Genomic DNA, 72,089 nt, shown 5'->3' on the forward strand with positions numbered 1-72,089 from the left:
TTATTGACTTCTTCTTCAATCATCCCTGCTATGATATCTATTGCTGTCTTTAGGCCTTGAACTTGACTCGTTACAAAGTCTTTTATATCTCCATGCCTCCATTCCTCTTCTATTCTTCCTAAAACATATTCTACATCCATTATCCAGAAATAGATGTCTCTCAATAGATTAAATAGAACTGATACTTGAGTCATTTTGTCTCAGTTATTCCTTAGAATGGTTCCAACATCAAACTTTGTGGGTTCTTATAGTGAAAGCGCGGACGTGATGGAAAACATCCCCCTAAAAACATAAAATTGATCTTACCTAGATCATGACCAAATAACGCGCGGACGTGAAGGAAAACATCCCTTACTTTCTCATTTCATATAATAAAACCAAAACTATACTCTCCACATACGCTAAGAAACAATAAAGAAACTACTATTCACACAAACTTACGTCAACTGTTACAAACACAAACACACAAACACATACACTCGCACTATCAATAAAGAGTTAGTGTTTATATTCACACTACTCTACCTAAACACATTGGCAAATGGATGTTTATTTCTTTTCTAGAGTATTGGGTAGCCCTGAAAAGGGCTGGTTTTTTTTGTTTGGAACTTCATGGACACCTGGTTAATGGTGGCACCATCCAGGCCTGGCGCCACATACACATCTTGTCCCCCAGTTGCTTTTTACCTTTTGGGGGGAGAGAGCAGAGGCAGGATATGTGGCTTCAGAATCCCAATTTTCGCTCTCTGGGATTCTGAAAATTCGTCTTCTTCTCTCCTTTTCCTCCTCCTCCTCTTCTTTGTTTATTCTCTCCTCCTCTTTGTATCTTCTTTCCTCCTCTTCTTTATATCTTCTCTCCCCCTCTTCTTTGTTTCTTCTTTCCTCCTCCTCTCTCATCCTTCCTTCTTCCACAATGGCTTCCGCGGCCAGTTCGTTCAACAGGCGCCTGGCATATTCCAGATGCACATGAAGTTCCAACAGTTTCGCCAGTCTCGTGTTCATTTTTGGTGTTGATCAATCAACAAGGGTAGCTAGACTGCCGAGCGAGTTTCAATTTATACTGAAAGCGCGGACGTGATGGAAAACATCCCCTTAAAAACATAAAATTGATCTTACCTAGATCATGAACAAAGAAACAACGCGCGGACCTAAAAGAAACAGTTACTCACTTTTTTATGCTACCCATTCCTATTCTAAAATTTTTTTCATTAATCACTTCAATAGACTGTGGTTACGCAAAGCAATCCAATCTAACCCCAAATCAACACCTCAAACACCAAAAAAAGACATCATTTTAGTCTACTATCCATACCAACTTACGTGAGCACTTACAAACACATACCCTCACATTTTTTAAAAAAGAGTTAGTGTTTATATTTACACTACTCTACCTACACACATTGGCAAATTGATCGTTATTTCTTTTCTAGAGTATTGGGGTAGCCCTGAAAAGGGCTGTTTTTTTCTTTGCATGCGATGTCCTCTGAGGATAGACTTTCTGGCGATAGGTCTGCTTCTTCGGAAAGAGAAGAAGAACTCTTTGGTGTCGATACGACAATCGACAAAGCCTCTGTCAGCTTCAGGTTGCTGCTGCTGCTGTTGTTGTTGTTGTTGTTGCTGTTGCTGCTGCTTCTGCTGTCTCTGAAGTCTGTACTTCTCTGTCCATTCTTCTTTCTCCCTGTTCACTTCTTCTCTGAAGAGCTCTTCTATCAGGTCTTCAGTAACTTTTAGCATTCTCACATTCTCTATTTCTTCTGGCTTCGGTATCAGACTGTGTCTGACCCTATGCAAATTCACGTAGGTTTCGTTGAGCTTAGCTAGTTTGGAGCACATCTTCGTAGGAGGATGAGTCGACAATGGATGGTTAGACAGGAAACAACCCCCGGTTCTTAAAGTCAAAGCGCGGACGTGAAGGAAAACATCCCCCACACGGATTTCGAGTCTCAACGTTCAGTGAGTGTCATGAGAGGGATAGTAAGAAATGAAAGAGCATGAATCCAACATTCTTATAGCTAAACAAACCACAAAGGCATTTTTTTTTCAAAACACAACATTTTTTATTAAAAAATCTCTTAACACTAACCAACAACAACTCTAACATATTTTTTAACAATAATCCAACATTATAACATCAAACATTTTTCTTCAAATAACAAACATTTTTTCTCAATTCACACTCTACTTTAAACAGGGCTGACAACGTTGTGATTTCCACTGTTGGAAATCATTAGGACATTGATGGACACTACGTTTCCTAGCTTGAGACAAAAGATAAGCATAATGGTCACAAAACCATCGATCTACTTTCACATCATTTCTTGAAGAAGAACGAGGATCAAAATGAGTCACTAAATGTTCTAAGGAATAGCCCAGGCTGCGATGATGCAGAAAATACACACAGTACTGTCCACACACCAAAGAATCTGTGCCTTGTAATTTCACATTATTGAATCGGGTAGTCTGAGCATTTCTTCTCATAAAGTCGATGATATCGTCTTCCAAAGGGGGCAATCCGTACGAATCGAAATATTCCACACATCCTTCTTGAGGAAAGTAGACGGCTACCCAGTGGGTTCCTGGGAGATGACTGTCGTCCGTGTTGATCACGTAAGCTTGATGGTCTTGAGGTTTGCGATGAGGGAGTTCATCTTTAGCACAGACAACAGGATTCCAAGAAGCCGTATACGAACTGTGGTTGAAAAGGTAATAAAGTTCCCAGGTATCCATTGATTTGTCTGTGTGTTTTCTTCTTCACAGGTAATAATACGTCGTCAATTCGATCCTGACTTTTTGCTTGAAAATGTCTGACAAATAACCGTTTCTTCGTTTCGTCTCCTCACTCTGATTCAGGAGAGCTTCGATACGATGGATCTCTTGAGTGGTTAATGGTGGACAAGAATGTTCACGCAAGTCTTTATACCACTGATGCAACACGTCTTTGTCCGAGATGAGACTCCAAGCTTCGTCCAGATACTCGTCCAATTTTTCTTCTTGACTCAACATCAGGCATTTATCGTGTTGAATTTGACTGGGATGATCGTTTTGACATCCATAGCAATTTTTCTTGATCAATTCTGTCATTTTTTCGACCAAGTGTTTGGCAAAACAGGAGACTAAATGGGCTTCTTGTTCTGGCCATCTCGATTTCATCATGATCACTTCTTCTTCTTTTTCCACGGTCTCCTCACATTCCATCTCCAAAGTTTCTCTACTAGGTAAAGAGGGATAACAGTCTTCCATGGCTTCTAAAAATCTAGAATGACTTCTCTCAAACTGTTGATTTCTATGGTATTATCGAATTCTGCATACAGGATGACGTTCACTGTTGCTGGCAGTTCTTTTGCAAACTGAAGTTCCACACGAATCTGGCTAGATTTTATAGGGTGGAAATGTCCCTCGTCGCTGCCTTGGTCTGGAGTGAAATCGAAGGCCCACAAAGCATAGCCTCCTGCGTAATCTTCGTACGTAATGCCGTGACTGGTGTTGGTTCCTAACTGTCCGGTGGCTTCGTACAGGGACAAGTACGATCTCAAGTAATTCATCTTATTCACGTCGTCACTAAAGACAGGTTCGAAAGGTCGGGTACACAAGGTCTTGCCATCGCGACTGACTTCGACTTTCTTCACATAAAAGTGTTTAAACTCAAAAGGATTTTCAGCGAAGGCTCCGTTGAAGGCTGAATTCAGGACCATACCAAGGATTAAACGTTTGGGTAACTGTCCTTGGAATAGATGATCTTCGATCATGGAATGCTGTCCAGCAGGAATGGTGAACGTTTTCACTTCCACGCGTCGTATGGGATACTTGGCGGTCGTTCTGCTCAACGTTTGACTGATGTCATTTCCCACTTTAGGTAACACTTCCACGCGTCGTACGTGGAGTTTGGCCTCCTCGATTTTGCTTTTGGGATTGCCACCAGTAGTAGCATCATCATTAGCCAACAAATGGAAAGCGGCACTGCTGAGATTCAGTCTCAAGCGGACATTGACCCCGTTCAGCAAATATTTATCTTGCAACCACATGTCCAAATGCAAACGATCCATCAGTTCTAAACTCTTTCCATCTTTGATTTTGTTTCTTCGTTCTACAAATCCCTCATTGGTGGTTGTTTTTGTTTTGGGGTCAGGTTCAAGACCTGTTTTATCGAATTCGCCCGCTTTGTCAGGTTCCCACAGCACGCAGGCATTGAGATGAGTATCCATGGCATCTATTCCGTACGTGAAGAGACTTTCCAGGTAGGCACGGTAAGGGTAAGTATCCATGCTACTGCTGACTAGTTTGTTATTCAAGTACAAGTCCACTCCACTGAACAAGGAATGCATGAAATTGTTGACGGGAGCTACTTTCTCTTCGCCGCTTATAGAATCTCCTCCCTTATCTAGAACTTTGACTTTCAAGTACAAGTAACTGCTATTCAGATCGATGTAATCTTTGGGCTGTCCCTTGATTTCAAACTCGATGGGAGCGGAATCCGTCAATGAGGAGACGGGTGAAATTACACCCATTGGGATTCTTGCATGGTCATCATGGTGGGGGGCATGGCAAACAGATCCAGTTCCGTCTTGAAACAAGCGCAAGACTCTGGGTGCATCATTTTGCTCTGTTCTTTCTCAATAATCGAAAACGTCTAAGTCTCGAACGGTTCTTCTTTTCTTGGCCCTTCTAGCTTGAAGTCTGGTGAAAGGGTGTTTTCTTCGTCGTCTCTTTCTGCCTTGTCCTTGCTGAATGCCTGACTCGGTAGCGTGCAGGGCATTTATAGGTGTGTCTCGTCGGCCCAAAAGGTCTTTACCTGTTTGCAGCAAGACATTTTTGCCAGCCCTCATGAAGGCTTCTTTAGGGTTTTGTTTGTCGATGATGACATTTTGGAGAAATTCTTTGCCTTGCGTCAGTGCCGCATCTTTCAAGGCGTTCAATCCGCGTGTCACCATCGGTTTCAACACCGGGGCCACCGAACGAAAGGCCGATTTTAACATATCTCCTAAACCGTGTCCTCGCTGTCGAGCAACCCCTCGGTACACTGGATACATGACTTACGAGTCGTGAGAAAACCGTTTTCGAAAATGGAGTTTCACCATGACTTTTCCTTTGGTGAATGGAATATTTTGTCCCAGATCTCCTTTTATAGCAATGTTGACCGTGTCCAAATACGACATGCTGACGGGTAAATAATGAGGATGGACAAATTCGCGGTGGACGTGGTAAGTGTTCCCACCTTCCTCGTCAGCGGCCGTGGCAGAATTTACTTTGAAAGGAATGACACGCAGTAATGGTACGGAGGTGTGTCCCACCACGTTGTACTCCACCACATCGGAGTACACGAAGATCAAATTCAGTCCTTGGTTCAGTTCTACCGGGTAACGAAAATACCTTGCAAAATGCATGTTGTTGTCAATGTCTGCCATTTTAATTTTTTTGGTGTTCGTATCCGTGACCATTTTGAGGTCTCCACCCAAAATGTCATACAATTCAGGGCAAAATTTAATACGTATACTTCTTTCCTCACTTTCAAATTTGATGAGTAGACGGTGAGACAGTTTGTGGTACTCGATGGTGACACGTTTCCCTTCTTTGGTCAGAACTTTGTCAAAGGTTGCATAGAATTTGTCAGCGATGGCTTCCACCAGATGTTGAACACTAAAATAATGACCTGGGTTAATTTTAAAGCGATAAACGAAAAGAGGAGGAAAAGAAGAAGAGTCACTGCTGCGGGGTAATAGGTCCTTTGCAAGATGTGTGTTATGTTGAGGACTGCCCGTCATCTTTTGCTGCAGTGCTGGGTCCAGAATTTCGACGTCAAAAGTATTTTGAGTTTCAGAGATGTTTTTGATTTGTGTTGGGTGAATCATTTCTACCAAAGCCACTTCCCAATGGGCTTCATGATCTAAGGGGATGGCCTGAGGTAATTTGGGCGTGTAACAGCACACCGTGTTGTTGGGAAACACCTCCATGGAACTGTCACTGGGTAAGGTTAAGTAAAATTGGTTTTGGTGACTCATAATTCTAGAGTTCTGTGGCTGTCCGAGGGGTTACTGGACGTCAGAGGCGTGTCTCCGCCCAAAATTGGGTTCTGGTTGTGGTTGGACTGGTGACTGGCACTGGCACTGGACACAAAGTTCCCGTGGTTCCCGTTCGAGGAGAATTTCAGAGAGGGATTGGGAAGTAGGTACCCGATGCAACTGCTCAATAAAATGGTCCACAATTGTTTGTCTCCTTGTTGCAAACTCAAATTGGCAATGGCTGCCCCGATGACACAATACACCACGAAGATTTGGCAGAAAAAGACGATTTGAGTTTTAGGCACACGTTCTCCGCACCACACCCACAAGGGTTGTTTTTGTAAATCTTGAACAGAAGAACTAGGTGAAGAAGCAGTGGCCGACGTAGCTGCGTCTGTGTGAAAGGGCATGGTGGTCACTTCTTTTTACAGTCGATGACTTGCGAAGCGTCGATCCAAGAATCCAAACTGGGTGGATATCCTTTCCAACGTACTTTGACTTCTTTGACACGTCGTTTGCCCACTTTACGGGTTCTGCGTTCGAGAATGCTTTCGATGTCGTACACGTCGTCTTCTTTTTTGGTCACACGTTGTAACTCGGGCAAATAAAACGTTCCTTTGAGCACTTCTCCGTTCATGTCTTCCAATTTATAGACGGCAGGATGACGGCCATGCACTCGTCCAGTGACACGAAACAATTCGATCGTCCAGTTAGGTAAGTAACCTTTGTCGAAAGTGTGTTTGGTTTTGCCAATGCGCACCCAATCTCCTACGACCAACTCTCCACTTTTCTTGGGGACAGCCCTCGTCGGGGACGTACCAAATAGGCGCTCAAACACCAACACTTCGTTGTCGGGAGTCACGTCTTGCGGGGCACGTCCGATGCTTCGATGGTAAGATTGGTTGTACGCTTGCACCAGGTGAGGTAAGATGTCGATGTACTTCAGAGTGTGGTGATGCGTAAAATATTTCCACATGCGTTCTTTCAAAGTGCGTTGAAAACGTTCTACGATGCTGGCTTTGGTTTCGGGATTCTCGGTGGTAAAAAAATGAATGTCACGTTCTTTAATTCTTTTTGGAAAGCTTGGTTCAGAAATTCGGTGCCTTTGTCCGTTTGCCATCGAAGAGGGTGACGACCGCTTTGTTTCAGCACCCGTTGCAGGGATCGCACTAACTCGCTGCTCGATTTGGAAGTCAAGGGCACGACCCAGGCAAATTTGGAAAAGACGTCGATGGCACAAAAAAAATATTTGTAGCCACGATTGTAGCTGGCCAAATGAGAGACATCGGCTAAATCGGCTTGCCATTGATGATCGATGCCTTCCACTCGGGTGCGACTTCTGGCAAACTTGCGTCGAATGGGTTTGTGCAAAGTGTAGGTAGCTTGTTCTTGTAATCATCGTTGCACATGAGGTAAACGGAGACTTTTCAGTCGAGTTTTGGCAGCACGATACAATTTTTGAACTCCTGCGTAACCTGCAGGATGCGAGGGATCGTAGTAAATGCTGGCTAAGACTTTTTCCATTTTTTATTTTTTTGTGTTGGTTGGTGTGTTAATAAGGCACCCACTCTTGGAAGAGGCTACTCTTTTTCTCTTGGGGTATTTTCTTGGATTGCAATGCTTTGCGTGTGCGACCGGCAATAGGTGTTGAAGAGGAGGATGTCTGAGCGGGGGATATTGGTTCTTGTTTCACTTCTGTCTTCACTTCTGTCTTCACTTTCTTTTTCTCTTGTGATGAAGAAGGGGTGGCCGTCATCTTTTTAATCCCTCCAATTCTGGAGGTAGATGGTGTTGTTAACTTGCGTACTTTTTCTGGTGGAGTTTGAAACCCTTCTTCTTCTTTTTTTCCTTTTTCTGTCTTGGTCACTGGTAGTGGTGGGACTGGTACTGGTACTGGTGATGGTGCTGGACTTTTTATCAAGGTCTTAAAATCTTTCAAAGTGGGTAGAGCTGTTTCGTCTAAAGCTTTCTGGTGAAAGAGTTGCAGTCGTTGCAAGAGTCGACCGTACTTTTGCGATTTTTCTGTTTCGGACAAATCTTGGCGATCCATCAAGGACTGCAATTCGTGTTGTAACTGGGACATCTCGCTCAAATTGGGATTGGGAGGTAAATGCGGGGTGCGTTGTTCTTGCCACCGATGGTATTCCATCCATCGTTTGTAAGGCACTAAAGCTAGTTTTCGTCCTTCCATGGGGTTGTCAGGGGTCGATTCTGAGATCTTGGGACTTCCCAGGGCCTTTTTATCTTGCTCCCACCAGTCCTCCCAACATGGTTCCCAAGACTCCTTTCAGTATGGGGCCTAACAAGAGAGGCAAAATGCCTCCACGTTGGACTAACATCTTCTTCTTTTGACGAATGGGAATTTTCTTTCGAACCACTTGGCGAAGAGCGTGACGATGTTTGCTTAAGCATTGTTTCTGGTGTTTGGACAAAGGGATCGTGCCTTTCAAAACGTTCAAACAACATTCGCACACGGTATCGATGACCTCTTTGGAGGCTGATTGAATGAGTTTTTTCGTAGAGGTGAAGAAGCTTTGGACAGGACAGATAACATGTCCCCATGTTTGACTAAACGTGGTGGTAGTCCTTTTCTTTTCTTTCCTTTGGGTTTTCTGGAAGGTGACATCTTTGAGTCTTCAGGAGCACCAAAAAAACACTTATACCCCCGACTTGGTCACACACCTTTTTTATACTGGAACACGTCGCCACTGATTGTCTTTACGTCGTATCAGTTTGAGGACAGGCATGACACGTCGTGCAGGGGTACGCAACGGACTAAATCGAGCCAGTTCTTGCTTGGACAAATCCAGTAAACTTTGTAACATGCCCGATCTTTCATGGACTTTGATTTTGGGAGAAGGTACTTTGTGAGCAGCAGCCACTGCCGCTAAATTAGAGGGTCCTGCCACTGGGGAAGTTCTTTTTGGGGTCATCAACGGAGATGTTCTTGGTGGGATCAACGTCTCCAAGCACTCTTCAGTTCTTGGTGTCACTAATGGAGAAGTGGATGAACGTGAGGCTGCCGGTGACCGTGTCACTGCCGTGGCAGGTCGTAGTTTGCGAGTGTAAAGTTGCGTCCTGGCCGAAGTGCCTCTCTTGCGACTAGTTTTCTTCTGTGGACTTTTCTTTTTCTTGGGGCTTATTTTCTTTTTCCGGGGTGGTGTCTGGTCAGAGGAGGGTCCCGACACTGGAGAGGTTCTTCTGTTTGGGGACCTGGTCTTTTTCTTATTCTTCTTGGGACTTCGTTGGATTTTTTTCTTGGGGATAACTTTGGGGGCATTAGGATCCCATCTTAAGAGTGAGCGAATGATGACCCCTCCTAGAGTACCGCTCCCTCCAGGTTTCAAAATGATTTGTTTTTTGGTTTGAGTGTCGATGCGGGGATCGGCCAGTTGGACCAAAGCGACTTTGTTTCGATCGAAAAAGCGTTTGGTTTGATGAGGAATCTGAATGATTCCTTGGAGTATTTGACATGCCGTCACCGTGAACCATCGTAAGACTTCTTTGAGACTAGCTTCTAAGACACGAGCTCGTGTTTGTGGATTTTTTTCTCGACTGATGCCATACAAGGCACGAATCAATTTGACGGGAAGATGCGACTGAAGGGACGTCATGTTCACACTGTGTGTGAGACAGACAAAAAGGGTCTGAGTTTTTTATAGATTTTTTATGGGGAGTGAAATGAAGTCGAGGACGGAGACGTGTACAGGACAGGCCCTCCGTCTTGGCACCAGTGGTGAAACAAGTGGGTACGAAATCGCAAATCCTCGGGGGTCGTAGATTTCAAATCGACGAGTAAATAGGCGTGTGGCGTTTGAGTGGCATCGTCGTATTCCTGAGTCAGCCAAGGCGTTCCTAACTGTTTGGCTAAGACTTGCACTTGTGATTTATCTCGAGGGCTTTTAAACAAGACCACGTAATGCGCATTGAGACTGATGGTGCGATGGGCTTTACTTTGTTGAAACAAATTTTGGGTGATGGAAACGACACTGGCATTACGGTGATGCCCTTTGCGCGTGAACCACAGTTTGATTTCTTCTTCGTCTTCTCCTAACATGTCGTCGAAAATGACCAAATGGGTTTGTCGAGAGTCAGATACGATGCTGTCGTCTTCTTTAGGAATGCCTTCCACAAACACGATGGAATCGCCTTGACTTTCTCGCAAGAGGCTGTACGCCGATTGCCACTCTTTGTAACACCACACGATCCGCTGAGGTGGCCGATCGATCAAATGATGTTTATGTTCGATCAAACGTTTGACGAATTCGGTTTTGCCTGAACCGCTAGGTCCAGCAATGAGCATGTTAAAAGGATGGCGAAGATACAAAGCCTCCCAACTGGCACGATCTAAGTGTTCGTCGATGACTTTGACAGTAGAGGAAGAGGGAGCAGAGACAGCAATGGTAGCCATAGTGAGAGAAATGTCACTTGTGACACGAAAACAAACAAGACAAGAGTTTATATACTTTTTCAGAACACGTTTATTGAATGTTTTTTTTTTCAAACATGAATACGAAAGACAAAAATACATAAAAGCCAAAGGCTTAAGTACAAGGATAAAAGGCACATGATAACCATTAACGTGGAATAAAAACAAGTGTCTGTACAACCACATGTTTTGGGTAATGTTCTGACCAGTTCTATAGTAGGGGGTAAGGTCACATAAGTGTCCTCCCGAAAGGGTCTTTCAGGAATGTCCACGACAGTCCCGTCCTGGGTGACGGGTTCTTCTGACACCGTCACTAACACGGGTTGAAAAGTAACTGTTTTCCTTGAACAACTCTCGTGCATACTGGGCCACTTCTTGGGTCCAAGCCTCAAAATCCCATTCTTTCCAGGCACGGACATCTGTCCAATGGGGATGTAAGTCACAAGCTACACACACATCGTCATACACGTCTTGGGTAGCTAAAAGTTGACGAATCTTTTTTTCCTGTTCAGGTCGAGAAGTATCCAGATGAAAACGTAAGGCTTTGATCAAAAGGAGTTTTTCCTGACCATTTAAGGCCATTGAGGTGGTAAGTACTGATCGTAAAGAGTCCACAAAGAATCGGCTGGTAAACGAAATCCCAGAAAACAAGTCATTAAGACACACACCACTTGTCGACCCAAATTGAATGGATACAGTTCTTGTAATAATCGATGGTAATGATCCACGGTTTGAATATGGTCATTGAGTTCCTTCCACGGAATCTTTTGGATTACATGCGATAAAAGTCGTGGCATGGCAGCCTGTTTTTATAGTCTCTTTGTTTCGGAAACAATACACGTACTTTCTAGCCAGACATCTTCGTTATCCAGTAGGGAATTTAAATGTTGCATACTGTAACCGAAACGTCAGACTTCGTTTAGAAGTTTACTCTTCCGCTAAGTAGATTCCACGTAAAATATGTCTGTAATCCTTTACCTTGTCTTCCTCAATGTGTTGTTCTAGGTGAATCTCGAAGTAACCAAAATAATCAACACGTGGATCATCGGGGGCCTGGAAGTATTGAACAAGTCGGACCACTGAAACAATTTCTGACGAATCAGTTCTCTTATACCATTCAGGTACCAGTGCTTAAAAATCTGGTGACGTAACGGATGCAATTGTTCTTTACGTTTGACTTGTATTTTGACCAGCTTTCTGTAAATGCGTTCTCTCAACTCCACAGGCAAAGCACGAATGTTCTCTAGCAAAGTATCCATGAATAGGTCATACTAAATCCTCTTTGGTCTGACACAAGAAATGTACTGTTTGCACAAACATGGTTTTAATTCATTGTCGAATCTAAATCGTTTCACCACTAATCTACACATTACAATTCGTTCAGAAGTTTCCTCTTTCACCAAGTTGACATTGCGTGAAAGATGTTGGTAATTCGTTAACTCTTCCTCTGGAATTCGATGCAGTACGTTTACAATGTAGTAGATAGAATCGTCAATACCAAACCATTCCTTTTTATAACCAGGAGGTCGTTGATCAATGTCTGTCCAATGGAACAGTTTCAACTCAATCAGCCCTTGTATAGCATTCAGGTACCAGTGGCTCAAACACCGGTGACGTAACGGATGCAATTGTTCTTTACGTTTCACTTGTATTTTGACCAGCTCTCGGTAAATGCGTTCTCTCAACTCCACAGGCAAAGCACGAATGTTCTCTTGTAAAGTATCCATGAACAGATTATGGTAAGTTACTTCAATGTCTCGGTCCCACTAAGGGTAAGTAATGACAATTCGGTGACCATCGAGCATGTTCTACGTAGGCCGAATCTTGCGGTTCCCAGTGGTGAAGTGACACACCGCAACTGAAGCACTTGACTTTATCTCCTTCGCCCAAGTAGAAAAATCCGGCTCTGGCTAATTCTTCGGGGGTCGGTCCTCCCAGATACTTAGGCCATTTTCCTTTGAACGATTGAAGACGATTTTCAAAGTCGCAGTATTCCGACAAACGCACAGGAAACGAATATTCGTCTTTCACAGGTTCGTTTCGATGAGGGTTGAGTGACATGGGCAGGAGTTTGCTCAGGGCTGGATGACATCCGTAGGGGGGGTAGACGTGTAGGTGAACATTCCCCTTTAAAACGAAACCCAGTAAAATGTCCAAGAGGACGAGCGGCATCGCTTTCGCATCCCTCAGGTTTGACACGCACAGCAGGGGTAGTGACACTAAAGTTCCCATGATGCTTTACGGCATCGCTCAGGTCACAACGTACAGCATCGTACCCATCGCAATCCTCACAATCGCATTCCACTTCCGAAGCCTCACACTTGAATTGTGCCTTTCTGAACAACTTGTTTTGTGTTTCTCTGAAAGTATTCATCTTGTTTGCTCGGTCTTGGTAGTCCCAATGAACTATCGATCTTGACCATAGCCCCCCTTTTTATACTAGTCGCAATGCAGTCTCCAGCTTGTACATCTTTCTTTTTTTACGTTTTTTATGTCTTGTTTCGGAAGGTACCGTCTCTAAGGTACCGTCAACATTGTACCGTAGTGTGATGGGTGGAAAGGCCATAGAAAGGTAAGGGCAGTGCGGAGACCATCGAGTATGTTCCAGAATAGCTGAATCTTTATAGATACATAGATCCATTCGTAACTTCAGTCCGCAAGCGAAACACTGTACCTCGTATCCCAAACTTGACTCAGGTCCCAAGTAGACAAATCCTGTTCTAGCTAAAACATGCGAAGAAGGTAATCCTTCCTTATCCGTAGGCCATTTCTGAAACGTGTCCAATCGACGGGCACAATCACAATAGTCAGGTAAGAAGACTGGAAAATGGTAGGGTTTGAACTTGGAGTTCTCATCGGGTATCTCACTCGATTCTTGCTGTGGCGAAGTCATCTTTCTGGTAGGTGACTATCCTCTTGCAACCAATGTTTTATACCAACGTGTCCATACGGCAAAGTAAAGTGGTTGGGTAGTCGCACTCGCTTCTGGTACACGATTTGATAGACTTTTTCCAAGGGTCGACTGACGATGTGGTGAGTGGGTAAACGTACAATCTTGTTCGGTTGGTAGGTGGTCACTTTAAAGTTTCCATCCTCTCCCGATTGCAAGGCTTCTTTCAATACCCCAAAGTTGACCACTCGACTGGTACGATAATTCAGAGTCAGTCCTTTCACTTTGCACGTCGTGTGCACTTCTCCTTGTTTGTCACGGTATTCGTAGCCGTAATTTTTGGGACCACCACTGACGAAACTTAGAATCTTGTCGTCGGGATGCTCGTCTGTCCAGGCTCCTAAACGGTCTCCTTCGATGTTAGGGTGCTGTTGACTTCGGTGATGGATGTAAATGCAACTGTCCGTGTCAAAGTACATGACACGTTCCCCTAACAGTTCTAAAGCTTCGTACAATTTTAAGCGAGCATGAGCTGTCACGTAAGCCGCAATGATGACATTTCCAAAAGGGTCGTCTTGTACAAACTCCAGATCTTCTTCGTAATTGACCAAGATCAAATTCTCTCGAACGACGTCCACGTGTTTCATGTATTTGGTTTTGTCGTGAATCATCTGGAAGTAGCGGGAAGGTTCTGTCAAATATTCCGTCCTGGGTAAACACGGTCGTTGTGCCATTTTACCCCACAAGCAATTTAACATCACTTTGGCAAACGATCGCCTGCCTTCGTTTTTCTCGATGTGGTCTAAAGAGATGCCTTCTTGTTCGTAGTATTTCTCTTTGAATTGTATTTGGTCTTCGGGAGTGTGACACCAGGACGGATAGCCGTTGGCTTCTTGCTTCAGTTTCAAAAAGGCATCCACGTAGTAAGCGAAAATGCCTTTCTGACTGAGGTCACCCTTGTGGTATTATTGTGTCTTGGGAAAGTGGCAAATTTCGTACACTTCTAACAGTTGGTATCCCATGTCCAGAGCTTTGAACAATTCTACGCTGACCCAGCTTCCCGTCAAGGCACGTTCTTCATGGCTGTGATGGCTAGGCTGGTCTTGGTTGCACGTTTCGGCACAAGTACGGCACAAGGGAAACATCAGTTTGCCTTGACAATGGTGAGGTAAGACGGGATGGTATAGGTTCTTGGGAGGCAAAACTTTACACTTGATCAAGCCTTCGCATTGTCGAATGTTTTTCAGGTCGATGTGTTCCGTCAACAATTGCGGGTGCCCTACAGGAAAGCGACAATATTTGCACACCTAGGGATACAGCGAACACACGTCCAAGTATTTGATTTCTTCTCCTTTCTCTTCGTCGGCTTGGTACAGCAAACAGGTGGCATTGGTCCTTCCTCCGTACAAACTATCCCTCGGGTTCAGCGGGTCCATGAACTGGTAACTTTACACGAGACGTTTAAACTCAGGATCGGTTTTCATACTGTGATCGTACTCGTGTTCCCACATTTCCACCACTTGGTATCCTTCCTGTTCCAACTTTAGGCGCCGCTGACAAGTGTCCTGGTACAAGTCTTCCATGGTTCGTTGTAAAAACTGATTTTTAGTACCATGGTCAGGGTAACAGACGGGACATCCGTGAAATAAGCAACCGTTAAACTCGTACACGATCGTTGGGTTTTCTAAGTCCCAGCCATCGACCGAATACGTTCCGATGGTCTTTTCGCCCCCTCCGTTGCGGGCATGCTGAATCCATTTGTCTTCCTTGTCGCACAAGTAATGTAACCAACGTAGGGCTTTGACCGAGTATTGACGTTTGACATAGTGGGCCGTTTGAGGACTGATGACAGCCACGGTCTTTTCAGGCATGAATCGTTGTCGATACACTAAGGAACACGCTTTGGCAATGGTGCAAGCTTCTTTCAAAGGATCGACCCCTCCGTGTTCCATGAACAGTTCTCGAAATTTTCCACAGCAACGCCGTAAAGTGTCCACGTCGGAACGACAATACTTTAGCATTTCTTCCTGAAAGTCGAAAGGGTCCGAGGCGTGAGCCTGGTACCAAGCGTAGAAAGCTTCTCGTTGCTCGGTACGCATGTTGTCGGGGTCGTAATAGGGGTAGAACGGCGTGTTGATTGGCTTCCGTATTGAAAAAGTGTGGAAAGTACCCTTTAGCCATTTCTGTCATTCCAAACGTTTTAGGCATTCGACTCAAAGGCATGGCCAAATAGCTCATCGAATCTTTAAACTGTACTTGTCCCACTTGCATGAAAATGATTTTGGCTCCGTTCAAAGTCACTTTAGGACGTTCGGTGCCATGTTCCGTATAGTACCTCAAAAGAAACTGTCCATCGTATCCGGAGAAATTGTGAGCCATCACTGTGGCATGACGATGACAATCTCCGTAACGTTCGATGTCCTCTTGGCTCCACGTCTTGTCGATGGGGTCTAAGACCCATCGAGCGAAATCGGCTAGAGTGTTCGGTCCCCGAAAGATTTTTTCACGCCCTCCAGGAATCTTGCTGCAGTGAGGGCAATGACTGAAGATAGGTTCTTGAATGCACTTCTCGCACGCTCGATGAGCCACGCAGAAATTAGGAATGTGAATGCCAGTCTCTTGCATGCATTCGAAATCGAAAAAGATGAAATTCCCTTTCTTCTTTTGACCGTCCTCTTTCTCTGGTGGGGGTTGGTATTTTTGCACGTAGCGTTGGTGTTCCAAGTCCACGATGTGGTGACAAATGTGACATTATTTCTTTCCTCGACATACGTGTGCCTTGGCAGTATTGGTACATATGCCTTGTCCACACGTAAGGCACAATCTCAGGAGTTGACAAGCACATTTCTTCTGTGAACCTTGTGTTTTCAGATGTTGTTGGTAACAGGTAGGGCTGACAAACGTGCGCAGACAAGTTGAACAAGGCACTGGTTCTTCGCTCAGACAGGGTGAAGACGCCAAACATCCTGAGCATTTCAATCCACAATGCTTGTGTTGCTCTCGATTATTATAACCATAATCACATTTCTCACAATAATAAATATATCCCAGGAATCCGGTGATAGTGGTAATGGTATCGAAATGGTCATCGTGGTAATAAACATGAATGTATTTTCCGTCCTTAAAATCTTGGCCTCGAAACAACAGAGGCCCGCGCACTTCTTGAGGGTGCACTTTCAAGGTGTAGCGTGGAGCTAGGACATCTTGCAATTTTTGCATTTCAGGAATGCCACAGGGTGTGTCTTTGGACAGGCCAGCCTGTTGCAACAGGAGTTCTGCTTCGTTTCGTTGTTTGGCTCGGTCCGATTCTCGAATAGTTTTCCATTATCTTTTCCAATCTGCCGTGTCGTTCTTGTTGGCATAGGTTCGTCCCACCACGATCGCTCGAGCTAAACACATCTGGTCCTGAGGGTTGTTAATTCGGACGAGACTCTTTTTGGTGCTGCGAAGGTCGTCCACCAATAACATCTTTTTGCGTCCAGTCCCTTGAGGAGGAGAGACGTGGGTCATGTCCAGTGTGGCTTTACCATCGGTGATGTCAAACTGGTCATTAGATTGTTGTACGTGTTGAATCTTGTCCATGACTTTGGAAGCGGTCAATTCTGCAGGGGTGCTAAACTCGATCCAAACAGGGGATTTCAAACCGTCGTGTTGTATGGAAAGTCTCAAGCGATCGTCTTCTTTGGGTTGACATTGTCGCTTGAGTGCAGTGAGCAAAGAATCCCACACCCCAGTGATAAACACTTCTGCTTTCTCTAACGGCACTTCAGCCTTGAAATCTTTAAACTTCACCGTGTATTTGTAAGCCGTGGTTCTAAATTTTCTAGAGGAGCGCTTTTCCGTCTCTCGAATGGAATAGTATTTTTCAGGGTTGACTAAGGGTAGCGAACTTGGCTCAGAGGGTTCAAATTCTGGTTCACTCATGTCCTCTTCAAAATCACTGGCATGAATTTGTGCCAAGATTTCAGCCCTGGTACGAGGCGATAGATCACGTTTCTGCCTCTTACTTTCTTGTTCTTCTTTCTTCTCGAATGAATAGGATCGTTTCATCTTGAGTGCAAAACGTCAAATGACTCAAGTTTAAACACCATAGACTAATTTATAGTCATGGCAGACCAGCGTATATAAAAGGGTGTGTGTCTTGTCATTTCACTATTCATTTCACTCTCAAGCCGAGCACAACGATGGAAGAGACTAACCAAATCGAACGTTTCGTCAGAGCTTTGCGAGGGGTCATTAGAAAATTCTCTTCAGATCAGCCTACGGACTACTCCCCTTCCTTTCGAGATAAAAGTCAAGATACTTGCTATATCTGTCAGAAGAAAGGGCATTGGTCTTCAGAGTGTCCAGACCGTCAAAAAAGAACAAAAACAGGGGTTAAAAGAGACAAAAGTCAAGATACCTGTTATTATTGTAAAGAAAAAGGACATTGGTCTACAGATTGCCCAAAAAAGAAACAAGAGGAATCAGAAGAAAAGAGGAATTCTTCAGAAGAAGAGAGGGATTCTTCGGAAGAAGAGAGGGATTTTTCAGAGGAAGAAAGCAGACAGGTGAAGAAAAAGAAACAGGAGAAGAAAAGAAGAAGGGAAGAAAGTGGGGAGGAAGAAGAGGAAAAGAGTGTGACGGTGAAGAAATTTAAAAAACAGAGAGACTAAACAAGGAGACAGAAAAGTCAATGAACTTTTTATTAAAGTGTTCTGTTGTGAATTGTGAATTGGATTGTAACAATGGATAAAAGAATAAATGAATGATATAAGGTAAGTGTCTTTGAGTTTTGATTTTAAAAATAAGAAGCTACACTCACGCACTCATACAAAGACACGTACTATAGGGGTAAAATGAGTGGGGTTTTTTTGAGTTATTGGCAAATTGAAATTGTATTTCTTTTCGAGAAATGTGGGTGGCCCTGAAAAGGGCTTTTTTCTTCATGGTGTAGGGGTGAGTTTAAGCAATCAATTTTAACTGCCTTAAGCCTTTGCCACGGCCAAGGCCTACTTCTGGACTGCGTAATGTTGATGATGATGATAATGATTGGGTTGAAATCACTAAGGGTGGTACGGTAGGCTTAGTCACAGGGTTGACGTGTTTGGCTCGGGAAGGTCGTATTCTCTTCGGTCGTAATAAAGAAGTCTGATACATTTGTTTCAGACTTCTTAACTCCGCTAAAATGTCCAACAGTACCGTGACCGTTTGATTTTCACCCTCTTGTTTCTTTGCTGCTACTTCTTCTTGCTGTTGTTGCTGTTGTCTTTTTTCTTACCTCTTCTTCTTGCTGCTGCTGTAGGAGAAAACTTGTTCCGCTTCCTTTCGTCGTTGTATAAATTTCTCCAATTCTTCTTTCTGTCTCTGTCCAAAATTCTCCACTTGCGGTAATGAAGAAGGTAACGAAGGTTCCGGAACAAATTCTTGCGAGGAGAGAAAATCCACAAAATCCCAATTCACCTCTTCTGAAAGTAAGTCCGGGTTCCCTTGGACAGTCTCCCCTGCTGGTGCACCCCAATGGATCGTTTTCTGAATTTCCGTCATGCTGAATCACTGTCGCATAGATTGAATGTACACAAGCACTAGCGAATCTATATAGACCACGTGACGTCACAGACTGCTCTCTTCGGATTGGATGTGGGCTGACTGAATTTTGTAACGCGTGTTCGGATTGGTGAATGAACTCAATCCGTTTCAATCCTTCCTCTACTTATAAATAAGCGCAGTTCACTGCATTGATTCACCTGTTCTCGTCGCTTCAAGATGTGGACCACAGTCGAATCATCCACCCTTGTGTCTTCCATGATGTTTAGGACGGACATGCTCATGTATGTCCGGTCCAAGTGGACCGTTGTCCACAGGACAAACACCAGCCTGTGGATACGTAGGATCTGCGTTGAAAGACAAGGATGCCTGAAAAGAGTGCTGATTTACGGGCCAACAGTGAGACACAGCCTAAGGACAAGAAGAAGACCAATGCGATGCCCTTTATGTTAATGAATACATTAACATAAACCCAAAGGCCGTTTTCAGGGCCACCCATATTTCTCGAAAAGAGAATGACTTTTCAATTGCCTACCCCTTTTTTTAATTTAAAGTTAAATTTGAATTTAAAAAAATTTTTTTAAAAAATCCCATGTTCAATTCCCCTTGTCCCTAGACAAGCCCAAACTCTATTCCCCATGTTAAATTCCCCTTGAGGCTAAAACGACCCAAGACTATTTCTCCATGTTAAATTCCCCTTGAGGCTAAAACGACCCACGATTTTTCTCCATGTTAAATTTCCATTGAGGCTAAAACGACCCAGGGGTCTCTGTAATGCTAATTCCCATTGAGGCTAAAGTGACCCTATTCGCTACTGACGTAACCAGTCGCAAAAGCACCCGATGCATAGGCGATTTTAATTTTTTATCATTCATTTAGTTGCAGTATGTGTGTGTGGTTCAATTCCCAATCATCTGAAAAACTGTCCCAATAGGGTTATATTGTCATTGAACCGCACACAATTGAATAATATACCTTGTATACTTAAACGCGTGCTGGTTGTGGCTCTGATTTCCTCCACCCCATCAATTAAGTAGCCCACTTGTGGGCATAAACCCGTCATATATGCCTTATTAGTGAAAGCGACTTTAATTCAAGCATAAGTAAGTTGTGTCATCCATTGTCGACTCGTGCTTTCAAGATGATGGAAAGGCAGCGTTGACACGTTGTTAAACTGATGGTGGCTTGAACGAGTGCAGCACATTATTGCTCTGGTGGGAGAATTGGATTGCTACCCTCATATCAGACATCTAGGGAGATAACACATCCCTCTGATATTTTTCTAAACAGTTCATAAAAGGAAATAATCGAGGAGGAGGAGGAGAACAGTAAAGCAACCTTAGCGGAGGAGAGGAGGGGAAAGAGAAACTGAAGAGTGAGAGGAAATTCAACAGGATTAATACCAACTAGATGAGAATTCAGACAAATTTAGAAGAATATCGGTCATTCAGATTAAAAGCCAGTAGAGGCCAAGGAACCTGGTTTTATACTCGTGATCTTCACCAAAACCCTGATGACTAAATAAATGTACGGCCTTTGACCCGACCCAGGAGGTGATGTTGTTGTTGTTGTAGGGTGTAACGCCATTTTTCAGCACACGATAGGCTATACATGGTGCCCAGTATTAATAGTGGATGAAGAACCCTGGAAAACCCCGGAAAGATCGACCGACCCACGAGTAGCTGCTGACAAGCTTTCTCACATACCCACATTAGCCGAATCCAAGACTCGAACCCACGCAGTCAGAGGTGAGATGGCAGTTATCCGTAACGGAGGGAGAGCGCTTTAGACAACTCGGCCACTCGGGACCCCCCAGGAGATGCAGTAGTCGATAAGAGAGTATGGTGACAGAAAACTACAAAGGACATTTTTAAAGCCACCAATCCGATGTGCCAAACACGTGGTGTTCAATGATGTTGCATATATGTTATGTCTCACTGGACAGTTTTTTGGGCATAATTTCATCCGACGATGACCTATTGCAGAAAAATGATAACAATATTTCATTAAAGATACAAGTAAAAACTAACTAATGATTTTTGTTAAAATGATGCTTGCAAGATTCTGACTGAAGTATTAAGGTTAATTCCTTATGCACATGGTGGCTTTTATACTGAACCAACACCACCACCATCCATCTTTGTTACATTCATTTTTGACAGGAAAGAGCTATTTTGAATAGTGCCCTGTGACAAGGCAGCTAAAAGAATCAGTATGTGCCTTATGCATGAATAAAGTTTACTAGTACTATAACAAATTAGCATACTTTTCATCACCCCTCAACCATCTCGATTTTTAGATATTTACCTCTAGCAGACACACGTAAATACGGAAGCCAAGTCGGCTGTTCATTTGAAGTCTAAGTTACGCATTTGATCTCCAATGCTCGTCTAACTCTAACAGGCAGTCACCACACAAGTCAACCTATTTCCAAGCCTAACTCAAAGTAAATCTAAACCACATTGCAGATTTAGCTTATGTGTGAATTTATAAATGCTAAGATTGTGATAATTAGGTTCATGCCTTCTACCTTATAAATTAGGGGTGTGTCAAAATACGAGACTTTAGTATATGTCGATGTCGTTGAAAACTAAATCTTAAAAACGTCTTTAACAACTTCTTTCTGCTTGTGATAGTATTTGGTATATAAAAATATTGTAGTGCGTCTATATACTGAGTCGTGTGTGGTGCTGTGGTTGTATTATTGTTAGGCATTATATATCTATATATATTTGCATGTTTGTGAGACAGTATGTGTATCAACACTTCGTACCTTTTCCTTCAATATGAATCCGTGAAACGGAAGTAGTTCTACCACAGACTGGACCGCAGAAAGGTATATAACGAAGATAACTTATTGTTTCACCACTTCTTTCAGAATGCCTCAAACGTTTAAAAGAATAAGTCACTAAATTCAGATATTCAAAAAATCTCTTCCTGACCACATCATATTTTAAACGTACGGGCCAAGACAAATGCCATATCATAAAAATTCAAAAATAGATTAGTTCGATTTGACGAAGTACCTGCTAGTAAATGTATTGTCTTGAATAGAAATTTCAGTATTGCTTCAAAGTTAGAAATGGTGCTAAAAGTTGATAATTTGAAGGATTTGCCATTGATGATGACTGATTGTTTGCAGTACTCTTACTGCATTCAGGTCAATAAATAAAAACGGTACACCCAAATATAAATAAATTTAGCTAATAGATAAATAATTATTATATTAGCCCGGAGGGATGGAGGACAGAAAGCGGGAGACATGAGTTTTAGCTTAGTTTAAAAATATATCCTATATAAATAAATCAGTATCATAGATGTGAAGGAACAAGACGTTCGGCTGATTGCAGCGGTGTATTTCGTTTGTTTGATGATTATTTTTATTTTTTGTTTTTGTTTTGTTTAACATTTACCTATTTCTTTATGTACGAAATGGTCAAGGTGCTGTATTAAGAAGCACCGCCACAACATCCATATTCTCATTATCGTCTAAATCGTCAACATCCATATTCTCATTATCGTCTAACACGTCAACATCCATATTCTCATTATCGTCTAACTCGTTGGTCAGAGACAATAAAGGTCCTATTGTTGCTGTATCATGATAGTTTACATTGTCGGGTAACAAGGGATGTGTTTTACATTTACATATCTTTGGGTTTTGACTTAGCTCACACAGTATAGCCTTCTGTATACTAGACAGTTCAACCGACATTGACCCCTTTACTTTCCAAACGTAGTGCTAACTTTCCCTAGGCCCCATACGGTCCCAAAGGTAATGTGACATTCCCGTACACATCGTATTGTATTCTGTCAATACTTTCAATGTAATACGTCTCAAATGATGAAGTCCTACATAGGTTTTATCATTCTTGTTTATTCTTAAAGGACTGGTTCTGAGTGCACTGCAAGCTGTTGTAAAAACATCTTGAAATGACCCATCGATCAAAACTACAGAACTACGTCCCAAGGAAAGACATGATTTTCTTGAAATAATCGCAGACCCTGGAGGTGTATTGAGGACTCAAAAATTCCTAAACAGACCAGTAAGATCATAAAAATAATTTGGAACATAATATTGATCGACTAGTGGCATCAAAGGTACGAGATTGCGCATGTTCCAATAAGCATTTAATATATTCAACACCTGAGAAAAACGTCACCGAATCAACCTTGCATAATGTTGAAAAGGATCGAGAAAAAAAGATGATATGAATTCTGTTATGATGGGCTTTATAGCCCTTTTTGTATCCGATTTTACACGGATTCATTAATTGTGAGTTGATGGAGAACTTCTGTCAGCATAGAGGTGTAAAGAACATGGATGAAGGAGAGGCAGGTCCGCTTTTATAAAGCGAATCTGAGAAGAAAAGGCTTGCATTAGACAAAGATAAGAATAACGTGAATATTGGCAATCAGCTAAAGCGCTGGAATACTATGAGGTGGAGACTGAAGATAAACCAAGCTGTTGCGGATTCCATATCATTTGGTAATCATATGACACGGGATCGTTGCAAAAATAATGTATGCCAGTTATGTCTTTAACGATAAAAGTACTCATAAATGTTTGGCCTAGTAAAACATCATATAAAATGCAAAATGAGACTAGCGTATCTGATCTAGTATGGTTTTGGTTTCTCATGTTTACAACGGTGACGTAAGACGTAATCAAAATATGTATTTCAGCTTTCGACGGAGATGAGGTGACCCAAGGATGTCACCGATCAACATCGGATTAATTCGTATGCGTATGAAAAATTGGAAGGTTCTCAGTTCGATAGAAATAGTACATGACTCATAATTCGATGAAACGTCGATATTATATAGTTTTAATAGTACCCAACGATGCTCAGGGCCAATATCTTTTAAGATTCAGTTTTATACTGACTGGTGATCTTCGTTTTGAATGATCATCCGAAATGCCTAGAATTTAATCTTTGATGTTCCGACATGGAATCACCAGAACACCACTTAAGTTAATCGTCTGTATAAAATTTAACTATTATATGTATAGTACGAAACTTTAGCCAAAGAAGAGCGTTCGTCTTCTTGTTAGGCTGATACACATGAACGTTGCTGATGTGCCAAGTATAGTCAAGAACAACGTTTCTTTATTAGTACTAAATCATGGGTGAATATAAATAAAATGTGAACACAAAGATCATTGCAATTATATAAATAAGTAACAAAATAGGACACATACCTTTTCTATTAACAAAATATAACTTATATCAGAAATAATTATTTCAATGCAGAAATATTTAAGTAAATATTTCTTCTGAGATTATCTTGCCTGAATGAGACTCATTTATAAGACACCAAAAGAACATTAGACGTCTGATGTTTCTTTCCTGCTGTTCAAAATCAGTCACAAGACACAGGAACGAGCTACTGCCTATCATGGTATGCAGTATACAAAGGAATTTCTGTCTAGCTTTTCTTGTTGTGTCATGTGCCTACAGTCATTATACACAACACTAAACTGAAATTCTTAGCTTCAAAGAAAAGCACATGCTCCTTGGTGTCACAGATCTCTATATGAGATATGTTTGAGGCTGTTAGTTCAAAATGAAATTGGTGAAATCTTCTAGTGATTCAAGATTCTCAAGTTTCCTGCGACAATCTTATTTTCCAATGTTGCGCCATCTGGTATGTCTATTCTTTCTCCAGGACTGGCTATGATTATCACAGTTCCCTGCAAAATGGGAAAGCAGACGTTAATGCATTTTGAAGCAGATGTTAATGCCTATTATTTCGTTGAGCATATTGTTACAGTTACAAGCAGTTTAAGTTCCTATGAAATCCATCAATTCTGCAGGAAAGCATGAAAAGAAGCACATACGCCATTCTGTTCACCATCCAAACATACGTTGTTTTTTGTATACATGTATCATATATGGAAAATATTCACATACAAGACCGTCATGCTCGATAAAATATTCTGATCTTCAAATGAATGGAAGACAAAGAAAATAGAAATGGACGGGTGATGATGTGGGGAGGTTTATTTCAGTTGACTAATTACTTGGTTTATACTCTTGTCAACTCAACGGCTCCGGTGACCTAGTGGTTAGAGCGTCCGCCTCATATGCGGGAGGTCTTGGGTTCGATCCCTGGCCGAGTCATACCGAAGACTTACAAAAATAGTATTAAAAACAGCTGCCTGTCTTGGCGCTCAGCATTAAGAAGTTAGTGTTATGGCTGGTCGGCCAGGTGTCAGGATAATGTGACCGGGTGGGACATCATGCTACATGTCTGCTGCGTGATGCACCAGTGCTAGACATCACTCTAAACTGCCACACCGCAGAAATCGTAACGAATTGACTGAAAAATTGTTAAAGCTACGTTAAATATCCAAGTCACACATACACACTTGTCAACTCAAAAAACACCTGGGTAATCAATGTCTTCGCTTGTTTGAAATAAAATCAAACTATGCAAAAATAAAAGAACTTTACATGCAGAAATTTGGCTCTTGAATAATTCTTGAAGCAGTTTGAGCGATTTGAGTCAGTAAAACATTTCACAAAAACTCTAATCTCCTTCCAATGACAAAGATACAATATAATCAAACTATTTCTTAGTGAATTTGTTTGGGGAATGATGCCATCTATTTGTATCAAACGACACTATCATATTTATATATAACTTATGAAAGAGAATTTAACTTTTTTTGGAAAGAGCTGATTTTCTACACCATCATTCGAATACTTACGTAAAGTGACATCTTTTTCACAGTATTGGACAAAGAAATAATGAATTTAGAGAACCAGAGTTCATCAGCCTATCAAGGCTACCTGAATAGATATCAATTATTACCTTTAGTGTCACATTTTTTCCAAACGTGACATCACCTGATACAGTCAAGTGGTCAAGTTCCAGGATATCGGGAATAGTTGCAAACCGCTGCAGAAAATCTGTAACCTGATAGAACAGAAAAAAGACAAAAGGTAGCCTAAATGATTAAAAATACTTTATTAAAAAAAAAGAAACTGCACTACAAATAGGCGTAATCAATTGCTATAAATGTACATACTACATAAATGTACAACTAAGTCTTATATAAAATGCATAATTAGGAAATAATTCTGGATTTCTAAAATAATTATAGATACAAATGAAATTCTAATACTAATTCCTTTATATTCATGAACGTAATTTTATACAACTGGTCATTTTATAAATATGCCTGTTACAGATATGATATTCATACCTAAAATATTTGTCTTGGGTATTTGAATTTATAGTTTTCAGTAATCGTACAATCTATAGCAAGTCAGTTACCAACAAAAATAAAGTAATTTCAGAGTATTTCCTAACAGAAATTCACTTCTTTTTTTTAAATGTTGACTGGTTGTTCTTGCATTTTATTCAGATTGATTAGTTAGAAAAGTATCTTGGCTGAACAAAAAACAAGGCAATTTACACCTCATTGCCATTGTTTTGAAAGTGAACACGTTCATGTCCAATTGTCTTTGGCGGGTGTAGCATCAAAAGAAAAAAGACCATAATTGTAATTGACATGATCATGATTATTTAGGACCATAACTGAAATGCATATAATCCTAATTACCTACTTCACACAAAATACCTTTGTGAAATGAGATCCCAGATTGCACAGAGGAACAGTTGGGAAGGACCGTTTTGAACTCATCATTAGAGACCCATTCTTAGCGCTGTACAAATTGCTCATAATGACCAGTAGATCTGATGTCATTTTCACAGGTAAGAATCGTGTTCTTGGAACATTTACACCTGTCATTAAAAAAGGAGTCATAATGCACAATTTTGATATATTTTAAAACAGGTTTCTAACAGAGACGAAATCTTCAAATAGTTATAAAATTTGTAAATTGCAAATAAAAATTTAATTAATTTGGTGATTACACACTTATTAAAATTGCATTATTTAACGTACCCTCAGAAGTACTGATAACAATTCACTCATAAGATACTGACAAGTTTGAATAATATATCAGAACACCCATTAAAAGCATTAAAGCATGACTTTATATGTTAAGCAGAAAAACATTTTCAGTGTAGATATACTGAATATTTCCCCTTTCTGATAAACTGAGTTGAAATAAATATGAAGTAGCAGGTAGCAAATGTACATACTTTTTAAATAGTAACAAAATGACCATCGAACTGTAAAAGGTTGTACACACCATTTGTATTTACTTATATATCTAGTCTTACTGCAAACAACAAAAATCCTTTTCGATAGTAGCACGATGATTGTGCACATCAGGGTCTGTGTTATTCTTCTACTGTTACTCCTAACAAACTTCACAGAACCAGATCTGCCGCCACAGTAAGGGACAACACATCTGGCTTTTTAGCTGGACTCGTCTCATAAGCCAATGTAGACATTTCTCACTAACATGTAACTTAATGTTTGCTATGACTTCAGGGTTGAAATTAAAAGTACATCCATTCAACTGACGCGTATCATATGGAAGCTTTTAAAAAAAAAAAAAAAAAAAAAAAAAAAAAATTTTCATTTGTACATGCTCAACTTCATCGCCATTAGGAAAGCAAATGTATTACAGGAATTATCAAAAACATCTACGACTTTTATTTTCATGTAAAGTATCAAGAACTATGACCATTATCCCGATCAGGAAAACATGCTGGCGAATTCTTTTGATCGGCACAAGTAAGCCATGTGTCACTGATACTTTTAAGATTTTTTCTAGCAAAGATGTATCTACCAAATATGTATCATCTAGAAAAATCAAAGAACATGTAGCAACTTTGTTCTCTGCTACTGTGTTTTCTGAACCTGCCAAACAGAACAACTCGGCGTATTAGGTAAAGGAAATACCTCATTGTTATTTAGTTTTCTCACAGCCTGCAATCAATGCCATAATAATATTCATATATGGAACAAAGCGGCATCAGTCAGTGCATTAGCTCATGTATTATATGTTAATGAAGTCATTTTCATAAGAACTGAGTTAAACATCATGCATTGAGCACATACATTTAAAGTCGTTTCCATCAACAAATACTCAAGTGTAGTGTGTTCAACACGTGCACTCACGTACACTTTGTATATGATTCTTGAAGCCTTTGTTATACCGGTTCAAATTCATTCATCTCAAAACTGTACAATGAAATCACAAAGATGATGAGAAGAATTGTAGGTGTAATTACAGTGAAACAATTTCCTATTATAAACATCAATTGTCATGGTTTTGTATAACACAACAGTTTGGTCAGTGCTTCAATATGTGGTCTCATTATTGCCACAAGGAGGTCAATGCTTGTTAGGTTTATAAATTTGTGTCATGGGAAAGGGGATCCTATTATTTCCACTGTTTGATAGACATTTTCGTGTGTGTCCAGGAAAAAGGGGTTTTAATATTATCACAAGAGTATACTGGTCGATTGGTCTTTAAATGTGTGCACGGGGAAAGGGTGCCCTATTATTACCACAAGGAGATCACTGTTTGCTAGGCCTTCCAGTTCGTGTCTATGAATGTGGCTGGGGGTATTATTGCCAGACAAAGAACATGACTGTTTGTTATGCTTTAAAATTTGTGGTTTCGTACCAACATCAAAACCCCACACAACGAACTAACTAATAATATATTGATGATCACAATGCTGGTGTCACAGCTAAATAGTCACATATCTTACTACCTGCTGTGTCGGGACAAAAGTTCTAAATGATTTACACACCAATGGCTCCTTCAAAGCTTTTGATTGCTGCACCCACTGCCGTTTCCAACTGAATCACATTCCTTCCATTATCTAGAGTCTGAAATTAACAAAGAATGTAATTTGTATAAATGTATTGCAAACAAAAACCACTTGACGTAAAAAATAATGATAATAATAATAATAATAATAATAATAATAATGAGGACTTTGTATAGCGCATCATCTTTAGAAGCTATAAGCGCTTTACAACAAGTAATGTGATAGGCATGAACATTTACAATGTAGTTTAGGGAGGAGGTAAAATACATTTTAAATATCTAATACTTACTTGTCATTATTGCATGTCTATATCTATACCTGATGCTACTCATCAGTCCAAGGGCAGTATTCCTTCCAAAAATGTTAGTAATTGGCATCATGTATTGCAGACTGATACCTTAATCTATTTTTAACAATGGGAACACCTTTCATCCATACTTTTGAATGAGGCATAAGGACATCAGAGCATGGATAGAAGAGGGAACGATGCCATGACAGCTGGTACGTACTACAATTCTGGGCCAACTTTTCGTGACTAGGTATTTGGCTTAGTCAAGTCACTGTTTCCCAGCCAAGAAAGATATCTATCTGAGAATATATTTGCATCAGCCAATCATCAAAGTACTGAAGGATGGGAACCCAGAAGGACATTAAATGGGTCGCTATTACAATTAATTAGGTTGGGGGAGCGATCAACCTTCCAGAATGTGGGCGTTTCATTACAGGTTTAGCCAGGCTCATTATTGCGATCAATGATTGGCACTGGTAATCCCTTAAATCCCAACAGGCCACTGTACGAATCAGTCTTTCAAAATGTGTCTTTGCATCCAAAGATGCAGCCAAAAAAGACGTTTGCCGTGACCCAGCAAAACCTAGATATGTCTAGTGTAACATATTTTCTTTGGTTAAATAACTTTGCAGAGATTGCCAAATACACTGAAAATGAACATCTGCATGTCTTAGCCATGGCTTCTAATTGTCTCTGCAAGGCCACTGGGGACAAACATTCCTCCTTGAACAGACTGAAGGAGGCTGCCGTACAAAATTCAACATGTGAGGCTATCTTAACTAGTGTCCACGCATTTAGTTGCATTGCCTTGTGAGCTTTTCATGAGAAGATTTTTCCAAGTTCCTTCTGAAACTCCAACCTGAAAGGCACACCACTCCAAGTTGAGAAATTTAGCTACTGACTATGACCTGGGACTAAAGTGTGGAAGATAGGACAGATCACTCCATGTACGGTTTGGCCTCTTCCTGGCATTTATATAAACTATATGTCAGCTCCTTAATCATCGCTAAGCAAAGAAGCAGCAGCCGGTCCTTTTCGGTGTATCCAGAGGAAATGAATAGTCTCTGAACACAACAAACGCTGAGACTTAGATCTGTGAGCAGTATGCCGAAAAACCTCATTTACCACAATATTTAAAGTCAACATCACTTGACGCATTTTTTATGGAACTCGTCTGTGCCCAAAACAACTGACAGCTCGTCATTCTATCTTTGCTCTCAGGACGAGACAGGATTATTGTATTTCATCACCCTCCAGGAAGAATGGGATTTCAGGATTATTGTATTTCATCACCCTCCAGGAAGAATGGGATTTCCTGAGCATCTTCGCTCACAGGAGCAAGCAGGACAAGCTGTTTTATCCTCTCTCCCTGAGTAAGTGGATTGTTGAGTCCATCTCAATTTTAATGGCAACACTTGGCGGGTCCATTCCCTTTTTGATGTTAACAAGGACCAAGGATGGGAAAATCAAGGGCAAAACAAGTTTAATGATCCCTGGAGCTACATCAGAGTCATATATGATGTAATGGTCAGAAATGAAGACATAATTGACTGACCACACCAAGTGGTGGAAGTCTCCAAGTACTGTTATGATAGACAGGAACATAACAAATGGAGGTGTATTGACCGGATTCATTCTTTTAGACTGGTTTTCAAGACCCAAAATCCTTTCCCCATAGGGATCAAAATGAAACAGAGAGAAAGGTGTTCTATTTTGTATGGAAATGCATCTATATACCAGTGATCAAATGATGGCACGCATTCTAGATGCTTATCTTAGATGCCCAGTGAATGATGTTCAGCGCCTGGCGATCTATGTTCTGTGATAGGCGTTCTGTGTTCCAAGATAAGAAACCCAAGACCGAAAATGGGAGATCAGTAGTATATAGTATACCAGTGGAAGACTCATGATGCTAAATGATCATCTCCTTGTGCTCCCAGGGCCTAATGATATATGTTTGATACCCGGTAAAAGAAACTATACTGTCTCTTGAAAGATCGCGTAGTGAGTGCCTGGTACCTGGTGACTGAGTGCCAGTGGCTGCCAACAGTACCTAGTGACTGGTGATAGACCTCCCTAGCTGTCTCTAAAGTAAATACCCAAGTTAATGGAGCCTGGTGCATCTGATCAGTGACATAATTTTTGACTTTTAATACATTGCCTAATGATGGTGGGTATTCTACTTGGTGCTGACAACTTCTATGTTACAAATATTCCTTCTTAGTGGAAATAGTTGATATCATATATTCAATCACATTGCTCACTTAACTAGGTTCCCAATGCGGGTCTGGTGTTGTTGAATTGGACCGACGTGCCTCACTACGTTTAGAAAGAGGCGACTAAATAGAGGCAAACTATTTGCCGTGGGTTGCGTCCCGTGTCGGGAAAAGAAAGGTTCCTGGTAAATGAGCAGAGGCTTTCCGATGCAATACCCTACTTTGGCTTCTTCTTCTAGATATGTGGTCGGAATTGTATGGGTCTCGACAAATCGGCTGGTCACGCCGAACCCTAGGAAGTCTTTATTTACTCACACACCTTAATCTTTCTCCTCGTATATTGATACCACCGTTGCCCCTACAGTCTGTTCCTTTAGCTTCGCCTTTCCCCAAGTCTTAGAAGAGTTCCTAAAAGGCGGTGGCTTAATGGGTCAATGAGGAGGTAATTTTAGTGACCCTAGAAGGCGGTGGCATCACGGGTCAATCATAAGTAATATTATTGACTGAATATAGCATTTTTTTTCCTTGCTCTTGAAACGTGTCCCCTTGTTGGGCTCCATGGTGGGCGGCGAGCACGGGTGCTGAATTTTATTCAATCCAGCATCAAAATGTCAACAACAAAAAATCAACACAAACGTAATAAAACTGGATCTGAGTCAAAAGACGAACCATGTAGTGTGGAGTCATTTCGACGCTTCGTGGTCATACAGTCTAAAGATGCCACAAAACCGCTTGCCTCACCATCTCCGTTTGTCATAGAAAAGACGATCACAGGATCGATTAGCACACCAAAACGTGTCAAAAAGTTGAAATCGGATTGCCTTCTTATTGAGTGTGAGCGACGATGTCTAACAGAAATCACCAGGAAAATGAACAATTTCTTCGATATCCCAGTGACCTAGTTCGCTCACACCACACTCAATACGTCCAAAGGCGTGATTCGCTGTCGTGACTTGGCTGGATTCAGCGACATAGATATCATTGAAGGGATGAAAAACGAAGGTGTCACTGCTGTCCGTAGAATACGTATTAAACGTAATAACAATCTGCATGACACCAGCACATTCTACTCACCTTTAAAAAACCAACTGTACCCAAAGTGGTCAAAGTTGGCTCTGGTAGTAATATGTGTATTCAATCGATTGTTTTCCCCTGCGGATCCGGGGTTATAGAATTGGCCCGAATTGTCCTCACTAAGTTTCGTAAGAGGCGACTAAGTAGAGGCACCCTGTTTGCCGTGGGTTGCGTCCCGTGTCGGGGGAGGAAAGGATCCAGGTAGTTGAGCAGAGACTTTCCGTTACAATACACTAATTTGGCCTCTACTTCTTCTAGAAGGGTGTTCGTGAGGGCCGGGTCTCGACAAATAGGCTGGTTATGCCAAGCCCTAGGAGGTCCATAATTCCTTGATCACTTTCTCTATTTTTCTCCATGTATCTCTCTTGATACCACCGTTCCCCTACTCTCTACCCTTTTTGTTTTCCTTTCTCCTACTCTATGCAGATTTAAAAAAGGCTGTGGCTAAACGGGTCAATCGGGAGGTAATCTTACCTACTGAGTATACCACCTTTGTATCTCTGGCACTTGAAAAGTGTCATTTTGTTGGACACCGTGGCAAGTGGCGAGCACGGGTGACGAAATAACAAAAAAATGGAAAATCAAAATAAACAAAAAATCAACACAAGAGAACAGCAAATGTTTCAGACTCCGACGATGAGCCATGTGGCGTGGAATCTTTTCCTTGCTTCATGGTCATCCGGTCCATAGATGAATCTAAACCACTTATCGCACTATCGCCATTTATAGTTAAAAAGACTATACTTGGATTATTCGGCAAACCACAAAAAACTAAACTCAGGTGGTCTGCTTGTGGAGTGCGAACGTAAAGCACATACTAAGAACATCCAAAAATTTAAGACCTTTCATGACATTCCAGTAACCTGTTTCGCACACACATCACTTAATACATCAAAAGACGCCATTCGTTGCCGTGACTTGGCTGTAGTCAGCGACAATGAAATCACTGAACGGGTGAAAAATGAAGGTGTCACTGCAGTCTGTAGAATTCGTATCAAACGAAACAACAATATGCAGGATACCAACTCCATTATACTCACCTTTACCAAACCTACAATACCTAAAGTAGTCAAGGCTGGATTTTTACAGGTAAAGGTTGAGATAAATATACAAAATCCCCTTCGATGCTTCACATGTCAAGAAAATGGCCATCATGAAGAGCGATGCTCGAGAAACCAAGTATGTGGCTGATGCGGAGACCTTTCTCGTCCGGAATCCGAGTGCAGAGCCACTCCGCATTGCGTCACCTATGGAAAGCAGCACCATACTAATTCAAAATATTGTGACACATGAAAATATGAGAAGAGAATACAGAAGATTAAGTACACCTCCAATCACATATCCATAGGCCAGGAAGCTTGTACAAGCTAGAACTTCCCTCCCCGGCCCGACCTTCTCAACTGTAGTTAAAAACAACCCAGAAGCAACAAAGACGCTCAAACACCAACAAACTTATCTGAATCCCCTTCCAGCTTAAACATTCCGCATTACAAACCTATAAAAAATTTAATATCGGCCCTAACAACATTCAACAACACTACACTGACAAAATCACCAAACAGTAAAAAGAAATCTCAAATACATAGGCAGCACGAGGGGTCTGATGACCCTATAAAGCTGCACGACAGGTTTGGAGACTTTGAGGATATGGATACAGCAGAATCTGCTCCATGTCCACATGGTGACTTTCAAGGTAGCTCCAGACGTACCAATAAAAATGTCACCCCATACTTCCTCCAGAAAAATAACCACACAAATTGCCTCGGGGAAAGGTCTAACCTAGCTCAACAATCGTCAATTTAAATTTATAATGGAGAACTCCATCATACAATGGAACTGTCGAGGACTTAAAACAAATTACAATGATATTCTCCTCCTTTTAAACGAACATGATCCGGCAGTACAATGCCTTCAGGAAACATTCTTGAAAGATACGGATAACATTACACTTAAAAACTACTCCTTGTTTAACACCTACTCCCAAAATTTTGACAGGGCCTCAGGAGGTGTTTCTGTTGTTGTGAACAATAGAGCCCCTCGTAGCGTCATTCCTTTAAACACAAATCTGCATGACATTGTTGTTTGCGTCACTCTAAATCGAGTGATTATCTTTTGTTCTATTTACTTACCACTAAACACCAACGTAGTAACAAACGATTTAGACAAACTTGTTCAACATCTTGATGCACCATTTGTTTTACTCGGAGATTTTAACAGTTTATGGGGATGAAACCACATAAGTGACCGAGGCCACAAAGTAGAAGACTTCATCTCTAGACACGATTTGTGTCTATATAACACCAAATCACCGACATATTTATACCCAGGAAAGGGTACACACACGTGTATCGATTTGACAATTTGTTCCCCGTCGCTGCTTTTGGACTATGAATGGAAGGTTGCTGATGACCTTCACATCAGTGATCACTTTCCAATCTCTCTTAAGAACACCGAAGCTACAATCGACGAAGCAATTACACAATGGAATTTAAAGAAGGCTGACTGTGCCAAATTTGAAACACTATGCACAGCTAGGCTTAGCAGGGATACCGTTTTAAACGACAATAACCCTTTTCAATATTTTACTTCTGTTTTAACCGACATTGTAGAATAGTCCATTCCCAAGTCCTCACCAAACTTTAAAAGAACCCCAAAAACCGTGGTTCACAAAATAATGTAAAGAGGCCAACTCCCGAATATTTAGCTACGTACTCTATTGTTCGGGCCAAATGCAGCTGCACGATTAAAGAAAGTAAAAGAGCATCATAGAAAAAATATGTTTCAACTTTAAATTCGCGTTCCTCTATAAAGAAAGTTTGCGACACGATCCGCAAAATAAATGGAAAGGGAAAACACAATCCCTTTCGACATCTCAATCTAAACAACAAATATTTCAATTCCAATATACTTGCTGATAGTGCCTCATCGTCGAATTATTCAGAAGCCTTCAGAAGATAAAGAACTCTAACAGAAAAGACACGGTTGAAATTCACATCGAATAACTCAGAAAGTTATGATCAACCGTTTACACAGTTTGAGTTGATGGAATCTCACACAAGCTGTGTGTGCAAAACAATGTAACGAATGGTCAATGTTCGGCTTGAATGGTACCTAAAAACTAACAATTTAATATCTCCTTTCCAAAGTGTTATTTGATATGGCCGGAACACCAGTGATCATTTGGTTAGACTAGAGACATGTATTTACGATGCATTTATCAAGAAGGAACATTTAGTTGCGGTTTTCTTTGATTCAGAAAAGGCCTATGACACGACATGGAAGTACGGGATAATAAATGACCTGCACGATCTAGATCTAAAAGGCCGTCTGCCCTCTTTCGTAACAAATTTTCTCTCAGAGAATTCAAGTGGCTATACCCTCTGATCTGCACGATCAAGAGATGGGTCTGCCCCAGGTCAGTATTTTATCTGTGACGCTTTTCAACATCAACAGTAATAGCATCACCAAGCGTTTGACACCCGGTGTGGATTGCTCGCTATACATTGATGATTTTCTACTATGTTATCGATCAAAGCACATGCATAAAATCAAAAAACAACTGCAGCAAAATATAAACAAGATTTAAAATTGGGCCATTACTAACGGTTTCAAATTCTCGAATCAAAAACGGTATGTTTGCATTTCTGTCCGTTACCAAGACATCACGAGGAACCTAAACTCACGCTGGACCGAACACCTATTCCAGTTGTTGAGGAAACAAAGTTTTTAGGTATTATCTTCGACAGAAAACTGACTTTTGTTTCACACCTAAATAACTTGAAAGCTAAATGCTTAAAATCTCTAGATCTACTTAAAGTAGTAACGGACACTGACTGGGGTGCTGATAGAAAAATCGTCCTCAATTTATACAGAACGCTTATTCGCTCCAAACCGGACTATGGTTGCATTGTTTACGGTTCAGCTATAAAGTCATATTTGAGAATGCTTGATCCAATTCATCATCAAGGAATAAGACTCGCTTTGTGAGCATTTAAGACATCCCCGTGTGAAGCCTTCTAGCTGTAGCGAACAAACCACCTTTACCACATCGTAGGGAAATGCTTTCCGCACAGTATGCTTTAAAATTAAAATAAAACCCTGTGAACCCTGCTTTTTCGGCTGTTTTTCAACACAAATACAGAACCTTGTACGCCATACATTCCTTTGGCATTAGAATATCATCCAACCTTGAGAGTACAAAAATTGATCTTTCTAAACTTCGGAAAATGTCCATTCCCGAAACACAACCCTAGCTACTTAACAACCAAAAGTCCTTTTTATGCTAAACGATGGAAAAAAATCAGAAACAAACATTACCATCTTGCACAACTCTTGTCATGAACTCCTCATCGAATTTAAAAACTACGCAAGAATTTATACCGACGGATCAAAGAATGAGGAAAAGGCTGCTGCAGCCTTCGTTAGTGGAAAGCATACAACCCAAGTTTGCTTACTAATGGCACATCAATTTTTTTCAGCCGAAATCAAAGCAATAGACCTTGCTCTGCAATATATAGAAAACAAACGTATTTTTAAACAGCATCATCTTCTCCAACTCCCTATAAGTACTTCAGTCAATAGAAAACTGGAGAACCCACTACTGACAAATGTTCTCGTCCAAAATGCTAAGCTGAGTACCTACCACAATATCGTATAATGCTGGCTACCTAGCCATGTTGGTATTAACTCATTCGGCCCCAATCCCGCCTGTAGGCTTGAATAGGCTGTACCCAGTTTCCGAGCTCTGCAGCATCAAGGTCATTTAAGATACATCAAAGTGGTGGTATTAACAAAAAGCAGACAGATACAGCTATACAATGATACCAAATAATCTGGAAGTTCTAGTTGCACTACAAAATACAGAGCGCAAAAACCTAATTCGTTGGACGCGTTTTTTTCACTCAAAATTCGCTCGTGTCGGAATGCGAATTTGTGTCCGGATTTTAAACCTTTTAGCCTCAGATCAAAGGCAGACCAGTCTGAACTGCACACAGACAGGTAGGTAAACCTTTCCAAATGCACGGATAAGGTGGGCATTTTGATTAAAGAGTAGTCTCCATACTAAAATGATGGGTCCATTAAGAAAAAAAAAAATAATCCAACTTTTATCATTCTGTTCATGTGCAAGCAAAATAACCTATGGAAAACGATGTTTCTAATACAACTAGGCATTAGTCTCGTGGAAAATCGTTTGAAAGGCGATGTATTACGATGTATTCAGAAATTGCCACCAAAATGTCTTTCCTACTCAGGCAAAAACGACAAAAACTTCAGGGGCCGAATGAGTTAAAGGTAATGAAGAAGCACTGCCAAAATGGCACTATCTCAAGAACCAACTGATTTTAAAATACCCTATCATGATTTTAAACCTAGTAGTATCAAAGTGACTTCATGTCAGAAGTGGCAGATATCATGGAATGATGCAGTGAATAAAAAACTTCACGCCATCAAGCCAATCCTAGGAAGATGGACTCCTTCCTACAGAGTTATGCGTAGAGAGGAGTTAGTCATTGCAAGGATCCGGATTGATCATACTTATATAACCTACTCCCGCATAATAAAAGGTGAAGGCCCATCAGAGTGCATTTCTTGCAATGAACCATTCACTGTTTAGCAGTTTATGATAGAGTGTTTCGTCCTGCAACCTACGCACGATCGGTATTACAATGTGCATGACATGAAGGAACGTTTTGATACAATAAACATCATTTGTATTATAGAATTCCTGAAAACAGTGAACATTTACTCTAAACTCTAACTTGTATGCTATCACTTAGAGCAGTATTATATATATATATATATATATATATATATATATATATATATATATATATATATATATATCGTCTCTTTTTTAAATACCTTTTCATCTGTCTTCATTAACATACACCATTTACATCCCCCGTTGATTGGGAAGCTTTATTTTTCACCATTACCATCTTATCGTTTTAATTTCAACTATTTGGTTTTGATATCGCTGGTCGATAAGAGACTTTTCATAATTTTTATACAATTATACATACAGAGCTGATGCGCTGTTAAAATATAATCAATCAATCAATCAATCACTTAATTAGGCAAGTTCCACAAACTAGGTATTGATATCATTGAAGCAAGAGTCTTCCATATACCTGGACATACCACAAACACAAGCAACTTCTGTACATTTGGATGTAATGCAGTCCTCTCAGAATAAAGGATGGGGTACGTCTGAGAATATTAAGAAATGTGAATCTTCTTCATAGAATAACAGGCCCTATGACTTTCCACCACACCCCAAACCTCATCGGGTCACAACCGACAAATAGAGCAACCATTTTTGCATATACATTCTGTGTATGCGAGATGAATGGTATGTGAGTGTGTGGGTGGGTGGATGGGTGTCTCAGACTGCCTTTCTATGCCCTCGTTTTCCAATACCATGAGGCAATATTGAATGCTGACAGGAAATATGAAACAAGATAAAGATCTTCCTTTTGCAATGAAATCAAAAGCCCAAAATAAGTCAAAATGGACACTAATAAATAAAGCACAAACTGTAGATAAATGAACAAACAGAACACAGAAATGGGTACAACTGATAAAAGAAAAGATGAACGATATTGAAATTGATGAAAGTTTGAGTACTCAAATGATACATGTTGCTTTTCTTAGTTGTTTGAACACTGTAGTAAGAGAATACAATGCTTTAGGAATACAAGAACAGTTTAATATTGTACTCCATTCAGGTAATCTAAGTATGCAAAATTTGTTGGCAACAAACTATAATAATGCTATACAATGGTATGTGTAGTATTATGCTGTATTATATATAAAACTTTCACTATTTCACTTGACCTAAAGGAATAATAGAATGTTCTGGAATTACCTTGATCTGGCTTTTTTGTAACTAGTAAACATCAAAATGTTCCTAGATTATTCCAGACTTTAAATAAAAACAAAAAACAAGTTCACATCCCACTTACAACGTATTATCACAGACAAAAGTTACCTATGTAAACGTGTTATTTTCGAATGAAAATTAGCTTAAAGTTCGGCCTACAATCATGGACAAATACAATTAGCACACACCTTTGTCATACCATGGACAAATACAATTAGCACACACCTTTGTCATACCATGGACAAATACAATTAGCACACACCTTTGTCATACCATGGACAAATACAATTAATACACACCTTTGTCATACCATGGACAAATACAGTTAGTACACACCTTTGTCATACTAAAGCATGAATGATGGCAAAAGTGAGCTGGAATATATTCATGTGACTTTACAGAGAAGTTCAATGGTCCTGCAACAGCAAGATCCTTAATAGCAACTATTTTCCAAAGTAGTACTCTAAAAGTAAACTTAACATTGTATGATATAAACCACTGCTACTCATTAGTAGCATCTGACATATTATTTTCATGTAAAACATGCGTAACCTGTACCTAGCTGTGACTGGTGTAGACTTAGAGAAACCATTGCACAATGCACAGCTATATCAGGGTCGATATCATTTGTTCAACTTATGAGTTCCAGTGCAGACCCTGATTTCCAGGTACATCAAGCAACAGCCAGCAGATCTAGGTCTATGTTTGCAGTTGGGCATGTATAATACACATGTTAATACTATAAGTAGAAATTTAGACACTGGTTAACACTGTATTAGGTAACTGATACAAATGATAATACTCTATGTAGTAACTTACATGCTTGTTTATACACTGGCTAATACCATATCTAATAATTGTTTAATTTTGTATGTAGTAATGCATGTGCTTGTTAATACTGGTATATAGTCATTTATGCATGAGTTAATACTGTTTGCAGTAATTAAGATACAGGTATATACTGTATGTAGTAATTTATACACTAGTTATAAATGTATGCTGTAACTGATATACTGATCAATACTTTGGTATTTTGTATGTACTGGTTAATATTGTATGTAGTAATGTATTAATTTATACATCAGCTAATACTGTATATTACTAATGTATAAGAGTTAGTACTGTATGAAAATTCTATACTGGTTAATACTGTATGTAGCAATTTATACACTGGTTTAAACTGTATGCAGTAACTAATATACTGGTCAGTGGAAGCCATGATAGCTTACTAGAGTGTTAGACTCATTATCCAATGCTAATGGGTTCAATACCTATGTCAGTCAGGGTCTGTGTATCCTTCAAGAAGGCAATTAGTTGCCATTTCCTCAGCATGATGTAGATAAGAACATGCTACAAGTGACTTTAAAACCAATGAAAACAAAAATGCACTGGTTAATATTGTATGAAGTATTTTATATGCTGGTTGTTGTTGTTGTTCTAGGGTTTAACGCCATTTTTCAGCACAAGATAGCCTATACATGGCGGCCAGTATAACTGGTGGAGGAAGAACCATGGAAAACTCAGGGAAGAACCACCGACCCATGAGAAGCTACTGGCAGGCTTTCCCACAAACCCACACTAGCCGAGCCATGGACTCGAACCCACACAGACAGAGGTGAGATGGCAGTGATCCAGAACGGTGAGCGCTTTAGACCACTCGGCCACTCAGGGCCCCCTATATGCTGGTTAATGCATGTAGTAATTTATGATGAGTTAATACTGTATATAACCATATATACACATATCAATACTGTTTGTAGTGCGTTAAACACAGGTAAATACTATGGAAATTAATTTATACATTGACTAATACTGTATATTAGACATAATGAGTTAATACTGAATGCAGTAAATTATGCTTGGATCTATATTGTATAAAAAAAAATATAAATGAGTTAATGCTTTTTGTAAGATTGTATATGCAGATTAATTTGTTATATATTTTAAACAAATAAGTACAAAATATGCATAGAGTTTATAATTTAAGTAATAAGTTATCAAATTGCCTTCAACAATTAAAGGGTTACTATTCTTACCTTGGGATTGACAATTATTTCCATGTGTAAAGTTTTCTCTTCAACTATCCTTTTCATGCCTGCCAGGCTTATCCACAGATTGTTGGTGTTGAAAATTCTGTCAGAATAGAATAGATACAATAGGATACATGTACAATTTATAACATGTACTAAAATACAATAAATACTTGCTTTTTTAAATATAAGGAAACATTGCTAAAATTTGTATGACCATAACCCCAGAATCAAAAGGTTACATGTATATGACAATGGATAAATAGCCTTGCCTGTGTAATGATGCATCCCAAAAGTAAAGAAAATCCATTAGTGGATTTTAGAAAATATAAACAAATATAAATCATTATCCAAAACCATTACTATGACTGTGACCTTGACCCAAAGCTCAATGGGTCAAGAGTGCATGTCACGAATGAATTGCCTTTGTCTTCATAATGTTTCATGCTGACAATAGGAAATATATGCAAATGAAAATTTTTAATACAACTTATTTTATGATTGAAACCTTGACATCAAGGTAAAATGGGCAAGCCAGTCTATTGTGGAATGAATTGCCCTGGCGTCATAATGATTCATGCCAAGTATGATGATAATGTATCTTTGGAGGTAGGAAATATATGCAATTTAAATTGTTTTTTTTTAAAACAAAGCTTAACCAACTCTCAAGGCATCAGCCATGGCCATTGCGGCCAGAAATGTGACTGCTCCACTTCATTGGCATCAAAAGAAATGAAGTGGGTTCAATGAAACATTTCTGTATGGTAGATTCTCTGCATTCTTCAAGGCTCTCGGTTTGAGGGAAAAGAAAATTAAATTCTAGCTAGTTAAAATATATTTTTCTCTAGATACACTTTATCAGACATTAAAACAAACTTTTTCATAAACTATCAATGAAAATTGAATACCCAAAGTGAATGAACACAGTCAAAATACTAAATCTCTACATGTATCAAGTACCATATAGGTACTTACTTGTCAGTCAAGTCAAACTTCAAACAACAAAAATCCTAATCTTTCATAGCCTAATGTGCCTGCAGTTTAGGGTCTATATTGTTTGTTCTGTTGATTACTCATAACAAATTGCACAGACCCAGATCTGCCACAGCAGTGTACGATGGCAGATGTGGGTCTGTGCAGTTTGCAATTGGACTCATCTAATAAGCAAGTATATATGGTGGGTTTGTATGTCAATTATGTTTTGCAGCGTTTATTGGACACACAAAAGCTTCTAAAGTGTGCTACATATGAAATTTATGTGGTGTTTGTGAGGTGTTTCAATTTCGTACTACACAAGTTCTTAATTGTAAGGGAAAGACTAATTGGAAATGCTATTGTGTTAATTTTAAGGGAAAGACTAATTGGAAATGTTATTGTCAATTTTAAGGGAAAGACTAATTGGAAATGCTATTGTGTTAATTTTAAGGGAAAGACTAATTGGAAATGCTATTATGTTAATTTTAAGGGAAAGACAAATTAGAAATGCTATTGTGTTAATTTTAAGGGAAAGACAAATTGGAAATGCTATTGTGTTAATTTTAAGGGAAAGACAAATTGGAAATGCAATTGTGTTAATTTTAAGGGAAAGACTAATTGGAAATGCTGTTGTGTTAATTTTAAGGGAAAGACAAATTAGAAATGCTATTGTGTTAATTTTAAGGGAAAGACTAATTGGAAATGCAATTGTGTTAATTTTAAGGGAAAGACTAATTGGAAATGCTGTTGTGTTAATTTTAAGGGAAAGACAAATTGGAAATGCTATTGTGTTAATTTTAAGGGAAAGACTAATTGGAAATGCAATTGTGTTAATTTTAAGGGAAAGACTAATTGGAAATGCAATTGTGTTAATTTTAAGGGAAAGACTAATTGGAAATGCTGTTGTGTTAATTTTAAGGGAAAGACAAATTGGAAATGCTATTGTGTTAATTTTAAGGGAAAGACAAATTGGAAATGCTATTGTGTTAATTTTAAGGGAAAGACTAATTGGAAATGCAATTGTGTTAATTTTAAGGGAAAGACTAATTGGAAATGCTGTTGTGTTAATTTTAAGGGAAAGACTAATTGGAAATGCAATTGTGTGCCAGTAAATGTTTGAGAAGATTTTAACATGTCAAAATTCATCTTTACCAAAAAAGCTCTATCCCAGTAGAACCTAGAGAAATTATCATCATATAAATTAGGTCTCCACACTTTTATTAAACTGGTTGAGAGCAAAGTCTTCATTAATGCTTTCTCACACATTTAAAGCATGGCTAAACTAGATCGCATCAATTTTTTATTATAAACATGTATGTTTCACCAGGGGAACTGTCTGCTGTTACTGATGAATTTTGGTTCATTTTGTCTGTGTCTCTTTCAGCATGAACTAAATGGTCACAGTAATGTTGTACAAAGATCACAGCTGTGAAATGACCTGCAGTAATGTTAAGGATGATCCTTGAGTAAAGTTTCTTCAGCAGAAACTGTAGGATGTGTGAAGATTGGACTGCCAAACAAATGTTGCAGATGCCAACTGCAACTGCAGGGACTTCACTCAATATGTTTAGTTCCAATATGCAATACTGCACTGTCCTTAGATTTTTGGATAAAAAAAACTGAATGGAATGAAGTGAATGCCAAAAAAGAACAGATGCATAGCGGTTGTTGTCCCCAAGAATTGAATGACATAAATATAATCTTTTATGTAAAATATTATCCAAAGTATATTACAATAACATGATAATAAAACATCCCTTCTGCAGATTATATCACTAATACAGTTTCTGACATTAGGAGCAAAAGCTTTAATTTAATAGCCTAGACCAAATAAAAATGTTAAAAATAGAAAATGTTACACTCACTTGAACTTTCGCAAAGTTTTAAATTCAGCAACCTGAAAAAAAACAATATCATTTTATTTCTTGATGCACTAAAACAACTTTTTCATACTTTATTTCAGCAAGTCAGAGTGTTGTAAACTCAGAAATAAGAGACTTACATATACAAACCAAAGTGACTTGAGATATGAACGAGATGCTTGCTTGTAAAGGCAAGAGCCTCTGAATGCGAATCTGTTTTAAAATAGTTTTCAGGAATCCAAGATAAGACCATTTCTTGTTCTTAAATGCTGAATGATGAAACTATCTCTAAAATTCTTGAATGCTTATATTCGTAAATTAGCAGCCATGTTGAATGTAAAATCAGCATTATTTACATATAGTGCAAATTAGACGTGATTAGAAGACTTCTGGTGAAAACCCATGTTAATATAACCACTGATTAAAGAGAATTTGTGACAACATTGTATAGATGTTCATTGTGGTGGGTATATTTGAGGTCAGCCCGGGACCATTTTTATTTAGGAAAAAACTATACAACACTAGAAGACTTTTGGTGTAAACTTCATGCTGATATATTCATCCTTTCAGGAGGAGTAACTATACCAAGGTTTTCAAGATGGCTGTTGTGGCTGCCATATTGGATATCTGAGCAGCACCATTTTCATTTAGAATCAACTAGACCTTGGGATATGTTTGTGTGTAAAGTTTCGTGGCAATCCTCCCAATAGTTGAAAAAGAGTGCCAAACACAAACTTGTGCTAACAGATGAGCATTAGATAATGACCATAGATCCCTGATACCACAGAGACCATAGGCAATCTCATAAGCTCCTCTGATCTATGGCCAGTAAAACTAAGAAAGCGGTATACATTGAATTGGCTCTACTTGACAGAACTCAGCATCAACCAATTAAATTTATCCAGGTTTGTAATTATATAAAATGAATGACCATCAGATTGCAGATAGATAATTGACTGTAAATTTACTAATTTCCCATCTTTTCAAATTAAAATTAAAATTATCTTGCTAATGAAAAACCAGTATTGAATTTTTAAGAGACCATATGTTGACTGCTACCTGAATTCTTTACTCAACAGCTGCCATACTTACATGTTCTTTTGGCACTTGTGCGATTTCCAAAAGACGCAGTTTTCCTTCATACTCTACTAATGTACCTCCCTGTAAGAGATATAAATGAAATAATTATGTTACATTAACTCCTGTACAATGCATGTTCCAAACTTTAACAGGATAGATCCAGATATGCCATCACAAAATGATAGACAATCATGGTCAATTATGTCCATTCTATTAATGATTTCGACACAAAAAAATGAAGACCCTAATTTACCTGTGAACCATGCAATGGCAAATCTGAAAGGTGAGCAAGAGTACTATTTATTCAAAACCTGGATAATTCATAAACTTTTCTTTTACAATATCTTCTTTACAGTTTTATCTAAGATATCTTTTAAAATTGGTATGGTATCTTCATAAGTTAAGATACAATTTGACGAAAAAATTGATTATTGTGCATAGGTCAAAACTCCTATTATCAAATACACAAAGAAAAATTGATTTTGGTGAGTGACATTTTTCAGTAAAACAGAATGGTTACGGTCAGATGCTTTCCATAACAGAAAGCGTTCATAACCAGTATATTGTAGATTATAAACCATTAAGATTTCCTAAAAGTCTCCTGCACTTTTCATCAACTTTATCATTATTTTTTCTTTAATTGAATTTTAATGTGATTATTACAATTGTGTACAAATTATTCTTGTATTAATAAGAGATGCAACTCCCACACTCATTATCGTATAAAAAAGATGCTCCCAAAGTTCAAAGCACTATTTGGCTACGTACAAAATCATACCATGTTGATAATAACATAATGCAACTATCACATTATTTGGAGATGAGCAGTAACCATTGATTCCATAAAAAGCAAACTACCTTAATATGTGGAAAATATATGATAAAAATAATATAACATCTTCTTCTGTATTTAGCATGCAGTGAATTGATAACTTGACGGACCCACTTCTGCCATCCTATGTTTTACTGATCAAGGACTGTATCATTCCCTATGATTTCAAGTGAATACCACTGATCCATATCTGTCATCATATAATGTATTGCAGATCATGGTACTAGCTGTTAGCAGCTGGATATGTATTATACACAGGTAAATAAGGTATGGATTTACTACTGACTGAACTAACTAGATCTATATTCATCTACTACCAACTAAACTAACTAGTTGCATATGCATCTACTACCAACTGAACTAACTAGTTGCATATGCATCTACTACCAACTGAACTAACTAGTTGCATATGCATCTACTACCAACTGAACTAACTAGTTGCATATGCATCTACTACCAACTAAACTAACTAGTTGCATATGCATCTACTACCAACTGAACTAACTAGTTGCATATGCATCTACTACCAACTGAACTAACTAGTTGCATATGCATCTACTACCAACTGAACTAACTAGTTGCATATGCATCTACTACCAACTGAACTAACTAGTTGCATATGCATCTACTACCAACTGAACTAACTAGTTGCATATGCATCTACTACCAACTGAACTAACTAGTTGCATATGCATCTACTACCAACTGAACTAACTAGTTGCATATGCATCTACTACCAACTGAACTAACTAGTTGCATATGCATCTACTACCAACTGAACTAACTAGTTGCATATGCATCTACTACCAACTAAACTAACTAGTTGCATATGCATCTACTACCAACTGAACTAATTAGTTGCATATGCATCTACTACCAACTGAACTAACTAGTTGCATATGCATCTACTACCAACTGAACTAACTAGTTGCATATGCATCTACTACCAACTGAACTAACTAGTTGCATATGCATCTACTACCAACTAAACTAACTAGTTGCATATGCATCTACTATCAACTGAACTAATTAGTTGCATATGCATCTACTACCAACTGAACTAACTAGTTGCATATGCATCTACTACCAACTGAACTAACTAGTTGCATATGCATCTACTACCAACTGAACTAACTAGTTGCATATGCATCTACTACCTATAACCAACTGAACCAACTAGTTGCATATGCATCTACTACCAACTGAACTAACTAGTTGCATATGCATCTACTACCAACTAAACTAACTAGTTGCATATGCATCTACTACCAACTGAACTAACTAGTTGCATATGCAATTACTACCAACTGAACTAACTAGTTGCATATGCATCTACTACCAACTGAACCAACTAGTTGCATATGCATCTATTACCTATAACCAACTGAACCAACTAATGCATATACATTTCTACCAGTGAAACACACTAATAATGTATACATGGTGTACTATCAAATGAGCCAAATAAATGGCATATACAGTTCCTACCAACTAAACCAGTATAAAAAATATGCATTCAATAAACTACTTATAACAAATTTATTAGATTTAATGGCACTTATTCTCCAAAATTCTTGTGGTTAGTTTGCAAATTTATGAATCCAATCATTATTAATGTATTATAATTAAAAAAATTAGAATGGATTTAAATTGCATCTGAAAGGCATCATATTTTTTAAAGTCTCCTTGTAAGAAAATATTTTGTAGTTCACCTTAGTGTCTGCTTTTGTCTTGTCTGTGACTTCCATTACAAACTCAGGTGCCTTGTCCTCATTATTCAACAAGAAATTAAGTATATCTTGAAGTCGGTTAAGGTCTAGTAGATTATGAAGCACTGACATTTTCTTAAATAAGTCATATCCAATTCATACGACTTCCATTACAAACGTGAAGCAATTTAAGATAGCTGTGACACTATCAAAGAACAAGATTGGGATACATGATAAAATATTATGAGATATAAATAAATTTTGTGAGGTCATATTTTCTTCAAAGGTTATCAATATTTACTGATTTGAATTGCAGAGCAAATATTCCTTTAAGTTCACATGTATCATTCATGATTAAATTGCATATTTCATGGAATATAGACAGTGCATATTGTATGCAATATACACACTGCATATTGTATGGAATATGGACACAGCATACTGTACAGTCGGCCAACATTATATTGTATGTAATTCAGCATATTTTATAGAATATTACTGGAATGATCCTTAATACAATGCATTCTATCCACAAGCTTACTAAAAGAAGCATCACATACATACATACATACATACATACATACATACATACATACATACATGCATACATACATACATACATACATACATACATACATTACATACATACATACATACACACACACATACATACATAGACACATACATACATACATACACACATACATACATACATACATACATACATACATACATACATGCATACATACATGCATACATACATATGAGTCTAATTGCAAAATAACATATTGCACCAGCAGATCAAGGTCTATGTTGTTTGTTCAACTGACTGATCCTAATGAACTACATAAACCCAGATGTGCCAGTGCATTATGCAAAAACACTTCCGGGTCTTGGATCTTTGCAGTTTGACTCAACTTACAAGCAAAAATACATGGTATCTGAAAAGCTTGAACAGTATATTTGGTTTTAATTTCAAATAATAACAAAGAATAAATCTCAGCATTCTGTGAGAAACTGAATTTAAAGAGTGGTGTTATGCAATAACTCCATATTCTTTAATTTTGTCCTTTTATAATACTAACAATTCATTAGTCAAGACAAGTGTTTTGGTGAGAACAGTCTGTATCAATATGATTAGTCACTAACATCAATGACTTATGATTAGATGTATGAGATATTTACCAATGGATACTGTGTCTGAGTTTTTTAGCATATCAATGGTTTTATAATTTTCGGGTATGGTTCTAGTATGTCTACCGTTTTATAATTTGTTGGCATGATACTTGTATATCAATGGTTTTATAATTGTTTGGCATGGTTCTAGTATGTCAATGGTTTTATAATTGTTTGGCATGGTTCTAGTATGTCAATGTTTTTATAATTTTTTGGCATGGTTCTAGTATGTCAATGGTTTTACAGTTGTTTGGCATGGTACTAGTATGTCAATGTTTTTATAATTTTTTGGCATGGTTCTAGTATGTCAATGGTTTTATAATTGTTTGGCATGGTACTAGTATGTCAGTGTTTTTATAATTGTTTGGTATGGATCTAGTATGTAAATGGTTTTATAAATTTTTGGCATGGGTTCTAGCGTGTCAGTGACTTTAAAATGTTGGGACATGGTTCTCGCATATCAATGGTTTTATAATTTTTGCGTGGTTTTAGTGTGTCAATGGTTTTATTATATTTGGCCATGGGTGTAGCATTTAATAGCATCTGCAAAATGATGTTGTTACTATCCAAGACCAGTTGTTACTATCCAAGACCAGTTGTTTCTATCCAAGACCGGTTGTTACTATCCAAGACCAGTTGTTTCTATCCAACACCAGTTGTTTCTATCTATCCAACACCAGTTGTTTCTATCCAAGACCAGTTGTTTCCTTTGGGCTCACTAGTTTCCTCCACCTGAAGAATCACCTCCCAACAACACCTGGGCAGCGATGAGTTGGTTTTATAGGCAAACATGTGAAAGATGTTTGCTAAGGTTTAGTTTGAAAAGGATACTGAGGTCTACAGTAGCACCTAGATTGTCGATATTGGACACAAACATATACTTCTTTCCTGCCTTTATGAACGTGTCTAGCAGTCCAGAGTTGTAGAAACTCCTGTATATATCGCCATGACCGGGAGGATACCATCTGTGACAGGAAACATAATATCATATAAATACAGACATAAACTGAACCTGTTTTAAAATAATGAACTTAAAATAACCAGAGGAATTTAAAATGTACTACATTCAAAACCAGTTGGCTGCAATGTTATTAATGCAGCTACAAAGAGAAAGGTAAGGATATTCCAAATAAATCTTATAATTTGTTTGTCTCAGCTCACTCACGATCACTAGATTTTTATTAATAATTCTGATGATATTACATATATCACAGTGAAATCAGTTTTCTTTATAATAATAGCTGATAGTACGCCTATTGTGGGAGAAATACTTTACAACTTTCAGCGATGTGAATGGCCTCTAGAATGCATAATCCAGAACTGTTTCCGAAAACATAAACTCATACAGTGTCCTTACAAGCAAAGATAATAAAACCGAAAACATAAACTCGTACAGTGTTCTTAAGGACATGCAAAGATGATAGAATATGCTGAAAACCTATTTTTAAAATGGTAATAGCTGCATGAAAGAGCAGTGTATATTTTTAACACTAACCCCTCTGGATTTTCTTCGCCAATGTTGAGTGCTATGGGCAAAAGAGATTCTCGACAAATCCTGGGAAATCTGGAAAAGAAAGTGAAGAACGTTTCTCGTCATTTTTAGAAAGGATTGTGTGGACAATCATGGAGGATGACTGGAATACTGTATTTATCTAAGTTGGTCAGATGATTGGCTTCTATAGGCACTTTTGACATTTTGTTCGGCTACATCGTAACTTGGAAAATGTGAGCAAGGTATTTTTTCCAAGCACAAACTGAGGCAGATAACTATTTTTGTTATTGCTGCTAGCAATTAAATTGCTTCTGATCATGAACTAGTTTTCTATGCTCAACAGGGCCTTCCCCCAAAACACACTATTGTCCCTAAAAGTCAACAATATTTACTACTTAAAGAAGCAAGGGTCACCAAGGTAACAATTTTGATATTAGATTTCCAGTGCTATCTATTAAAAACATTTTTTACTTTTCATTGTTTCAAGCTAATGGAAATAAAGTTTTGTCTGCAACATGGATTCTCACAATTCTTACCTACCGAATAGTTTCATACACAAATATTTCATTATAGATACAGAACTCTTCTAGGATTCAAGGCAATATACTCAGGAAAATATACGTTAACTAAACAAATTTTTCATTAAGTGAGTCAGAATGGAACCTATGCTAGTCATTTAATTGAAAATGAATCCCTTCAAATTCCCTGCACTGATAAAGAAAGTAAAAACTACTACCCTATGTTCCTAAAGTGGATTACCTGCTTTGGTTGAACATGTAGATGGTGACATTCAAACTACAATATTTGTGCATGATTTTCTGTGTATCTGCATCAGTGTTGTATGAGTTCATCAGAACAAGCGGCACATCTGTGCCATATTTGTTGTTCAGAAACTGCAAAAAACGACAAATTTTAATTAGCTGACAGAACAGAGAAAGAAGAATTGACATTTTCAAAATCGTGATGGATCCTCGTTTTAAAAGATTTTTATCCACACACACAAAAAAATCACATCAAAGCTTTAGGTTTTCAGCAGAGCAGATTTAAACTTTTAAAACTTACTATTTTGTGGTTACTGTACATAATCCTTTACTAGCTGCAATCAGAATTGACCCTGATCTGTCATCACATAAGTTGCTGACAATCAGGGTCTATATTGTTTGTTCTACTAATAATTCCTAACAAGCTGTACAGACCCAGATTTGCTGGTGCATTATATGATGGTAGATCTGGGTCTGTGCATTTGCAGTTGGACTCTACTTATAAGTAAGTATTTATACTATGCACATTTTTATAATTACTACAATCATAACATAACAGTTTGAATGAGTGTAATTAACAGTTTCAATTATCAAGTGTGAAATTTCTTAGTTTTCAATTATTGATTGATGTACACAGCATATTTATTCTTCTGTGTAATCAGAGTAAACACTATGTATTGAAATATTTATGCATCCTTCAAATATATTTTCCACTTTTCATCCATTCAATTAGGCAAATTAACAATAAAACAAAATATTCCATTTCTTTAGAAAAACTAATCCTGATGTCTCTCCAAGACTGAAGTCAATGTGAGATTATGTCTCATCTACAAACTATATATATATATATATATATATATATATATATATATATATATATATATATATATATATATATATATATATATAGCTTAACAGCAAATCAACAATATCTTAGCTATACAATGCCACTAAATGTAGGTACATCCGAAAATGCATATCAAACAATCAACAATGATAAAGTGATAATAATTCTTAAATAATACGATTCAAGTTTTGATGCAACTAACTCATTTCAAGCGTACAAGACATTTTTAGAAGGAATATCATGTAGGATGGCATATTTATTATATCATAACCATCAGATGATACCTATAAACAGTGCTTTGCTATACACAACGAAACACCTATACGTTTTTAAACTGATGCTGACAAAGCCATATCTGGAAAATTGAAACTCATTATTATATCATATGCTAAAGTAAACCAGGTCATAATCGCATGCCAGGCAATAATAGCATACAATAACAGCATGCCGAGCGATAACAGCATGTCAGGCATTAAAAAAGCACGCCAGGCAATAACAGCATGTCAGGCAATAAGAGCATGCCAGGCAATAACAGCACGTTAGGCAATAAAATCATGCCAGACTGTAACAGCATACAATAACTGCATGCAAGGCAATAACTGCATGCCAAATAATAACAGTATACACTAACTGCATGCAAGGCAATAACATCATGCCAAATAATAACAGTATACACTAACTGGGTGCAAGACAATAACTGCATGCCAAATAATAACAGTATACACTAACTGCATGCAAGGCAATAACATCATGCCAAATAATAACAGTATACACTAACTGGGTGCAAGGCAATAACATCATGCCAAATAATAACAGTATACACTAACTGGGTGCAAGGCAATAACTGCATGCCAAATAATAACAGTATACACTAACTGTGTGCATGGCAATAACATCATGCCAAACAATAACAGTGGACAAAAATGTGTTATCGTGGCATAGGATATATAAACATACCTCTATTTGTTGCACATTCATGTCGAGGAAAGTGAGTTCATCCTTGATGGTTATTATACTCTTTGGTCCCTTACAACCCATACTAGTTCCAAGACCTCCATTCAGCTTAATGACAACCAGCTGATCCAAAAGAGTTTTAGCGTCATTCTCATTAGGAAATGGTAGCTTGTCATACATCTTCAGCTAGCAAAATAGAAATAAATATGATTCAGATTGAGAACAAAGCTGTACTAAATTTTCCATTTTCTTGAAAACACATACTTTTATTACAGGAATTCAGTGGAATGCTGTAGCATGCATGCTCAATGTCTTCATTGTCAAAGAGCTAAATTAGACAGCTGCAGGGGCGTACCTAAAGTATTTGCCACCGGAGCGGATCCTTCCTTTGGCACCCCCGCAAATAACTTAAAATGTAAATACACAGAACAATATATTATGTTTGCAAGTAGATTTTTAAATATGTGCAGTGCTGTCATAAACAAATTGGCAATAACTTTTACTTTGGTGAATATTTCATTTGGTTTGAAAACTTGTACTGGTATTTCAACTCTCTGATGCCCCTCCCCAACTTCTGGTTGCCACCCGGGGTGGACTGGCCTCTCGCACCCCCCTTATGAACAATGAACAACTGAGACCTACTTTGAAGGTGTTGGAGAAGGAAATGAAAATTAGTTCTCTAATTTGATGTTACTATTAAATTTTATAATATTTAAAGACATCAATGTCAGAAAAATACTAAATGCAAAACGTATTGATAAATTCAGTGAAAGATCAAAGTAGATCACAGCGACCGACTTATTCAGCAGTGAGAAGTGCTCTTTCAGATAAAGTACATATCAAGTTTCAAGACTGTATATTTAACAATGTCAAAAAAGTTATATAAAAAGTTAAAACTGAACACTGCGGCAAAGGGAAACAACAATTACAACTGCAAAAAAAGGAACAACAACAATAATGCCATCAGAAAAGAGAGCATTGTGTCTCACTTATTCCTTGCAGGAGAGATAATAATAAGTATAATTATTTACGAAAATAGGCGATAGATACCCATTTATCTCTTTTGTTATAAAATTTATCTGCTGATAGTGACTTCTCAGAGTTTAACATCAAAATAAAATGCAGTTCCTTCGGAGCAAACTACCTTTTAAGACCTGATGAGGAAAAGTAATTTTCGGTCAAAGATACACTGAATTTGTTATATATTTTAATGTATGAAGCCACAAAATAGTGTTTTATTACAAATTGCTCAGTCTTTCAAATCTCTTTTTAGCAAGGAATATATTAGGTGTATGGTGTATTACTGGTATAAATTAAACATGATCATATGCAATGGTGTGCATTTAAACAAATTGAAAATAGAGAAACAAGAGTACCATGACTGGCACGTTGTACAATTGTTCTATGTTTAATGTGTCATGATTGACACATTGTACACCTGTCCTGTTTAATTTACCACGAATGACACGGTGTACGCCTGTCCCATGTTTAATGCATCATGATTGGTACGTTGTACGCCTGTCAGATGTTTAGTGTGCCATGAATGACATATTGTACACCTGTCCCATGTTTAATGTTCCATGAATGGCATGTTGAACACCTGTCCCATGTTTAGTGTGCCATGAACGGCATGTTGTACACCTGTCCCATGTTTAGTGTGCCATGAATGACATATTGTACACCTGTCCCATGTTTAATGTTCCATGAATGGTACGTTGCACACCTGCCCAATGTTTAATGTGCCATAAATGGCATGTTGTACACCTGTCCCATGTTTAACAGTCTTTTACGTAGATAACTGAAATCTCTGTGCAGAATTGATTTCTCGTTTTTCGCTCCCATTAACCAAGACCTTTGACCTTTTTGATCACAAAACAGAGCTTATTTCCTCCTCAAACATCAAGTGATCCACAACGTTTGGTCAAATTCCGTGACATAGAACAAATGTTATTGTGTGGAAAGCATTTTTCTTCTCTCAGCTGCAGTGACCCTGACCTCTGACATTTTTATTCCATCATCAAGAACTTATCCCCTACCATAAGCGGAAACCATCCACAAAGTCTGGTTCCGGTATGTGATCTAGAAAATTATGTTATTATACGGAAACTATTTTATCCTTTCGGTCCAAGTTATTTTGAATGTTGACCTTTTGCCTCTAGAATCAAACGAGTTCTTCTCCATGCAAATTGCAAGACATTTGGTAACTGCAGATGGTGGACAACTCAAGTTATTCTACAGAATTTTTTTTCTTATTTCAGTAACAAGGGTACAGACAGATTGTGAAGTGGCAAATTTTATGTCGATCTAACAAGAATACATTAGTTGAGACCAGATAACCATTAATTAGATTTATGTAGACAAACGCGTATCATATCGCCATACTACCGCGTACGGTAATGTCCTTTAGAGGGAGAATTTTGTTCCTAATTAAGCATTTGTTTATATAGCAGCCAGACGGACTCTTAGGGACACGGAAAACTTTCATTTTTCATGGCAAAGCTGTTACAGTTGAGAAATCGCAGAAACTCTGTTGCTCAAACTACCAGGACAAGCTGACCCTGACTTTGGCGCCTCTGGAAAAAGGCGGCAGAGATATTTGATTCTGATTGGTTACGTTGAATAAGGGGCGTGTTTCCCACACAAAATATTCTAGCTTTTAAAATTGTCACATCGGAAATTCTAATCAGTCTAAGCTTTTCCTATAAGAGGAAACCCAAAAAGTAGGACTCCTTGGAATTTGCAAGAAATGCCTCGTAAAAGAACGGTTGTCCAAAGGGGACTATTGTCGAAAGGAACCGACGAAATAATTTACGAATTAGAGGGAGGAACGTTGAAAGCAAAGGTAGTGTGACAATTCCATGTAATTTGTTGATGCCATATATAATGCTTTGCTGAAGTTATTTACTTGTATCTGCATGAATATTGTTTCTACATTCGTGTAATAATTTGTTTTATGAAGTATAACTGTGTTGAGTTTATGCATAGCATGTCGTACATTAATCTTTAGATAAGTTTGACGAATTGTTTGAATTCTTTGTCTTGTTTGCATAAGAATTATGTTCTAAGAATTTAATACATTACATTAGTTAATAGGATTACGAGAATCCGTGTGAATTCGCCGAATTTAGAAGATTTCACGTATGATTAAGAATAAGTGTGTATTGACTGAAATGATCTAGTAATTGATTGATGTGATGTATCCTATTTATTCGCTGTGTAAATTGAGGCTGGCTCAGAACCCCAGGCCTCGCGTATATGTTAATGTGTAAGGTCAAGGCGTAACGAATTAGCCATTTGACTAATTAGGGTCATTATAGAACATGTGGAGTCGATTGATAGCCTTAGCGTCTGTTTAGCACTGATAGTGAAATCTGATAACGAGGGAGAATAATGAAGAATTAACTGTTTCATAAATAACGGGATATTTAGGTTGTCTCTATTTATATTTATTTAAAAGGGAGAAAAATAGCTCCTGAGACGTATGAGACGTGTTGTCCTTAGACGTATGAGACGTATTATCCTGAGACGTATGAGACGTATTATTCTGGGACGTATGATACGTATTATTCTGGGACGTATAATGTGATGTTACTCTGAGACGTATACTGAGAAGTATAGAGAGAAGTGCAGTGGGACGTATAATCCTGTGACGCAATCCTGCGACGTATTAATTTCTGAAACGTATTCTGAGAGTATCCTGAGACGGATGGTGGAAAGTATCATCCTGAGATTCAAGGGTCTGAACAGCTACAGAGGAAGCAAGACAAATTGAGGACGAGCAGGTTATGCAATCGTACAAGACGTTGACTTCCATTGTTCACCCTATCCTATGATGAACTAAATCTATCAGTAAACAGATAGGCTATTTTATTTAAATATATTTGCGTTTTCTTTGTATTTCGGTGAAAGTTAAATTTCTAAAAGCAGAGTACATTCCTGATGTAATGAATTTTCACAGTGTTTTTATGTAATTGATTAAATTGTTTGCTTACATGTACGGGGGCTCGTGTTGGTTTGTTCTATATACCTGCTCAGATCTCTATTTATTTCACCTATAAGTTTTACCACTTATATTTAGATTTACTCGAACCGGGCAATAACATCGAGGGCGGTCAACCCCTAGATAACGAAAACCAAATTTGGCGGGACACACACCAGGGACAATTCCATCCCCCCCCCCTTTCCAGATGAAATTATGAATGGACGACATCATAATATCATATACTCTGCCATATGTGTTGTATAAAAACTAGTCAGTACTTACAGCATCATCTTGCAATAACTTAATCTTCGCCCAGTCTATGGAGGGCCCTCTTTCCTGGAGAAAGCGATCAAACATCTCCTTGAAATCCTCAAACTCTTTTCTCACATTCTGAAATAAAGAAGCGTGTATTGTCACTTAAGACTTTTAGCATATAACAAATTATGAGTAAATATAGAAGCCGTTGTTTTGTTTTTGTTTGTCTGGTGCTTTCTATTATTAATGTTTTGGCTTGTTCGTTTCACTGAATGTTTCAATTTTGAACCAACCGCTACGCAATTCTCAAACTGGAATATTAGAAAAGCTCTCGCTTTTATTCCATGTGTTTAAGGCATAGGGTGGGTGAGTAGAAATGCGTATTTTTATGTGCATTGATGTAATCAGTGAATTATGGTGTAGAAGGGACGTTAATGGTGGTCTCTAAACAAACAAAAATTATCAATTCCATTAAAGAGTCAACAGCCATTAAAGAGTCAACAGCCATTATTGTAAAATGAATATAAGAAAGCTACTAGTGCGAATCTATATGATGTTTTGAAGAAAAAAAATACGGCTTTTAATTATGTGAGGTAGAAACAGGTATACAGGTAGACACATACTTATGCATATATATTTTACACGGCTTGAATATGAGCACTGATTCCTGCATACAGTTGTTAGCAAATGAAACAAGAGTATTTCGAATGGACTGACCCTATGCTGGCTGAAAATAATGTCCAAGAATTCAAGCTAAAACCACGTCTCTGATAGTCTTCAGCGATAAAAATATTTTCAAATTAATTGGTGTGGTGAACATATTGGATATCAGATCGGAACCATTTTCATTTAGAACCAGTGCGTTATTAAAAGTTTTGTGGTGGAAACCCAATGTTGAAATGGCGTTCCTTTTAGAAGAGTAATAGTAACAATGTTTTAAAGATGGATGCCAGTGTGGCCATACTAGATATAAGATTGTCATCATTTCCATCGAGTAGAAACTAAACATCATCATAAGTCTTTTAGACGAAAGCACGACGATGATAGGACCCGCCATATAGTAGAATATATTGCAATATGGCTATTGTGGTCGCTATGTTAGAAGTCCGATCGACACCATTTTTATTTATTAACAACTGAAAATATTACGAAGTCTTCTAGTGTAAACCATTGCTGATGTGACCATTCGTTCAGGTGAAATAGCAATAGCAAGACTGCTATTATAACAGTAAACCTTTACATAAAGATACAGCTGACAGAATAAGAAAGAAAAAACACAAGAGACGGAAGCCCTTGCAAATATGTCATCTTCTAAAAAACAAACAATCGCCTCCGCCACTAAGTCATAATGGGATGCACCAGCGATCTATGATTTTTATTTGTCGCATTGTCAACTCATCCTCCTGAAACCTCATGCCAATATGATCAGCCTCCCATAACTGTTGTTGATGGAGTTCAGGTTACAAAGGAAGTATATTATTAAAGAAAATGTAGGTATTTACGTCCTATCCTCTCCTCAGTGTCTGTACACAGAATCTAAACCCCTTGTTCTAATATGATCATCAATGTACCATCATCAATTGTTAACCCATCTCAATAAAATAAAGCCATATTTCTGATGAACACGTGACATTTCAATATCCCCCTAGAAAAACTGAATAAAGAAGCTATAACTTTGTTGCGATATAATCATCATGATAAAACATAACACCAAATATTATTAACCTACTTTAATCCGTATTAATGTCGGGATAAATTATTGTACAGACACACGAGTGGATATGACCAATCACAATATATCCGCAGTAACAAACAAACACACACACACACACACACACACACACACACACACACACACACGCACAGCTCTATATAATAGATAAAATTCCTTCATTAAAGACCTGTTTCCTATTCTGCGCTTTCACTTTTCAAATTTGTCTACGTATGTTAAAGTCATAAAACAAATTGTCCTGCGGTAGTTTCAAATCGTAATTAAATAAACAAATAAGCTGCAGATTGAGAAATACTTACATCGTTCAAATTCTTCTTCTCATTTTCTATCCCCGATAGAGACATGATGAAATGTCGTTTTAAAAGGTGTACCTAAAGCCCAGGCAAACGATTTGTCACTTGTTGCACGTACAGACTTTGATCACGCACTTGTCCCCTAATCCAAAGAGGCTTGCTTTTTGTACCGCTCGCCCTCTTCATACACCTAGCTATATATAGCCATAAGGATAAATAAAAACTGTCACCTTAGGGCAATTAATAAAGATGGTTATCGCTGAGGTGACTAAAAGGTAAGGCGACCAGAGATAACCAATGAAACAGTTGATCTAATTTATTACCGTCATAGGTTAAGATATATTCCACGGATAGCTGTTCAAAGTGTTCAGTAACTGGACAGACATGGTTTCAATCCATGGTGCGGTCTATTCCTGCTTACAAAAAGATTTACTTATCATTATCACTTAAAACTGTTTGCAGAAGCTCTTTAATGGCAACTTTTATATGGAGAAATTTAAATTAACAATTGGAATCTATTTTTAAAAAGTTTGGTCAGAATCAAAATAGTTGGTCCATTCATCAGCAACAATCGAATACAAAACCTGTGCGATCAAATCTTATATTCAACATGTGGCCTTTGGACTGCATTTCTTTCATATCTGTATAAGCAACTGTTATTTTAAGTTGTCCTAAAGAGGGACGTGCTGTGGAAACTGCATGAAAATTAATAAAAATACATGTAATTATCCTTTCTGCTTCGCTGAATCCTTTAAGATAAGAGAATTGTATTGGATGAATTAGAAGTTTGTGTCTTTTTGTTTCACTGTGTCATAACTTAATAAAGATCATTGTACATCAATAGATTTTAAATACAGCACCAATTATTCTCCATCCTGTGTATAACTTTAATTATCGATATTAACTAACTTCGATATATCTCTAGACAAGTGTTCCTTTCTCCATCGTTGTGGAGTATACATAAAATCACGCTAAAACATTGTAAAGGGGTTCAAATCTTTTTCAATCTCATTTCCCTAATCGAAATAAAATGTGTACTTCCAATTCTTACAAATATTTGTTCAGAAATCTGTTTTTGTCAGATACAAGCTACGATTACTAAATACGTCTGATCAAGATTTTTTAAAATATAAACAACACTATATTATGTGTTTTGTTTCGAATAGACAAAAAGAACGACTCTGGTGCGGCGTAAAAATGTCACGGCAGTCATGACGTGCCGTTTGTTACTACACAGTATCAAACGAGTTATTTCCCCAGACTCAGAACAGAACACTTAGATGGTTTTGTATTTATTTTCCTTCATACATTATTTTCAACTGTTTTAATGTATGCTTTTTAAAAAAATGAATTTAGGCATTTGTTGTTTTATTAACGACACTTTACAACCCTATAAAAAAAAAAATAAACATGTACGAATCCAGAACCATGCACGCATCCAAAACCATGCACGCATCCAGAACCATGTACATACACATTCAGAACCATGTACGCATCTACGCATCCGAACCCATGTACTCATCTACGCATCCAAAACCACGTACGCATCCAAAACCATGTACACATCCAGAACCATGTACATACACATTCAGAACCATGTACTCATCTACGCATCCAAAACCACGTACACATCCAGAACCATGTACGCATCTACGCATCCGAACCCATGTACTCATCTACGCATCCAAAACCACGTACACATCCAGAACCATGTACTCATCTACGCATCTAGAACCATGTACACATCCAGAACCATGTACGCATCTACACATCCAAAACCATGTACACATCCAGAACCATGTACGCATCTACGCATCCAAAACCATGTACACATCCAGAACCATGTACACATCCAGAACCATGTACACATCTACACATCCAAAACCATGTACACATCCAAAACCATGTACACATCCAGAACCATGTACGCATCTACACATCCAAAACCATGTACACATCCAGAACCATGTACACATCTACACATCCAAAACCATATACACATCCAAAACCATCTACACATCCAGAACCATGTACGCATCTACGCATCCAAAACCATGTACACATCCAAAACCATGTACACATCCAGAACCATGTACACATCTACACATCCAAAACCATGTACACATCCAAAACCATGTACACATCCAGAACCATGTACGCATCCAGAACCATGTACACATCTACACATCCAAAACCATGTACACATCCAGAACCATGTACACATCTACACATCCAAAACCATGTACACATCCAAAACCATGTACACATCCAGAACCGTGTACGCATCTACGCATCCAAAACCATGTACACATCCAAAACCATCTACACATCCAGAACCATGTACACATCTACACATCCAAAACCATGTATACATCCAAAACCATCTACACATCCAGAACCATGTACGCATCTACGCATCCAAAACCATGTACACATCCAGAACCATGTACGCATCTGCGCATCCAAAACCATGTACGCATCCAAAACCATGTACACATCCAGAACCATGTACGCATCTACGCATCCAAAACCATGTACACATCCAGAACCATGTACGCATCTACACATCCAAAACCATGTACGCATCCAAAACCATGTACGCATCCAGAACCATGTATACATCCAGAACCATGTACGCATCTACTTATCCAAAACCATGTACGCATCTACGCATCTAAAACCATCTACGCATCCAAAACCATGTACGCATCCATAACCATATACGCATCTACGCATCCAAAACCATGTACGCATCTACTTATCCAAAACCATGTACGCATCTACGCATCTAGAACCATCTACGCATCCAAAACCATGTACGCATCCAGAACCATGTACGCATCTACGCATCCAAAACCATGTACGCATCTACGCATCCAGAACCATCTACTCATTCAAAACCATGTACGCATCCAAAACCATGTACGCATCCAGAACCATGTAAGCATCTACGCATCCAGAAACGTGTACGCAACCAAAACCATGTACGCATCCAGAACCATGTACACATTCAGTTTCTTTTCAAACCTGGATCTATATATTTAAAGTCATAAAGAGGAAGATCTCTGCTGTATTTTGAAATGGTAAATAAATGCATGCATCAATAAGCCATATCTTGATCTGGGACATGTTAAGTGCTCATTCCTTGACTTCACATATTTTTGTTAATCCAAACAGCTAATAATCTAGTGTATGCTACAATATACCATGTTCATCAATCTATCTATACATGACCAAGTAGTTGAGCTTCGTCCCTTCTCTTTATTCTCTAGGTAACAGCGGTGCTTTCTATTCAAAGCAACTCGCATTCTAAATACTTGTTAATCAAAATAGTGATTAGCTTTCTTTTTTAATGGGTTGGAGATTTTGTCAAAATTTTGTGTATACATGACGATAACCATATTTAGACATAACAAATGCTCACGTAGAGGTCATCTGGTATTTCCAAATCAAGAATAGACGGATACATGTGTTAAAGACATAAAGTATGAATATACTCATGCCTAGAAGAAAGTGATCTGTCACGCAAAAACACGTCTTTCCATCCCCAAACCCCCATTTAAGTCATGTTTCCGAACATGCATATTTTAATAATTTCAGTAGACAATAAAGGATAGACGAAAATTCGTGTAATGTGTTGAAACAGTAAACAGTGGTGATTAATGCTTATAGAAAACTATCATCTAGTGATAGTCATTGCAGCTGATTATAACATTTGTGTTTAAGAGCTAAGTCGGTTACAAACAAGCAATCATAACATGTAACGTTAAGCTGTGTATTCGGGATCATTGGTCTTTCTTATCAGCATTTTTACACTAATTAGGAGTTTTATTTATAGGAGACAGATACCTTGTGTTCACATGGAATAAGATTTATTGACTGTGTTTGTAGCGACGATAAATGTGGCCAAAAAACCTAAAGCCAAAGGATTGAATATTACGTTTGCGAGACGTGAACAAAGACAAGTTTTGAACGTACCGCACATTTGTGATGTGTGTTCTATACGGGAACGCACGAGGCTTTATATGCAACAAACAGGTGGAGTAAACATCTCTGAATTTACATGTACGACTAAGAATTCACTTGAACAACATAAGACTATATGTAAATGATACACTATAATCGCTACCCAAAGTGTGGAAAGTAAAGATTTTTGTACCAACACCGAGTCACTTTACTCTATAGGTCAGTTGGTCAGCCCGGTCAACAGTAATGCGAATGGCAGTGACATGCAGAACGCCCGTCACACTGCCCGAGAGCAAAGCTCTAAATGTTACCTAATGGGTATGTTATCGCGATAAATTGCGCTCTTGACAGTTTTAAATTGTCCTACTTTCTTTCACATGATTTAAAGGATTTTCATCAAGGTTAACAGCGGCATTATTTTCCGATCAATGGCCACGCCTTCATTAATGGAATACCCGGTCACATGACAGAGACGTCTTAAACCTGCCTCAAAACGAAGTTTAATAGATTACTGTATATTCGTCAGTGTACGTTTTTGCTAAAACACGGGCCCTATAGAATTGTCCAAATAATCTGATCGTCCATAAATCTAGACATGAGTACCAATTTGACTTCAGCTTGTTCATGTTTCAGTGCCAAGATATTGTAGTATCAACAATGGTATGAAAGCTATTTGTGGTATGGCACATAGCAACTCTTACACTCTATCATTCAAATATTATAATTACATAAATTTTACACTTTCTGATGATTGACACAAAAGTTTCAAGTTTAATGTACATATTTACTTTTTTAAAAATTGTATTAGGCAATAATAATAATAATAATAATAATAATAATTATTATTATTATTATTATTATTATTATTATTAATGTTATTATTATTAACGACGACGATGGAGTGATTATGGCGATGACAAATTATATTATATCATTATGCTTACTCATTCCCTGCCAATTAACCAAAAGCATTGTTTACAATCATCATCGTTCGTTTATATTTCCGCACTGCACGTTTAGTTGTTCACTATGTTTTATTTCCGCACAGCACCTTTTTATTTCCGCACTGCACGTTTGGTTGTTCACTGTTATTCACATTATCAGTTGTTTTCTTGCGCTGTTTCGATATGAGCAAACACAAAATATGTTGTTCATTTATGTGATTTTCGTTATTTCAAGTGTTAACCACGAAGCAGTTCTGGAAATATACTATGATAAAGCACTCTCACAAAAGATCGCTCGCGCGCGTGTGTGTGTGTGTGTGTGTAAAGCAAACGCGGGTGCCTCTGTATTAGTACCATCATTGCAAGAAGAACGGGAGTGGGAGTGAGATTTTCAAATCAAAATAAAAATTAGTAATTCAATCTGCCATAAAATACAGTAAGGAGTCGACAGCCGACATTTTCAAAGCAAGACTACGATCGCTGTTAGAGCAAATCAGTTAACACTATTTTGAAAGAAATACTAACGAGAGCTAATTATACAACCTGGAAATACCAAGTATGCCACCACCAAAGCAGTTCACCCCTATACGTCAGTCGGTCAGCAGTAACTCAGTAAATGTCATAAGAATCGGGACAGTGCCCCGCGAGCAAAGCTGTAAAAATCACATAATGGCAATCTGATTACAATTAGGTCTCCCTCCACTCGCGTAGGACAGCAGAGATCTGATTTTAATCAGATTGCACATAATGGATGTACTATCCACTCAGATTGCACTCATACCAGTTCTTGATAGGTCGGCATTCCTATCAGATGATTTAAAGAATTTTTTTAAAATTAAGGTTGAAAAATTGTCTTTTATTAGTCTTTAGCCATCGTAAATATGTACAATCCTCTACCATGCCAACATTCACGCGAATCCACTGTAACTGTCAAATATAGCGGTTGTACATTGCGATCAATCGACTTCTCCAAAAATTCATGAAATACCTAGTCACATGACAGCGTTATGTGAGAGACTGGATTCATAATGAATTTATTTTTAGATTAATTCATACTAATCAGAGTATTTTTGTTATTGTTAAGCATGTATTCTATAAAATTATCCCAATAATTTGATTGTCCATCAATCTAGACATGAATGTCGATTTTGACTTCAGACCGGTGATATTTCCGGGTAGGGTACAGTATAGCATGTAAAATTGATAAAACTAAGCATAGCAACTCACTTAGTAATTCGTACACTCTGTCATTCCAAAATTAAATCATATCAATTTTGCACTTTATGATAAGGTTACAATAAAAAAATTCCCGTTAACTTGTATGTTTGTTATTTTATAGTTTATATTTTGCAATAATAATAATAATGATTATTATTATTATTATAGACGGTGATGGTAATTATGGTGATGTTTGCTAGATTTATTTCATGATTATTATTCATTCCCATGCAGTGATGCAAATAAATACATATTCGTAACAATCCCCATCATCACTCTGCACTGCACTCTAGCTTTCTCTATGTTGTTCTTGCTTCGATATATGCAAACATGGAATTGTTGTTTGTCTGGATTTTATGGTTGACTGTTTCAACTGTGACCTAAACAGAAAGAAATTCTCAAAATATTATATGAGAAAGCACTTTACAAGAGATTGTGTGTGTGTGTGTGTGTGTGTGTGTGTGTGTGTGTGTGTGTGTGTGAAAAACGCGGGTTACTGTGCGCTAATGTCATCAGGGGAAGGAAGATGGGAGTGAGATTCTCTAATCACGGTAATTTAGTAATTCCAATAAAATATAGTAAGGCACCCCATATGACTGGGGTCAGTCTCTTCAGTAGGAACGTGTCTACTGTGTCGGACAGTTTATCAGCTGACACAGTATATCGCCCTCCCTCAAGCGACTTAGTCAGAGTAACTGAAGAACTGACACTCAAATCGAGGCGGGCTGTGTCAATCAGCCTCAGCAAAAAAAAAATGCTCTTCAGTGAAATGAGATTCTAACAATCTGCCATTTTTTTTCTGTCCAGTTCGTAACATCACAAGATACCAATGTTAGGTAGATACACATTTAAATTCGATGCATTAATGTTATTTGTTTAATTTTTAGTGTGAAAGTAAAAGATTAATGCTCGTTCAGTTTTAAGATTCATACGATGTAACTATATTATAACATGTTAACCCCTTAATTAATGGTTATGCAAAACATAATGCAGATTTTAAATGAAAGGGATATGTTGATGAACGTCTGTCGGGGGTGGGGGGACGGGTAAGCACGACTACTGCAGTAGTCGTAAACAATAAAAAAGCTTATGGCATGGCGAGGTGTACATATTCGTCCGTCCGTCTGTGAATACATGTTTGTTATTGCCACTTAAACAATGAATTACTTGCAGGATTGCGATGAAACTTGATACATAGTCCGGTAAGTCCTACTGCCGCATTACTACTTAGAAAACATACCCCCCAAAAAACAAGACAGCTTTCAGTATACTTACATTTTTAATTAAGATCATAATGCATTAGTAATAAATGCATTTGTCGTCGCGAGTGACCTTTTGTTCCGATTAATGGGACCGCCAAACACAGGTGGTATACGCATGCTTAATGTTGAAAAACAAAAAGAAAAAAAAAGCATTTACCTGAAGTAAAAAATTCATACCGAGTTACAAAATTACCTTAGATTGCCCCCATGACCTGGTCTTACATAGGACCCTATTTATCATACCCTCTCTTTTATAGTACTAATCATATAGGTTAAGTCAGGGCATTTTCAGTCCATAGATGATGACCGCCGAGGTGAATACAGCCTCCATTATTCTAGGTGACCTGCTTAGAGTGTGGGAGAAATTTATTAAAAAGATATAATTTAAAAACAAGATATGCCGAAGATTTGTAGAACTTCAAACATAAATGTAATATATTTAATAATAATAATAATAATAATAATAATAATAATAATAATAATTTGTAACAAACTACTACTACATTATTGTTGCTATTGCTATTATATTATAGGTAATCTTGACTGTGTATCCCCTTTTAACAATTCATGGTATGTGTAAATAAAAATCGCTAGTAGCACAAGCGGCAAGGTCACTAGAGTGTGAAGACTAGACTTAATTGGTTTGGCAAACTGGTTGCAAAAACTCAGTTCCAAATATTTGGTACTAAATTAGCACCAATTTTGATTTAAGTTTCGGAAGCCTTGGGGTTCTACAAAGCAGTTTACATTAAAGTTTTACATTCGTCATGTAGCATTGCAATTACAAAACACACACTACAAACGCTTTTACTATAACGAATTGAGTTGAATTCCAGTGCAAGTAGTAAGATGTATACTAATTCTTAAGTACTGGTTCAGATTATTATAGATGACTGATGATAGCTTCCCAAACCAAGGCTATATTCTACAATTAAGATGGGGCAAACACTGTGACTGTTGGGTGAATAAAGTTAGGAATCAACTCTTGTTACGGAATGGGAGAAGTTTGAGTTAATCATGTTGTTACGGAATGGGGGAAATTTGGGTTAATCATGTTGTTACGGAATGGGAGAAGTTTGGGTTAATCATGTTGTTACGGAATGGGAGAAGTTTGGGTTAATCATGTTGTTACGGAATGGGAGAAGTTTGGGTTAATCATGTTGTTACGGAATGGGAGAAGTTTGGGGAAATCATGTTGTTACGGAATGGGAGAAGTTTGGGTAAATCATGTTGTTACGGAATGGGAGACGTTTGGGTTAATCATGTTGTTACGGAATGGAAGACGTTTGGGTAAATCATGTTTTTACGGAATGGAAGAAGTTTGGAGTTTGGGTTAATCTGTTGTTATGGAATGGGAGAAGTTTGGGTTAACCATGTTGTTACGGAATGGGAGAAGTTTGGGTAAATCATGTTGTTACGGAATGGGAGAAGTTTGGGTAAATCATGTTGTTACGGAATGGGAGAAGTTTGGGTAAATCATGTTGTTACGGAATCGGAGAAGTTTGGGTAAATCATGTTGTTACGGAATGGGAGAAGTTTGGGTTAATCATGTTGTTACGGAATGGAAGACGTTTGGGTAAATCATGTTTTTACGGAATGGAAGAAGTTTGGAGTTTGGGTTAATCATGTTGTTATGGAATGGGAGAAGTTTCGGTTAATCATGTTGTTACGGAATGGGAGAAGTTTGGGGAAATCATGTTGTTACGGAATGGGAGAAGTTTGGGTTAATCATGTTGTTACGGAATGGGAGAAGTTTGGGTTAATCATGTTGTTACGGAATGGGAGAAGTTTGGGGAAATCATGTTGTTACGGAATGGGAGAAGTTTGGGTTAATCATGTTGTTACGGAATGGGAGAAGTTTGGGTTAATCATGTTGTTATGGAATGGGAGAAGTTTCGGTTAATCATGTTGTTACGGAATGGGAGAAGTTTGGGGAAATCATGTTGTTACGGAATGGGAGAAATTTGGGTTAATCATGTTGTTACGGAATGGGAGAAGTTTGGGTTAATCATGTTGTTATGGAATGGGAGAAGTTTCGGTTAATCATGTTGTTACGGAATGGGAGAAGTTTGGGTTAATCATGTTGTTACGGAATGGAAGACGTTTGGGTAAATCATGTTTTTACGGAATGGAAGAAGTTTGGAGTTTGGGTTAATCATGTTGTTACGGAATGGGAGAAGTTTGGGTTAATCATGTTGTTACGGAATGGGAGAAGTTTGGGTTAATCATGTTGTTATGGAATGGGAGAAGTTTGGGTTAATCATGTTGTTACGGAATGGGAGAAGTTTGGGGAAATCATGTTGTTACGGAATTGGGAGAAGTTTGGGAGTAGTGAAGGGGGGCACCCTACGGACAATGGGAATTAGCATTACAGGGACCCCTGGGTCACTCTACGGACAAGGGAAATTTAACATGGAGAAAAATCGTGGGTCACTCTACGGACAAGGGGAATTTAACATGGCAATAAATCGTGGGTCACTCTACGGACAAGGGGAATTTAACATGGCAATAAATCGTGGGTCACTCTACGGACAAGGGGAATTTAACATGGCAATAAATCGTGGGTCACTCTACGGACAAGGGGAATGGAACATGGGATTTTTTTAAAAAATTTTTTTAAATTTAAATTTAAATTTAGGCAATTCAAAGACTATCTCTTTTCGAGAAATATGGCTGGCCCTGAAAAGGGCCTTTGGGTTTTCTTCTTCTTCTTCTTCTAATTTCTTCTTTTCCTCCACCAAGTTCTTATTTTATCTGCTACACTCTTCTTCTCTTTCTTTTTTTTCTTCTCCTCCTCTTCTTTCTTCTTCTCTTCCTCCTCTTCTTTCTTCCTCTTTTCATTTTCTTCTTCTTTTTCAATTTTTTCGTTCCAATTGCGTATTCTTATTCTTTCCTCTTCATCCTCCTTCTCCTCCTTGATCTCTTTCATGACACCACTAATCTTGTCCTTTGCTTTCCTTAAGTTATTAATTTCCATCTTCACACGATGGGGACTATAGGAATAATGGTCTTCAACCAGTCTTAATAGCATCTGTTCCATTATTCCTAAGTTGTCTAAAACGTCTTGCAAGGTTTCTATTTTGCCCATTTGGTTTGACGCCATCTTCTTTTTATTCTTTGCAGAATGGTTTGAACGACGAATACTGTGGGTTATTATAGTGAAAGCGCGGACGTGATGGAAAACATCCCCTAAAAACATAAAATTAATCTTACCTAGATCATGACCCATCAACGCGCGTACGTGAAGGAAAACATCCCCCTACTTTTTCATTTCATATAATATAACCCCAACTATACTCTCCACATGCGCTAAGAAACATTAAAAAAACCTATAATCTACTATTCACACAAACATACCTGAGCTCTTACTAACACAAACACACAATCACACAAACACATACCCTCACATTTTTTTAAAAAAAGAGTTAGTGTTTATATACACACTACTCTACCTACACACATTGGCAAATTGATCGTTATTTCTTTTCTAGAGTATTGGGTAGCCCTGAAAAGGGCTGTTTTGTTTGGAACTTCATGGGCAACTGGTTAATGGTGGCACCTTCCAGGCCTGGCGCCACATACACATCTTATCCCCCAGTTACTTTTTACCTTTTGGGGGGAGAGAGCAGAGGCAGGATATGTTGCTTCAGAATCCCAATTTTCACTCTCTGGGATTTTGAAATTTCTTCTCTCCTTTTCCTCCTCCTCTTCTTTGTTTCTTCTTTCCTCTTTATATCTTCTTTCTTCTTCTTCTTTGTTTCTTCTTTCCTCCTCTCTTATCCTTCCCTCCTCGACAATGGCTTCCGCGGCCAGTTCATTTAATATGCGCCTGGCATATTCCAGATGCACATGAAGCTCCAACAGTTTCTCCAGTCTCGTGTTCATTTTTGGTGTTGATCAATCAACAAGGGTAGCTGGACTGCCGAACGAGTTTCAATTTATAGTGAAAGCACGGACGTGATGGAAAACATCCCCCTAAAAACATAAAATTCATCTTACCTAGATCATGACCAAAAACAACAACAACGCGCGGACCTAAAAGAAACACTCGCTCACTTTTTTATGCTACCCATCACTTCAATAGACTATCCACATACGCAAAGCAATCCAATCTAACCCCTAATATACACCTCAAACAACCCCAAAAACAAACATCATTTTAATCTACTATCCACACCAACCTACTTTATCACTTACAAACACAATCACACAAACTCATACCCTCACATTTTTTTAAAAAGAGTTAGTGTTTATTTTCACACTACTCTACCTACATACATTGGCAAATCGATCGTTATTTCTTTTCTAGAGTATTGGGTAGCCCTGAAAAGGGCTGTTTTTTTGTTTTGCTATGGCATTCTTTTTTAGTTTCTAAGAATGCGATGTCCTCTGAGGATAGACTTTCTGGCGATAGGTCTGCTTCTTCGGAAAGAGAAGAAGAATTCTTTGGTGTCGATACGACAATCGACAAAGCCTCTGTCAGCTTCAGGTTGCTGCTGCTGTTGCTGTTGTTGCTGCTGCTGTTGCTGCTGTTTTTGAAGTCTGTACTTCTCTGTCCATTCTTCTTTCTCCCTGTTCATTTCTTCTCTGAAGAGCTCTTCTATCAGGTCTTCAGTGATTTTTAACATTCTCACATTCTCTATTTCTTCTGGCTTCGGTATCAGACTGTGTCTGACCCTATGCAAATTCACGTAGGCTTCGTTGAGCTTAGCTAGTTTGGAGCACATCTTCTTAGGAGGATGAGTCGACAATGGATGGCTAGACTGGGAACAACCCGGTTCTTAAAGTGAAAGCGCGGACGTGAAGGAAAACATCCCCCACACGGTTTTCGAGCCGCAACGTTCATGAGAGGGATAGTAAGAAATGAAAGAGCATCAATCCAACATTCTTATAGCTAAACAAACCACAAAGGCATTTTTTTTCAAAACACAACATTTTTTATTCAAAAAATCACTTAACACTAACTAACAACAACATTTTTAACAATAATTCAACATAATAACATCAAACATTTTTTTTCAAATCACAAACAATTTTTTTCTTTAAATGCAATCTACTTTAAACAAGGCTGACAACGTTGTGAATGAAATTGTGATTTCCACTGTTGGAAATCATTAGGCCATTGATGGACACTACGTTTCCTAGCTTGAGACAAAAGATAAGCATACTGGTCACAAAACCATCGATGTACTTTCACATCGTTTCTAGCAGAAGAACGAGGATCGAAATGAGTCACTAAATGTTCTAAGGAATAGCCCAGGCTGCGATGATGCAGAAAATACACACAGTACTGTCCACACACCAAGGAATCTGTGCCTTGTAATTTCACGTTATTGAATCGGGTGGTTTGAGCATTTCTTCTCATAAAGTCGATGATATCGTCTTCCAAAGGGGGCAATCCGTACGAATCGAAATATTCCACACATCCTTCTTGAGGAAAGTAGACGGCTACCCAGTGGGTTCCTGGGAGATGACTGTCGTCCGTGTTGATCACGTAAGCTTGATGGTCTTTAGGTTTGCGATGAGGGAGTTCATCTTTAGCACAGACGACGGGATTCCAAGAAGCTGTATAAGAACTGTGGTTCAAAAGGTAATAAAGTTCCCAGGTATCCATTGTTTTGTGTTTGTTTTCTTTACAGGTAATAATAAGTCGTCAATTCGATCCTGACTTTTTGCTTGAAAATGTCTGACGAATAAACGGTTATTCG

The 72,089-nt window shown here is 38.4% G+C and overlaps 1 protein-coding gene across 1 annotated transcript; it reads right to left on the minus strand.

Moving 5' to 3' along the window:
* Positions 1–24,123: 24,123 nt before the first annotated feature.
* LOC149794720 (UTP--glucose-1-phosphate uridylyltransferase-like) lies at positions 24,124–59,152 on the minus strand. Its single transcript, XM_089963961.1, has 14 exons — positions 58,998–59,152; positions 56,994–57,101; positions 52,733–52,915; positions 50,927–51,060; positions 50,171–50,239; positions 49,507–49,640; positions 47,503–47,588; positions 44,971–45,039; positions 43,882–43,913; positions 41,048–41,144; positions 28,529–28,607; positions 26,433–26,596; positions 25,661–25,765; positions 24,124–24,536 (listed from the first exon to the last, which is right to left on the minus strand). Exons 1-14 carry the CDS (start codon positions 59,040–59,042, stop codon positions 24,429–24,431), a joined length of 1,413 nt encoding a protein of 470 aa, XP_089820087.1. The 5' UTR covers positions 59,043–59,152; the 3' UTR covers positions 24,124–24,428.
* Between the last annotated feature and the right edge of the window lie 12,937 nt (positions 59,153–72,089).

This window comes from Sinohyriopsis cumingii, chromosome 7 (assembly GCF_028554795.1).
Source record: "Sinohyriopsis cumingii isolate HCF-2022 chromosome 7, ASM2855479v2, whole genome shotgun sequence".
In the NCBI taxonomy this organism is placed as follows: Eukaryota; Metazoa; Mollusca; class Bivalvia; order Unionida; family Unionidae; genus Sinohyriopsis; species Sinohyriopsis cumingii.

Bases quoted from the DNA above. Each gene is read 5' to 3' on its own strand.
- LOC149794720 (XM_089963961.1), bottom strand. From the start codon at position 59,042: ATGTCTCTATCGGGGATAGAAAATGAGAAGAAGAATTTGAACGAT. The intron at 51,061-52,732 runs GTATGTTTATAT...CGTTTTTTGCAG, and splicing joins TGAATGTGCAACAAATAGAG to TTTCTGAACAACAAATATGG. The intron at 41,145-43,881 runs GTGAGTGTAACA...CTATTCTGACAG, and splicing joins AAAACTTTGCGAAAGTTCAA to AATTTTCAACACCAACAATC.